The 72,089-nt window shown below is 41.1% G+C and overlaps 1 protein-coding gene, 2 long non-coding RNA genes and 2 pseudogenes across 5 annotated transcripts; 3 read left to right on the top strand and 2 right to left on the bottom strand.

Annotated features, from left to right (window-relative positions):
• Positions 1-5,137: 5,137 nt before the first annotated feature.
• LOC308414802 (large ribosomal subunit protein eL18-like) lies at positions 5,138-5,703 on the bottom strand (annotated as a pseudogene). The gene has a single exon. The product of its transcript is annotated as a large ribosomal subunit protein eL18-like (transcript).
• A 6,153-nt stretch (positions 5,704-11,856) lies between these two features.
• On the top strand, positions 11,857-14,677 carry LOC308415431. The gene is made up of 4 exons (XR_013974887.1): positions 11,857-13,232; positions 13,798-13,924; positions 14,382-14,458; positions 14,616-14,677. It is a non-coding gene; the product is annotated as an uncharacterized lncRNA (long non-coding RNA).
• Positions 14,678-15,565: 888 nt separating this feature from the next.
• On the top strand, positions 15,566-56,088 carry LOC308415022 (G-protein coupled receptor-associated sorting protein 1-like). Its single transcript, XM_080910147.1, has 5 exons — positions 15,566-19,856; positions 28,422-28,519; positions 29,145-29,435; positions 52,327-52,399; positions 53,344-56,088. Exons 1-5 carry the CDS (start codon positions 15,869-15,871, stop codon positions 55,812-55,814), a joined length of 6,921 nt encoding a protein of 2,306 aa, XP_080766273.1. The 5' UTR covers positions 15,566-15,868; the 3' UTR covers positions 55,815-56,088.
• Positions 28,114-29,668, bottom strand: LOC308415430 (vascular endothelial zinc finger 1-like; annotated as a pseudogene). Its single transcript has one exon. The product of its transcript is annotated as a vascular endothelial zinc finger 1-like (transcript).
• LOC308415432 lies at positions 50,521-52,166 on the top strand. Its single transcript, XR_013974888.1, has 4 exons — positions 50,521-50,810; positions 51,275-51,401; positions 51,859-51,935; positions 52,093-52,166. It is a non-coding gene; the product is annotated as an uncharacterized lncRNA (long non-coding RNA).
• Positions 56,089-72,089: the final 16,001 nt, after the last annotated feature.

The raw sequence follows: 72,089 nt of genomic DNA on the forward strand, positions 1-72,089 counted from the left end.
GGCAGAGGAAGATGGATAGTGTAGGTTTGCACATGTAGAGTTTAATAAAGCTGAACTCACAGATGGTGTGGAATAATGGCTACAAGTGTTTAGTCTGAGGTTATAAATATTTGGTTAGATAGAAGAAATAAATTGAAAGGATCAGTTGTTCTTCAAGGTAATTACAGCAAATAACAATATATTTTACACTTGACAATGCTGAAAGTATCAACCAAACCCCCCACAGCTCCCAGGGACTAAAACCCCAACCATTGAGCACCCATGGAGAGACCCATGGCTTTAGTTTCATATGCAGCAGAGGATGGTATTATTTGGCATCAATGGGAGGAGAGGCCTCTGGTCTAGTAAAGGTTTATTTTCCTAATGTAGGGGAATGCCAAGGCACTGAGGTGGGAGAGGGAGCACCTTCATGGAAGCAAGTGGAGGGGGAGAGGGGATAACATTTGAAATATAAATATGCAAAGAGTAGCCAATAAAATAATTAAAGAAAATTCTGAAAGAATGAATTGTGAGCCTAGTTTGAGTCAGAAAAAGACAAGTTTTTGAAATTTATCCCAGTTTAACCATTCTACAGATGTATCTGTCTATATCAGAGTAAAATGTTCTATATGATAAGTGTTGGAAGCACTTTTATCAGTGAAATAAAACAAAGAAGCCATGTGTATTCATATACACTGCCGTCCCAGCACTAGTGAGACTGAGGCAAGAGGATTGTAAGTTTGAAGTCAGCCTAAGTTACATAGGTAAATACTGTCAGTCATAAAGGAAAAGGCGGGGGGGGGGGGCAGCAACAAACAATGAAGCCCCAAATGGAATTCCAACATTTGTATCAAATGTGCATTGACAGTGAACTAAACTTAGAGTGGATGAAAGTATCTCATTCTTTTTTTTTCTCCCTTCCATTTTAGTTGACATACATACAAAGTTTTAAAATAGAGAAAAGTAGACAGATTGCTCGAAATCAATTTTAAACAAAAACAGAACAGGCATGGGCCACCTTCCCCATGAAGGACTGAGGACAGGAGGCTAGCTGGGGTCAGGCTAGAGAGAGTGTAGGATGGACACCGATCATCCTGAAAATCCTCATCGAAAATCACACATGACACTTTCCTTCACAACCTATAACAACAATGGGTATGTTAAAGTGAAAAAGAATTTCAGTGGATGGAAGTAAGGCTACACTTACAATGTGGGAAACTGCTGGCCATGAGAGGTTTAGAATTAACTCTCGGCTATTATTGTGGCACACATGTATCATGTTAGTTTATGACATCACAAGAAAGACACCTTTGTTAAGCTGGATAGTTGGGTAACGGAAACATACCATACAAGAAAGGATATAGTTACACTGCTGAGCAGAAATAAAATAATTGATAAAGAAAATCTTGAAGTTGACCGAAATGAAGGCCTGAAATCTGCACAAAAGCAATCCCTGTTTTTCATAGCAGCAAGGCAGAAAACTTGTGACTTTTCAGTGTGTATTTAAGAAAATTATTGAGAACTCTGTTAGATACCTGGACTATGAAAAGGTGAAGATCAAAACAAAGAAATCAGGCAGTCACAACAAGGAAGAGAGCCATGGAAGACAAGCCTGTGCTGATTAGTGTTCTGTGGCATACTCTGGGAACTCCCTCTCTTGCACATTTATCAGTGCCGTCTCTCCATGTTTACTCTCAACTCTATTTAGAGACCTTGCAGTTTGCACATAATTGTTTTCATCATGGCAATGAATATTTTCAAGAAAATCCACTCAATAACTTTCCCAGATGAAATGTTATGGTAAGCATGCCATCTGTAGTTTTTCTTTTATGTAACATAAAATAAGTATACTTTCCTGAGTATATTTGGTTTATGATTTACATTTATCATGTTGTTTTTGAAATGTTCATCTGTCTAGTATGTTTTGCTAAAGGTCTGCTTTGGTTTTCTTTTTATTTAAATGCCTGGATCAACTACTATGTTACTGGCTATTAGAACTGGAACTGGGGGGGGGTATACATTTCATCACACCTGTCTAACCTGTCTAGTGTCCTTTAAGGAATAGCAATGAGCACAATTCACAGATTCTCTAAGATGCCAGAGATTCTTTGTAGTATGAAGGATCATTCCAGGCCAATTCAGAATTAAGTTGCTATCTATTCGGATGATGCTTCCAAAGTAGTATGATACTACTGAATTATTGATATGCTAAAGCAGTCTGGCATTTTATTTTTCTCCAGTTATTGGCCCAGTTAAGCTGGCTGTAGTACTGTAGTTGATCCAAGATGGACACCTTGCATTCATGATCCATGATGCAAAGGTTTAGTTACTTGTCATGGCGATAAGGCTTTCTGTGATATGGGTTTTAGATTAGCATGAATGGTGTATTGTAACTCATCATATTTTTGCTTCTAAAACTAGCATCTTTTTCCACAGGTATTGAGAATGTTTGTCTAGGTGCCTCAACTGTAGCTTAAGTAATGTTTATGACCATCTATGTCATATGCCTTCTGCAGACAGCTACCCATTATTTAAAAATAACTATCTCTATGCATGGAAGATGAAGGGGACTAACACTAAATGATCATTTGAGAAAGGGATATTGCTTTTAGAGTCTGACGTGAGAGAAAATGCTATTCCAATGATCATTTACTCTAACAAGCACCTAAGATGCCTTGTTCAGTGACATCTATTGCTGTGAAGAGACAGCATGACCACGGAAACACTTATGAAAGGAAATATTTAATTAGGGCTGGCTTTATTTTCAGAGATTTAGTTCATTTTCATCTTGGTAGGAAGCATGGCAGCATGCAGGCTTATATGCTGAAGGATCTGCAGGCAACAGGAAGAGTGACTGCCACTAGGCCTGGCCTGGGCTTCTGAAAACTCAAAGCCCACTCCCAGTGACAGACTTCCTTCAACAAGGCCACACCCACTTCAGTAAGACCATACCTCCTAATTTCTCTCAAGTAGTATCACTCTCTAATGGCCAAGCATTCAAATGTATAAGCCTGGGGGGGGAGCATTCCTATTCAAACCAGCACATTCCACTTCCTGGCCCTCATAGGCTTGTAGCCGTATCATAATGCAAATATGCTTTCAGTCCAACTTCAAAGGTCCCATAATTTATAATAGTCTCAACCCTGTTTACAAGCCCAAAATCCAAAGTCTCTTCTGAAACTTTATAGCATCTCTTAACTGTTATGCCCCACAAAAATCAAAATCAAAAAGCAGATCATATACTTTCGACATACAGTAGTACAGGATATACATTACCATTCCAAAACGAAGAAAAGGGAACATAGGGAAGAAATGTGACCAAAGCAAGAATGAAAACCCTGCATCTTCATGTCTAATGTCAAAGCACTCTTCAGATCACCAACTCCTTTCTGCTTTGTTGAATGCAATACACATCTTTTTCTTGGGCTGGTCTACACCCTGTTAGCAGCTCACCTTGGCAGGTATCCTATGACACTGGCATCTCAGCTCCAACATCTTGGGGTCTCCAACACAATCCAGGCTTCACTTTTACAGCTTCAGTCAATGGCCTCTCTGGGCCTCCATACAAGAACACCTCTGATAAATGCCTGAACTCAGCAGCTTTCAATAGCTGTGGAGGAAGATTCCATAACCCCTTGCCTCTAAAGCCAGAACCATATAGCTGAAGCTGCCACATTCTACTGTTTGCTGGGATTGGCCGCTCAATTGATTATATCTCCATCATATTTCTATTGTTGATGGTTTCCTTTACTGTTTACATTTGTCTTTAATTTCTTTTCACAAGTTGATGCTTAGCTGGGTGGGGTCTTGTTCTGAGGTCATCACTCACTTAAGTGCACTTAACATCAGACTTTAAAGGAAACTTTTATTTCCTTGAGCACTGGTACCCCTTTCTCCTCAATTGTAATTGTTTGTATTCTGCCTTGTTCCTTTTCATTATAGATCTGGATAAGAGTAGCCATTAACAATCACACAACATCTTCTGCCAATGTCATTAAATTCTTCAATTTAGCCTCCGGCATATTTTTCAGACAGGAGAAGAAAGCAGCCATATTCTTTGCCAAAATATCACAAGAATGATCTTTAGTTCACTTACTACTATTCTTTTCCTCTGAAACCTCTTGAGTAAGGCCCCCACATTCCATATCATCCTCTGTTCTACCGTGTTCCATGATTTTACTAGGATGTCCCATCAAGCCCCACTTAAAGTGTTCAACTGCTTTTCTAGTACAAAGTCCATATTTCACCAACAAGCAGCATGGCCAGGCCTGTCACAGCAGTACCCTAGTCCCTGGTACCAGTTCAGTGCTCAGTTACTGTGAAAAGACAACCTGACCATGGCAACTCATAAGAAAGCATTTATTCAGGCTTTGCTCACAGGTCCAGAGGTTTAGTCAGTTATTATCATGACAGGGAACACGACAGCATACAGGCAGACATGGTACTGGAGAAGAAGCTATGAGTTCTATATCCAGATTTGCAGACAGCAGAAACAGTGAGTACCACTGAGCGTGGTTTGGGCTTTTGAAACCTCAAGGCTCACACTCAGTAGGATGTGACCTCTAACAAAACCACACCTCTCATTCTCTGTCAAGTACCATGACTCCATAATGACCACAGCTTCCAAGACATAAGCCTATTGGGGCCATTCAAACCACCACATAATAGATTATTAAAAACCAACCTATACAATCCTATTACCATCTGGAAAACTTTAAACGATGGTGAAAGTAATATGGTTTACCTAAACAACAAAAAATATATATCAGAAACCTTGAATTGTTAACAAATTGAGCATATTATGCATTGTTCCTACTTCTTAGAATCTATTTTAGAGTAAAAAAGAAAACTTCTGTTCATGGAACTTTTAGGGGTGGAGGAAACAACAAGAATATAGATAGGTAATATTGAATGGTGATAACTGGTACAGAGAAGAATATAATAGTGTATGAGGACAGCATGTAGGAATAATATTTTCAGTGAGATAGAGAAGTTCTCTTTAAGAAAGTAAAAAGTGAAGTGAAGTGAGCCATGACGAAGAGTATTTTAAGCCTGAGAAACAATAAATGAACTTCTTGGGTTGTTTTTATTTTTTAACATCCAAAGCTTTTTTTTTTTTTTTTTTTTTTTTTTTTTTAATTAACTGTAAGATCCAGGGTTAGTTTTTGTAGCCTCAGCTGGCCCTTCGGCCTCTGGCATCCTCAAACTTTCTGCCCTTGGAACGGACATCAGGTTTGGTGTGGCTGTGTGGACTTCCTGGGGCCTTGCCAAAGTATCGGTACACCCTTTGCCCCTTCTGAGGGCCAGACAGGAGCACAGTGCCTCAGCCCTTGGGAGACCTTAGGGCCAGCTGGTCTAAGGTGAGAATCTTAGCCCCAGCCTTGAGGATGTGACTTCAGGCCCAGCTGCTCACCCACAGTGCACACACCTTCAGATTGGGCACTTCCAAAATCCACACATCATTTGTGACCGTCCCCACAACCACAGCAGTTTTGTTCTCCCAGCTAGGAAGCTTCATCTTTCAGAACATTCAGGACAGGGACAGAGGTGGCCAGTTAGTGCAGCTCATAAGTAACTTTTTCAGCACAACCTGATTGAAGGTGGATTTGGGCCATTTAGCCAGAAACCTGTATGGCTTGACTAGCAGTCACAGGTAGATGTCCTGGCTCTTGGGCTCCTTTCACTGAAACTTTTGGTCCTTGTTATGTGAATGTCAATACCCATGATGGCACCTGCTGCTTAGCTAGGTCCAGAAAGACCTGGGTTGTTTATAAAAACTGTATCATAACTGGTGTGGCAAAGACATCAATGACTAGTGAATGGTAGAACTGACTGCTTAGTATGTACAAAAGTCCCCAGTACCATAGAAAAAATGAAAGAGGCAAAGAAACAATGAACAGAGCTGACTGTACTGTGTGAAACAAGAGTCAAACCATATGAGATAGAGATTCACCATGAAAGGGAGTTTGTATTTTATGTTGAATCTTGTTAAAAACAAATGGATTGTTGTAATGTGACCTACTTTTTTTTTTTTTTTCAAGGATGATCCTTGCTACTGTGTGAGAAAAACATACTTGGTGGTTTAAATGAGAATGACCCCCATAGGCCTAGAAGGAGTGTAATTATTTGGAGGTGTCTTCTTGGAGTAGGTGCAGCCTTGGAAAGAAACTGGACTTGCAGCCGGAGGAAGTGATCACTGGGAGCAGGTTTTGAGGTCTCAGATGCTCAAACCACACCCAGTTTGTCATGCAATTGCTGCTGCCTGCTGATCACATGTAGAACTCTCAGCTCTTTTTTCAGCACCATGTTTGCCTGCATGCCACCATACTTCCAGCCATGGTGATAATAGACTGGACCTCTGAAACTGTAAGCCAACCCCAATCAAGTGAAACCAAACATTCTGCAACATCTCCCCCTTTTTGACTACACTAACAGTTGTACACAGTTTAACCTTTATAACAGAGACAATTATCAGTCCCACAAACTTAACAGTCCAAATGTCCTTATGAAGATCCATTGATTATGACCTTTCATAACTGCAGTCCTGAACATCTGTCTTCATCAACAGTCCATTTCAGCATCAAGGTTTTTAGTCTGCCTTTCTGATGAATGATTTATACTTCTTCAGTTGGGGGTGAGGGGAATTGGCTTTCTTTGTCTATTCCTTCCTTGAGTCATGCCTTCCATTTGGAAGCTTCCCTTACTTGGTTCAGATCATTATCAGTTTTGATGGAACCCATAGTCTTTGTTCACCTGTGGAAATATAGACAAAACCTCTTCCTTCACATAACACATCCCCTGACTTCCATTCTCATGTTAAAAGATCTTTAAGGTATACAGGTTGATCTAATTCAGCAGATTTTTTTTTTCTCCAATCCAGTGTCTTTCAGCTAATCTTATTCACCCTTTTTGTTTATCAAGGTACAATTGGATCTTTATGAAAACACACATAAACTAAACTCTTAGACACCCGCATTCCATGTTGTACCCCACACCAGCAAACCGGGGTTCTTAGCCATTGCCAATGAGCTGTCTGTCTTGATCCTTAATTTCATTAGGAGCCATAGGTTCACAATTAAGCATTTCCAGTTCTCTTAATTCCTCTGTCTCTTGTCTCTCAAGCCTTAGTATTATCAGAGCTAATTTTTCCTGTCACACAGTTATTTTCTCAACCTTTTTTGAGAGGAAAAATATAAAGATTGCAGTGGAAAGTAGGGAGGGGTTTTACTTGAGTAGTTAAAACTGAAATTCGTAATGTGATGGCTTTTTCAAGTAACGTTTCTATCCCCTCAACTCTCAAGGGATCTGAAATGGAGTTTCCCGTTTTTTAAAACTGTCCTTTGGGGTTGCTTACTGTGGTTAGCTGTCTCAGTGGCTTCTGCATTGTTCCTTGCTCTGGGCTTCAGGTTCTTGCTGCTTTGATCCAGAGTCTCCCCATTCCCTCTGGGTGTCCAGTTGAACTGAAATAACTGGTGCTGCTTCTGGAGATGATCCCAGGCAAATTCCTGCTCTTTGGCTTTCTGTCAGATTCTCCCTTCCTCTGTGACTTTTCTATCAGATGTTTTTTTGCTTTCTGCAATGTTGGCAGGCTTCCCTTCTTCTCCATTCACATTGACTGTATGCCAGATGTAAACATATTTTTATTCTCCTGATATAATCGTCCTCTCTGAGGCTTACTGCCCTAGTCTGCTAATTTAGGCGTAGTCCTGCAAGCTTCTAGCTTATGTATATAATCTTACTTAGGCCTAGAATGTTTTTAGCCTCTGAGACTTACTGCTGGGATGTTTGCAGCAAAAGAGATAAGAGGAATGGAACAGTAGGTATGAAATTATATGGGTATAGGGAAATTTTATTTTCAAAATGGGAGACAGTTTGGCATGTTTAAATGCTGATGGAACTGTTTTGGTAAAGAGGAGTCTTTTTCAAAATTATTTTTAAGACAAGTTTTACGTTCACAGCAGAAGTTAGTGCAAAGAATGGAAATATCCATAGATCTTGTACCTGTGTGCATATTCTTCCACAGCTGCCAACAACCATGGTGCATTTGTTACAACTCATGAATCTGTGTTGACACAGCAGCATCACACAAAATTCACATTAGAACTCACTACACTTTGTGTTTTGACAGATATATAATGTAGTGGCATATCTGTCATCATAATATACAGAATACTTCACTGCTCTATGTAAAATACTTCTGTTCACTTTTCTCTAACTCAAACCCTGGAACCACTTAATTCTTTTTGTAGTTTTGTACTGTTTTACTTATTTATTTTGAGACAAGGCCTAACTATGTAGATGTAGCTGGCATGGAACTTGCTTTGTAGCAGGCTGGCCTAGAATTTGGAGTGACCCTCCTGCTTCTGCTGATATTACAGAAATACATTGCCATGGCTGGAAAAATAGTCTCTTTTCTTGAAGTGTTGGGAATAGAACTGAGGACTCCTTGTATGCTAGGAAAGCATTCTCTTGATTGAGGTATACTCCCAGCCCCACACACTAACTTTTATCTGTCTCTATAGTTTTACCATTTCCAAATGTCTTGTAACTGGATTGAAGGAGCATATTGTCTTTGAGAGGCGGGGGGGGGGGGGTGTAACAGGTATATGAATGTCTTAGTGCTCTATTACTGTAAAGAGACACTCGTGACCATAGCAAATTTTATAAAAGAAATCATGTAATTGGGGTTTGCTGGTTGTATCAGAAGTTTACTTCATTATAATCATGATGCAGAGCATGGTAGCACACAGTCAGACATGGTACTGGAGAGTAGCTGACAGTTCTGTGTCCAAATCTTCAGGCAGTAAGAAAAGAGAACCACTGTGCCTGGCTTGGGCTTCTGAAACCCCATAGCCAAACCCCAGTGGCACACTTCCTCCAACAAAGCTACACCCACTCCAGCAAGGTCACAGCTCCTAATCCTGTCAACCTGTGCCATTCCCTAAACACTGAACTAGATGAGCCTATGGAGGCCATTCTTATTCAGTGAAGGTTGGAGTGCAACTTGCAGAGTTAGTTTCCTTCCTCCACTATGTATGTGGGTTTCCAGTGTGAAACCCAAGCCCTTAACCTCAAGAGCAAGTGTCTTTACTTGCTGATATGTTTGCTGGCCCACATACTGGGTTTTTTTTTTTTAATTGGATTATTTCAATACAGTTAGCAATTTTTTTCTACTGTATGGATTCCAGATTTAAGTTTCTTTCTTGAGTGTAGGACAAGAAAAAGGACACGAGTAAAAGGAAAGGTTTAGGGAGAATTCAGACCAGGCTAATGTGGTACATGTAACATGAAAACAGAAGGGGGAGTTCAGGATCTAGTCTGTGGACTGTGAGGAGAAAGGATATGATCATGTCCTGACCACGGATTTTTAAGAGAATTACTTCTATTTGCCTTTTCTATTTCACTTGCTCAATGCAGTTGTTATGAGGTCTTCTCATGAAGAAGCAGGTCACGGTTAGCTAATAAGAAACACCAAATAAATAAATAAATAAATAAATAAATAAAGTACTGTAAACTTCTCATACTTTGTATTTTGAGTAGTAATTTGGTATTCTGTTAATTTAAATAATTTTCTTTAATTGTGTAATTTATACTTTTGTATCCATACAAAGCTAGTTAACTCACCTCCTCAGTTCCCTATAATTGTCAACTTTGCAAGGAGTATTTCCCATGTTTGGAATTTCAGTGATTTTTGCCATGATTCTTGCAGCTGCTGTTGCCATTCTTAGCTTTACTGCCAGGCACTTAAGTGCCTCCATCTGTTCCCTTGTAATTTCCAAACAACATCCCTATGCAGAGTCTAGATGATGTCAGAGCTAAATAGTAGTGAAAACTTTAAGCCATGCTGGAGAAGAGGATGTTTTCCTTTGTTTAGGGCACACTTTATCCTTATGTCAATAACACAGCAAAGTGCCAGAGAGTTTATTTGGAAATAGTTCTTTCTAGATAACTTAGAAATATGCCTTTTTATGACAGATGTATAGCTGAGGACAAAGAAAATTCCTAATCCCAGAGCTGCTATTAGAACAGCTGTACTTCCCAAGGAGAAAACATTGTTCATTGGCTGAGGACATTGGTCCTGGCTCTGTTTTCCCTTGGTGCAAAGTAATTCTTCACACCATTTTTCTTCTTATTCCCCTTCTCTTTTTGTTATATTGAGACATAAAATCATACTATGTAGCTTTGGCTGGCCTGGCATTTAGTATATGGGACAGGCTAACCTTAAACACCAAACATGTGGTGATCCTACTGCCCCTGCCTCAAGCACCAGGCTTCTGGGTATTCACCACCACACCTGGTTACTGAAGCATAGAGCTTGACATAACCTGAAAATATTCTTAGAGATGGCTTCTTCAAACTCTGCAAATGTGCCCTGTCTCAAGTAGTAGAAACAGATACAGTAGAAGTCGTTATTCTTTGGGCCTATTTCACCAGTTACTTCAAAAAACCTGGTTCTGACTAGGGAGATTTAATTTTCTATCTACCAAATATTAGCTTTTTATCACTACGAGAAAGTAGCCAAGGGAATCAACTTATGAGGAGAAAAGTTTTCTTTTAGCTCAGTTTTGGAGGTCTTAGTTTGCAACCAAGTGACTGTAGTACACATACATCACAGTACACACATAGCAGAACAAAATTTCTCACCTCAGTGGTCACCTATCAAAATAAAAAGTAGAGGGATACAGAGACCCCTGAGGGATAGCCAAAATTCAAACTGTAACATGAAGTTCCTGAACCTCAGGGAAAGAATAAGCAATGAATTGTAAGAACACACAGAATTTGGATCAACCTATTCTACAAGAGAGTTTACTAAAGAAGGTTTGTTTTCCTGAGGAACATGGAGGTCAGTAGAGAGGAATGTTAACCTAAATCTACAAACTCAGAATCTGGAGAGGTCCAATAGGAGATGGTGTGAGCCATGATAGCAATAGGCATGCTATTGTGCAAGTTAGTGAGCACACATGAGAGGTGATGGAAGATGAGGAGGAGAAAGGTGTGGAAGACACTCCAAGTGTGCATGGCTGCCTCTTTATCTCAGAGTTGATGCTTGGGATTTGCTTCTGAAATTTATATTTCAGGAACAAGTCAGTGTTACACAGACACAAAAGGAAATACTGGATAATAGAACAATACTTGACTTGTTCTGGACTAGAATGCACTTTTGGAGGAAGCAAATCATGTCTTGTGGTCACAATATAGGTCAGCATCTTCTACATAGTATTTGATCTAATTTCAAGATGATATTTAACCAATAGATCAATACATGCTAATAAAACACATTAAAAAATACTTCCCATAGGGTCTAAGGTCAGCTGGGGAATTTGATGAGACCAGTTTCCCAATACATTCTTTAAACAGTGTTTTGGATTTAACTGGCTGGTAAATTGCTTGTATGAGCATACTCAGGGGCCTCAATTGAATGCTTAGCAGCACCACAGCAACAAAAGGGGATGTTATAACTCCAAAAATGTGAGCAAATTTTATACTGGCTTTATCTTAGTTATATTGTGAAACAGAAGATTGGTGTTAATGCTGGTGAAAACTGAGACACAAAGTGACCTGTCCTGGGCATTGATGTACAGTAAAGACACGTAGGGACAGTGGACATTATTAATAAAGATATATATATCTATATATCTATATATATCTATATATCGTTCCTACTATTACAATTGCTATAAATTTAGTGGCTTAAAATGAGACTAACTTCATATCACAGCACTGGATGCAGAAAAGGTCTTATGTCCCCAAATCAAACAGATCCTTTCCTTCAGACATTATTAAGGAAGAATCTTTATCTTGCATAGTTTCTTCAGACTGCCTGCATTCCATGGGTACTGGAGTCTTTCCATCTTTGAAGCCAACAATCTCCCATCTGGTTTTGTTTTGTTTTACCAATGCTGCTTTCCTGAGATGCAAACTTGTATGTCTCAGCCTGTCATACCTAAGTACCTTTGCAGTCACAATGCATACATTGATCCAGGATAATTTTGTGCAGAATTCCACTATTAGAAACTTTCAGTTCCACCTCAAACCTCAGTTTTCCTTGGGCAAAAAAACATCTTTCCATATCATGGGTTCTTATTCTGTGAAACATGGGGTAGGTGCTTAAGTAATCTCTAAATGGGAAAGCCCAACAGCTTTAGTTTGTGCTTAATGCCACTCTTTTTTTCCCCAGAAAGGTATTGATACATAGACACACACACAAACACACAGACACCACACACGGGGGAGGGCAAGCCACACACCCCAATCACCACCACCTTGCACACACACACACATACACATACACAGTGGGGGGCGGCAAGGAACACACACCCCAACCACCACCACCATACAAGGGCGTGCATGCACACACACAGTGGCACAAAGAATTGACTGTAGGCCCAAACCTGTGGTTGATTTACTAGGACAAAAGGTGTAGTTTGGTCTCTCTTTTGGAACAGGGGCAGTGGTGAGGGATGTAATGGAGGCCTACTTTGGATCCCATAGAGACAGAGGGCCCTCCCTTCATGGTTGAATGAACCAGTAAAAGAAAACATGGCAGAATCAACAGGAACCTACTGGCTGGCTGTTGCTAGGTCACCTGTCCCCTCTTAGACTGCAGTACTAACAGGCCCCCTCCCCTTTCATTGGCGTCAGATGAGGAGGCAGAGGAGGGGGGAAGAAGAGAGGGAGTAAGGGAGGGGCAGGCACTGTCCAGCCTCATTCTGAAAAACAGATGTACCAAGATCCCACTCGGTATCCATCCGCTGCTCCCTCTTGCTCCCCAACTGCAGACCTCCTCCTCCATATAGTCCCCTCTCCCCAAGGCCCTCATGCACTCGAGCCCTCAGCCATCCCACACAGGGTAGTGACACACACACAAAATAGAAGTGGTGGTGGTCTCTGGTTAGGGTGCACGGGTCTGCAGACGCCCACCGGTGCAACCCAACCCTCCAAGTGGAGTGGGGCTGTCTCTGGCCCCGCCCACCCCGAGTCGGAACTACAGTGGGCCCGGGAGGGGGCGTCGAGCCTCGTGCGCAGTATCCCTCCGCCCCCTTCCCGACACCCTCCAGGCGAGCTGTGCCTGCCGCAGTCTGCGCAGCCCCTGCCTTTGGTGCAGAGGCGTGGGGACAGGACACGTCTCTGCCAGTCGACTCGCGCGCAAAGCGGTGAGAGCCCAGTGAGAGAATCCGAGGAGGCCCGAGAACAGCCAGGAGCAGGAGAGGGACGCGGGGGAGCCCGGGGACCTGGGCCGTGCGCCTGGCCAGGCAAGTGGGGGTGTGTCGAGGGCTCCGGGCGGTCTCGCACTGCGGAGCGCTGCCCAGCCCTGACAGTCCAGTGGAGGCCAGCGGGTCGCGGCTGCTCCCTGGAGTCTGCGTGTGCCTGCAGACCCCGGGCGGTGGGGAGGAGGAAGTAAGAGCCCCGGGCAGAAGAGGTGGATGGAGCTGCTGGGTGTGATGGTCTGGAGGCTGGCACAGCCGACCGCCTGGCAGTTGGATTCCCCGGTGCCCATACCCCGCCCTCCATAGTGTCAGGGTCCCGTGAGGGTTATGGGGAAGGTAACTGCTGTTAAATGACGATGCGAGGTTGGGGGGGGGGCATCAAGGAACCCACAGGTCCGAGGAACACAGCAGCAAGAGAAATGGCCGGCCATACTGGAAAGTGTGGGGGTGGGGTGGGGTTGCTGCCCACAGGTGTGGGTGTGGGGCAGATGTCTAGCGCTGGGGCCAGCTCAGTTGGTGGGTGGTGAGTGGCCTTGGCTACTAAGGCTCTGATCCGGTTGCTGAGAGGGTCCCTGGTACCCTGCATCCTGGGTGCTGTCACTCCCCACAGGCTCCTGCTTGATGGAAAGTGTCCTGTCTGCGTGGTAGGTCTGGCATATTCTGACAGGCCACAGTGAGCATCTGTACACCAGAGGCTTGAGGAAAGAGGAGCAGGAAAATGGCGTGGATTTCTGGAGGTGTGTGGTAATGGGAGTGGGCGCCAGACAGTGCGTGGAGATGCAAAAAGGGTGGGGTGACTGGCGAGAACAGGTGGGATAGCCATTAGTGGCTCCTAATCTGGTTTCTCACAGCCTTGCAGGTACTTTCCACACTGCCTTTCCCCTCCCTCCCAAATCTGGGGTCTGAAAAGATGGGGTGGGGATGATGACGGAGTCATAAATCCAAGGACCACTTCAGAACCTGCTTTCTAGAATGTACTGTGCCCTTCCCCCATTTTTTGCTGCGCAAGGCAAGGAAATATGGCCACCTAGTGGCGCATCTTCGGAATTGCAGAAGGGACTAATAAGGATGACATCAAGGAGGGGGTGTTACCTCAGGAACCCTGCAGCCATTCTAACAAAATCGAGAATGTTCCAGCAGCACGACCCTAAATGATGAAAGTCACATGATCTGGTTCTTATCCTTGGTCCACAGGCCTGCCTTAAGGCTGGTCAGCTCTTCAAGGAAGGAAAGAAGGATTCGAGGCGACTGTCTGAGATCTCTGGAAGTTGGTGAGACTCAGGGGCAGTGCAGGGGCAGCCACTGAGGAGGCAAATTCAGATTGCTCTACCCCAAGAGGGTGTAAGATGTCCTCACTGTCCCCTTAATCTGCCCACAGCTGCTGCCATCATTTCCTGATTGTCATATTTTTCATGTCTTGGTCCACAGGACTGCCTTAAGGCTGGTGGGTTCTGCAAGCAAGAAAAGAAGGTTTCAAGGCGACTGTCTGAGATCTCTGGAGGTTGGTGAGACTCAGGGGCAGTGCAGGGGTAGCCACTGAGGAGACAAATTCAGATTGCTCTACCCCAAGAGGGTGTAAGATGTCCTCACTGTCCCTTTAATCTGCCCACAGCTGCTGCCATCATTTCCTGATTGTCATATTTTTCATGTCTTGGTCCACAGGACTTCCTTAAGGCTGGTGGGTTCTGCAAGCAAGAAAAGAAGGTTTCGAGGCGACTGTCTGAGATCTCTGGAGGTTGGTGAGACTCAGGGGCAGTGCAAGAACAAATTCAATTGCTCTATCCCAAGTCAGATCACTGTCCACTTAATTTGCTCACTAGTACAGCAGCCTCTATTTCTTTTCAGGGACACTAAGAATGTTGAAGTAGGTGTGAGTTAGACTATGACCCACAGTACAAGACCTCAGTGCTGGGACCGGGGGATAGAAACTTTAGACAGAGGCAGGCATGGTTTTGTTGTTGTTTGTTTGGGTTCAGGGACCTGTGCCCATCTCCCAAGCACTGAGACTCCATTTTGTTTTATGCACTTGTAGAACTCCCTGCAGTCAGTCAGTCAGCTGTTGGTCTTCCCACCACTTGAACACAGAACAGAGGAGAGAGCTGCACCACATCCGTGAAGGTGGGTATGGGAGAGGGTTTACTTCTAGGTGGAGTAGTGACTCCTGTGAGGTTTAAGGATCCCCTCTCTCCATTTCTAGTGTGTGCACTTTCTCCTCAGCTCTGTACCTGTTTCCCAGCAGGCAAACGAACAGGGATTTTTTATAGCTGAGCTCCTCCACTCAGCATCGTGCCCCAGTGTCTCTGTGTAAGCTTCTACAGGAAACAGCGCCATTGGATAGGACTGATTTTCCCATTCTTCTCTCTCCTAGATCACCCGCAGTGGCTGCTTGATGGTGCTGAGTTTGCTGCTGACCAGTGCAATCGACAGGTCTGCACCCGCCTAGGACCCGTCCATCAGCCTCCAGCTCGATCTCACCTCTTCTGCACTGTGTCTGTGTTATTGACTGAGACTGCTTGGGTAGGAGCCTCCTAGCATACTGACTTGTCATTTCAGTGTAATTCTATTCAGTCTCATACCCTAACTTACCAAAGATCGTCGTAAAGAGCTATCCTATAACAGATCTCTAGTGAAGGTTCACTGTTGCTAAGTGGTATACACTGAGGCTTTAAACAACTTATACTATGACTGGGGCCGAGATTGAGCCTGGTGCACAGGCAAAGGCTGAAAATAAGCCTGGGGATGAGAATGCCAGTGTTCCTGAAGTAGAGCCTGAAGTCCCATTGGTGGTCAGACCCAAGGTTAGGGCTCAGTTAATGCCTGGAGCAAGGCCCAAAGTGAAGCCTAAGGGTACACCTGGAGCAAGACCCAAAGGTGAAAGCAGTTCCCCAGGTGGGGCATATGCTAAATGTAAACCCAAGGGGATCCCTATTTCACGATCTAAGCATGATGCCCAAGTCTGGGCCCCAAATAAGTTTCGTGGCGAGTCCATGTCAAAGATGGGGAAGCAATGTCAGATCAGTGCTGCCGACTCTCCATTGGTCAGTAATGATTCTGTGGTGGTTGCTCAAGCTAAGTGCCTGTCTGTAGATAGAGATCTTGCTAACATGGACACCGAGAGTATTCCCAAAAAGGCTAATTCTCCAGCAGGATTCCAGCCTCCATTTGGCTCTGAGGAGGGAACCAATATGGTGTCCTGGTACCGTTCCAGGCCTATCCCCAAAGGAGAGGCATATGAGAATTCCGATTTCAAATGGGCAGATAAATCCTCAGGAAGTTCCTCCTACTGGAATAGAGATGAAACCAGTGCAAGATTTCGTCCTAGAAAAAGCATGAAGGCCAATACCAGGTTCAGGCACATGGCCAAACAAGAGGCAAATACCATGCCTAGACACAAAAACAAACAAGAGTTCTATAATATTTCCAGTTCTGATTCTGAGGATGAGTCTGCTAAGACTCCCTGGTTCTGGGCCAAAGACAAGACCAAAGTCTGGTCTAGGCCCAAGGAAGAGCCCAATACTAGGTCCTGGTTTAGGTCTAAGAAAGAAGTCCGTGTTGAATCCACTTCTGGATCTGAATGTGAAAATCATACAAAATCTGTGTTTTGGTCTGGAGAAGAGGCTAAATCTAGGTCCAAACCCAGAGCCAGGAAAGGGGTCAATATGAGAGCCAGGCACCAGGCCAAGCGAGACGCTTACAGTGATATCATGTCTGGATCTGTAGATACAAATAAGAAAGAGTCCTGGTTTTTGCCTGAAGAGAAAGCTAATGCTTTTTCAAAGTCTAAGACAAAGAAAGAGCCCAGAACCAGAGCAATGCCAAGGGAAGAAGTCAAAACTAAGGCCAGAGCAAGTACCAAACAAGAAGCCAGGCCAGAGGAGGAAGTCGTCGTTGGGGCTTGGTTCTGGAACAACCAGGAGTCCAGTATGGGGGATAGGATAAGCATGAAGACCACTTATGTAGAGGAGGAGCCCATTGTTGGAGATTGGTTCTGGAGTGAAGAGGAAGCCAGTGTGGACTCGGAGACCTGTCATAAATCCAGACCAAGGGCTAAGGAGGAGCAAGTTAGTAGTTTCTGTTTAGGGTCTGAAAAGAAGACCAGTATGGAAAGTGGGCCAAAGGTTATTTCTAAATCTGTGCCAGTAGCTAAGGATGATGAGGCCATTATTGGATCCTGGTTCTGGGCTGATGATGAAGAGATCAAGTTACAGGCTGATGATGAGTCTATTTTTGGATCTTGGTTCTGGGGCACTGGTGAGAAAAGCATTAGATCTGGTGGAGCCAGTTATGAGAAGATGCCAAAGTCTGGAGAAAAAGAAGTTACTGACTCCTGGTTCTGGACTGGAGAAGTCAATACTGAGTCTGAGGTTGAAGAACAGGCCAGGTCAGCATCTACAAAAGGAACAATCTTTGTGCCTTGGTTTTGGTCTGAAAAGCAGGCACATATGGATTTAGGGTCTGAACCTTGCTCTGACATCATGGCAGGAGCTGAGGAGGAGCCCGTAATTGGGCCCTGGTTCTGGGCTAAAGTAGATACTAGTGTGGAGGCTGAAGTTAACAGTAAGTCTAGCCTTGAGGATGAGGAAGAACCTATTAGATCACCTTGGTTTGGGGCCAGAGAACAACCCAATATGCAGTATGCAGCTGGTGTCAGATACAAGCCTATGGCAGAAGCTGAAGATGCTAACAAAAAGTCTTGCGTCTGGGCAAAAGAACCCTGTTTGTATCCTACCAATAGAGAAAGATTGACATCTACTCTGGGAGAGAAAGAGGACACTGTTGATCCATGGCTCTGGTCCAATAATTATCCAAGGACCGAGAACATCACAGGATCCTGGCTGTGGGCTGCAGAAGAGGGAAATATAGATGATGAGACTGGAGAAGAGATCAAACTACCAACCTTAGAGGATAATGTATTTAATTCTTGGTTCTGGAAAGAAAATGAAAAAACCATTCTAGAGGCTACCAACAGAGAAGAATCCAGGCCTGAAGTGGAAGAGGAAGACATTATTGGTTCTTGGTTTTGGGCTGGGGATGAAGACAGGTTTCAGCCAGCTGCAAAGATTAATGAAGAGAACAAGATAGCATCTGAAGATGAAGATACAGTTGGATCCTGGTTCTGGGGCAAGGAAGCAGCCAGTCTAGAGTCAGTGAAAAGGGGTACTTTTGAGTCTGCTCCTGGAATTAAGGAAAACAAAGCTACTGGGTCATGGTTCTGGACTGATAAGGCCAAATTAGAGGCTATCGAAACTGGGTCAGACACTGAAGAGGAGGCGATTTTTGAATCCTTGATCTGGGCAGCAAAAACAGACAATATACAAGCAGGAGTAAACTGTGTTGAAGCCTGGCTCTGGCCTAGTGATGAGACCACTAAAGAATCTAAAACTGTGATTGTCCGTGAGTCCAGTCCAGAAAATGGGAAAGAGTCCCTTGTTAAGTTTGGGTCGAGAGCAAAAGATGAGGTAATTAACAAGACTGGCAGTGGTGACAATTGTAAACTTAGTACAGAAGCTGAAACCATAGTGGGACCCTGGTTCTGGGAAGGAGATGAAGCTAGCTTTGAGGCAAACCCTGTACCTGTTTGCAAGGCCATTTGTGAACTGACATCTTCTACTGAGCAGGAACCTGATCCTTCCCGCAGGCCTCAGAGCTGGGATGAGGTCACTGTTCAGTTTAAGCCTGGTCCATGGGGAAAGGCTGGCTTCCCATCCGTAAGCCCCTTCAGATTCCCAAAAGAGGCAGCATCTCTGTTTGCAGAAATGTTTGGGGGAAAGCCTAAGCTTGTAGAAGTTGGTCCAGAAAGAGAGCCTGAACCTGCATTCCCATTTCAGTATGATCCCTCTTACCGGTCAGTTCGGGAAATTCGGGAGCATCTTAAGGCCAGGGAAAGTGCACAGCCTGAGAATTGGTCCTGCAACTGCATCCAGTGTGAGCTTAGAATTGGTTCTGAGGAGTTTGAGGAACTTCTTTTACTGATGGACAGAAATCGTGATCCATTTATCCATGAGATATCTAAGATTGCAATGGGCATGAGAACTGCTTCTCAGTTCACCCGAGATTTCATTCGAAACTCGGGGGTTGTCTCACTTATTGAAGCCTTACTTAACTATCCATCCACTCGAGTGAGGACAAGGTTTTTGGAGAATATGGTTCGTATGGCTCCCCCTTATCCAGATCTAAACATGATTGAGACATATGTGTGTCAGATTTGTGAGGATACCTTTGATTATGACTTGGATTCCTCTGATCAGTTGTCTGGATTGACAATGATTACGCACCTCACTGCTACTTCTGACTATCACAAAGTGGTTCTTGCTTACTTGGCTGGGTTTTACTACTTACTGAATTCAGGCAATACCAAAACAAGGTTTCATGTTCTGAAACTGCTAGTGAATTTGTCTGAAAGCCTTCTCATGACAAAACGCCTACTTGTTACTGATGCAGTGTCAGAATTTATGGACCTTTTTAACAGGGAGGAATCAGATGAAAACATTCAACTTATTCTTGCAATATTTGAGAATATCAGTAAAAATATTCAGAAAGAGGCACTGTTTGCTGATGACGATGATGATGATGATGCAGCGGTGGTGAATCTTGAACCGCTTATTTCTGCGTTCCGTGAGGCTGAAAAATTGGCCAAGGAAACGAAACGCAAAACCGGTGATCACAAATCACCCTGAAGCAGATCAAAAAGAGTAATATGATTAACCATTTGCCTCTGGTTGTCCTTGTGTTCCTCAGTCATCTGACCCTCAAGTAATGCTTTGCTTTCCCAGCTGATTCTATGTTTCAGTGTACCTCTTTAATGCTGGTGGTAATTATCCCCAACCCTGTGTAATCTGTATCACTGTTCTGATGCCAAATGAAGATACAACTGAAAACACATGACACTTGTTGATGACACTTGTTTTGTTGGTTGTGATGTTCAGTATTTGAGTGTAAAGTGAACTGAGCCATTGTAAATAAGATACCCTTCTAAATGCTGTTCTCATGTACATCTGAGTCTTGTGCTTCAATAAAGTTCTATGTGGAAGTGAGCAGAAACTGTCCCTTCATTGTAAAATACAGGTGGGAAGATAACACATAAACACACACACAAACACATGGGGGGGGTGGAGGGAGAAAGGGAGGGAGGGAGGGAGGGAGGGAGGGGGAATGTTTGAATAGCATGCTTGTTACAAAGGTTTTTCTCAGCATTAAATCTCAAAGGTAGAAATGGACTGCGTTTCAGAGAAGGCTCACTTTAAGTTGTACTCTACTGAAACTTACAACATGATAAGGAGCAGAGCATGGGGTAGGAGAATGTCTTTCTATACTTCCATGTCCAACTTCCTGGGCTGGGTGGGAGAACTATAAATTGAAGAGATGCATTAAGAATGAGGTAAGTTTTGAAGAGCAAGTTGGGCTTTACTGTTCAAAATACTATGTTCAAAATATAATCATGGCAATGCAGAAGTTAAAGCATCAGAAATAACAAAAAGTTAATCAAGTGGATGGTTAAGTCATAATGGGTTTGGTATCACTTTATAAGATATGTATGGCTGGGGAGGTGGCTCCATTGGTAAAGTGCTTGCCATATAAGCATATGTCCTGAGATAGGAGTTATTGGTAAAACTACCAAAGTCTAATGCTTTATCCACACTTTGTGTTTGTTTCTTGAGACAGGATGTAGCTCAGACTCATCTCAAACTTAGTATGTACCTGAGACACTTGGGACTTCTAAGGCTCTGATTACAGGTGGCTATACTCAGTTTCAGGCAGCACAGGGGTCATCAGAGCTGGAGAGTTGCCTGCCTCTCACCTGCTGCAGCACTCTAAAGAGCAGACCCACAGCTCACCTGGGTGCACAGTAGAGCTGGCCCTGGATGTGGGGGTTATGGGTGAGCAGGCCCTGAGGGTATGAGAGGGAGGGAACTGGCTGGCTGACTAGCTCAGATACCTTTCATGCCTAGATCCAGGGTTTTGAATTGGCCCAGCATCTACCCGACTATGAACTGCCAGAGTGCTTGAAGGGGCCAGGCCTATAGATCAAAAACTACAAGACCTCCATGACACAGGGGACCAACAGGATAATCTGAGAGGAGTCCAAGTGAGGTTCCAGTATTGATAAAGTATCAGAAGCTAAGGCTTCAAACCAGACCAAGAAGTAGACAAATGAACATCTGCAAGCAAAGCAGAGTGGACAAAAGAGTGTACTGCGGGACACACTGTGATACCTACTAACACACTACAGCTTCCACAATGGATGTTTTTGTTGTCTTTGGGGCCGTTGCAAGGGCGGGTGGTGGTTATGAGGGAAGGGGGAAATGAGTGGAATTGGGGTACATAATTTGAAATCCACAAAGAGCGAATACAACTTAATAAAGCATATGAGTAAATAGTAACAATACCTATTATTGGCATTTTATACTTCAGGTTTTTTGTTTTGTTTTTAGATGATCTAAAACTTATGTAGCAAAAAGATCATTAGGCAGTGGTGGCAGAAGCAAGTGGATCTCTGTGAGTTTGAGGCCAGCCTGATCTATGGAGAAAGTTTTAGGATTACCAAGGCTACACATAGAAACCCTTTCTTGAAAAGAACAAAACAAACAAATTCTAGGGTTGATGAGGTGCCTCAGTGGTCAGGGACACTGGCAGTTCTTCCCGAGGTCCTGAATTCAGTTCCCAGCAACCACATGGTGCTCACAACCATCTGTGAAATGTATACATTTTTAAAATGTTAAAAGGATCATGATCTATGTGTAGGGTCATATGATATGTAATGGTTTCTATGGCAATAGGAGTGTGAGCTAATAGAGATAATTTGAAGAGATGCTAAGTTTCAACATTGGAATAGTGTCAGCAAATGGCTTACTAGTAAGCCTCCCTCATAAAGACTGCACTGAAATCTGGTAAACTCTAGAGAAGAAGTGAAAACAGGGAGCACCCAGGCCATTCTAAAGGCAATGAAAGGATTCCAGCAAAGAGGGTCTGAGCATGCCAAAGGGTTTTCTCATGCCATGCACACTACTACACAGCCTGTCATGAGTAACTAAGTATCCATGGTGGCAATTAAGAAGAAAAGTCATAAAAGTCTCTGCTTTCAGAATGGAGTGGGGACCCAAAGTCCTGTTTGGCAGCTGTCCAGGAAACTTACCCCCTCACCTTATAAGTAGAAAGGTAAGAGAAAAAACTTGGGAGCTGCTGAAAACTACCACTGCAAGCTAGAGATGCAGTACTACAGGCAGACACTAGATGGAGCAAAGGATCAAAGAAAGTTCAATAGGTCTTAGACTATTAAGTTGTTAAAAGTCTTCATTTGCACATTGTCAGGACATAAAGACAAAGAGTTGATTGGGTTTTGTTTTTTTCAAAATGAATCTCCAAATCCCCATTATAGTCTGCAAGAAATATAATGAAATGCAAGCAGCCTAAATCAAAGAGGGGTGGGGGGGGGGGTTACTACAGAAAGCAAACATAAGCTATCCATAATTGATAGGCAAATAAATCCAAATAACTGTCATAAACACATCCAAAGAGCTAAGGAAGAACACAATGTAAATTTAATCAGGAAAGTGATAAATGAAGGATACATGAATATCAGCAAAGAAAGAAAAAAAAAAAGAAAGAAAGAAACTATAGAACCAAGCAGAAATTGTGAAGCCAATAAATACTATACCTGAACTGAAGTTCTCAAAAAGGAGTTCAGCAGGAGGCTTAAGAAAGCAGAAGAGTTCATATTCAAATTTGAAGACAGGTCATTTGAAATCATGAACTCAGAAAGGAGAAGAGAGTAAAGAGGGACTTAGCAGGATTATATCAAGGGAATGAATATATTCACTTCCAGTATCTTTTATGAGAAGAAGAATTGGATAAATCACTTGTTTGATGAAACAATGAGTGAAAAGTTCCTAAATCCTAGGAAAGCCATTGGCATATAAATGCAATGAACCAAAATATCAACTATATAAATCAAGTGGAAGAGATGGGAGACTTTTGTCTAAAGTTAGAGACAAAGACAGAACTAAAAAGCCACAGAGAAGAAATGACTTGTCATATACAGTAGAGCTTTCATAAGATTATGAGTGAATTTCTCATCAGGAACTATGTTGGTTGGCCGGAAATGTTATAGTCTACATATTGAAGGAAAAATATTGTCAATCAAGAAATGTACCTATCAATCCTGTCTTTGGAAATATGAAGGAGAAAATAGATTTTCCTAGATAAATCTATAACAGTTCATTCCCACTAAAGCTTTTCACAAGAAATGAGAATCCTTAAAGACTAAATGCTTAAAGGAACATATACAGCAATGCCAAGCCACATAAAAATGAAATGATCTCTAGTACAAACTTAAAAGATATTCCTCAGTAAGGTGCATGGACAGATATAGAAGGATATTATATAATGACAATAGAATTAATTCATCAATACCATGAACATTATGTCCTATTCTTAAGAACTCTCGGGTGGCACAATTTTCTTTCCAGAGTTAAAGAACTAGTTACATAACAACAGCGGTACACTTCAGCAGCAAGCTTCTATTGTGAATAAAGGAATAAAATTCAGCGAGAAAAATAGAGGAATTGGGGAGCAGTATAAAACAATTGAATATGAAGTCATAATAGCACATCAACCTTAACAGTATCACAACATACATTTTCGGCACATGCTAGGAATGAAGTCAGTACATTCAAGATTAAAATTATATGAAGTATCTTCTCTGTTCGTACTATAATAAAATCAGAAAGTGGTAGACAGAAGCTGAAATTTTCACCATGGTACTGAAGTTAAGCAACACACTCTCAAAACAATGACAAAGAGAAATTTCATAGTTAATTAAAGAAGTGACAGAGGAAAGCAATCAAACACACCCAAAGTCAGGGAGTGCAGAGAAAATGGTGTTTTACCTGTCGATGCATATGCCAAAAAAAGACCAATCTCTAATCTCAACTCAGCTTTATACCTAAAGAAACTAGAAAAAGAGTAAATTAAAGCTGCCAATGTAAAAAAGAATAACTTCTTTCACAGTTCAACTAGATTATAGGAAGAACCTAATAGAAAACAAAAGAAAGTTGACTTTTGGAAAACAGAATTGGCAAACAGAACAAAGATCCAAGTAACTAAATAAAAAATAAGGAACATTACCAGGAATGTCACACAGAAAGGGTTTTAGCACCACTGTGAAGGGTTGGTCTGAAAAAGAGTAGATAGGCTTTGAGGAATGGATAAATTTGTAGAAACGCAGAATTAAAACTGAAAAAAGAAATGGAGGGGCTGGAAAGATGGTTCCATGATTTAAGAGAGTGTAGAGGTTTGAATAAAAAATATCTTCCATAGGCTCAGGTATTTATATACTTGATCCCTAGTTGTTGTCCCTGTTTGGGGTTGTCATGAAATGTTTGGGACTTGGACCTTTGCTGGAAGTGGGTGGTGGGGCTGGCCTTAAGAGTTTATAACCTTATCCTGGCTTCCAATTCAATCGCTGTTTAGTGTTTGTAGTTGAAGGTATGATTTCTCTGCTTCCTGCTTTGGCAAACTGCTACCATGTTTCCTCCAACATTATGAACTCTCTCTGGAACCATAAAATTGATTTTAGTCATGGTATTTTATAACAGCAACAAAAAGTAACTAATACAGAACTTGATAACAAAGAATAGGGTATTGCCATAAATCATTTAACTGAGTTTTATTTTGAATGCAGAGATTTTGGGACTTTGGACTAGAAGAGCAATTGAATATTTTAAGCAAAACGTGGTATGCAAATGGAAACCTTGGGATGTTGGGGACCTCAGGATGGTGAGATATCTACTTAAGAAGGCTGCATGAACAGTGGAGGTAGACCATGCATAGTGCAGGCGGCATAACTAGAGCAGTGGGGCAACCCAAGGCTACTGGAGTCTGAATAGTGCTACCAATATTCCCAAATGCTGTACATGGATCTGCAGGCCAAGGAGGCCTGGCTCAAGAGGCTTCATAGGGAAACAAGATCTCTATCAGCAACTGGACTTGAGCTCATTCATATGAAATATTGGCAAAGAATCTTGCAAACTTCTGCACAGGACCCCAAAACTTCCCTGGTGCCAGGCAACATGTGGTAGTGCTAGAGTCCCTGGGGAAAGAAGGCTTTGAGAGGCCAAGCGTGAGATGCTGTTAAAACAAAGCTGAAAAAGTGTAGCCTTGGTTGAAGTTGGAACTCCAAGATACTCTGGATAGCAGAGCTATGAGGTATCTGCCAATAAGAGCCAATACAGGGAATGGAAACAACCCAAGAGATGAGATGGATGTTGTAGGCGGCAAAACATTTGACACCAGATATGAGGCTACAGGGATTTGGTCTTTTCCTTGCTGGGTTTCTGTCTTACTTTGGTCCAGTATTTCCTCTTTATGTCTCACTCCTCCACTTTGAAATGGAAATGTATATCCTGTGTCGATGTATGTTGGAAATATGTAAATGGTTTTAGAGGTAGTGAGAAGAGATTAATTTTTATCTCAGAATGACTTTGGATGACTCAACAGTCAAAATCTAGGTCCAACAAATGGGAGAAAATTTATGTTATACCTTTTTCTGACACTGACCGAATTCACTTAATATGACTATATATAATTTCATCAATTTCTCTGAAATGACATAATTTTAGCAATCCTCATAGCTGAAAAATATTATACTGCATATATGTAACACATTTTATTTATTAGTTTCTCTGTTGATGAAGACCCAGGTTGCTTCCATGACTTAACTATTGTTGAGTAGTTAATTCCTCTTTAAAAATTTGGTAGAATTCAGCCATGAAATCTAGGTTTGCACTTTTTTTAGGTGATTTTTTAACTGTTTTATTTTTGTTGCTTGTTATAGAGGTATATAAATTACCTGTCTCTTTTTGGTTTACTTTTAGCAGGTCATTTGCATATGCAAATCTAGCTGTTTCTTTCAGATTTTCAGATTTGCTGTAAGATAAGTTTTTAACATATTTCCTAATGATTTTCTGATTTTCATTGGCATCTGTTATCTACTTTTTCATTTCTAATTTTGTTAACTTGGGTTTTTTTTATTCATTTTGGTAAAGATTTCTATTTTTTCTCTACATTTTGTTTATTGAGACAAACTAATTAAAAGGCACAAACATAGGGCATGTTTACATGGACATTATAACAAACACATACATTAAAAGGAATGTGTTGCCTTCCTGCTAAACAGAAAGTTCCTAAGCTTTATATATACAAAAGTTGTACAATTTAATGTCCTAAAGTACAAAAGATCATTTATAAAATTATTTTACACTAGGTACTATTTATTTTAATTTTTTTACTATGTAGTTCATCCCCCTAGAACTGTTTTGTATAATGACACACAGATACCTGTCCCTGATGTAGGAAGTCTGCCTCAGATGCATGGTATTTTGATGTTTGTACTGACACAGTGGGGTATAAACAAACGGAAGTCATCTGGTATGACAGTCCTGCGTGCATTCTGCAGGGCTGAAACTCATTTCCATATCTCTTAACTGCAAAATTAAAAATGAAAAAAGACAAAAAACATGGTAATGTAAAACCCAATTACAGCATCTTGGTTTGAATGAACTCTAGCGCAATGCTTTGAAAACATGAAGTGTGGCATGACGGCGAAAGAGTGTCTGTTCCCCTAGCTTTCGGTTTCTACTGTATGTACAGGGGTAAAGCATCCCGCTAAGAAACCAAAAGCACATGTCTCAACGTGCACAATCATTGCAGGGTTTCCATGGAGCATGCAGACAGCTGCCTCCCTGAAAACCCCAGAAAGCGGATACAAGTGTTCCCCCCCCACACACAAAGGAACAAAAAGAAAAAGTGATGTCCATATTTACAAAGTTGAACAAATCTGCACAATACTTGATTAAACAGAAGGAGGGGGGAAAGGTACACTCTGCTTGTTCTGAAGGGGCATACTACCTAGTTAGTGGTTAGAATAAAAACTGTATACAATTTAATATAAGACATAAACTCTAGTGAGCATCTAACACATCTGTGCCTGTTGTAACACCAACAGACGTTGATTGAGAGAGAGAGGGGCATATCACATTCCAGTGCCTCCAATGTCTTCCAATTTAAAGCAATAGATTTAAACTGTTCCAAAGTTCTCATTGCTCCTGAACAGGATCTACTGACCCGTTAGGAGCCTGCTGGGTGCACACCTGACTTCTCTTTAGTCAGCTGCGGCCTTTTCTCATCAAAACACAATTTGTTGAAGTTTTTTTTTAATTTTTGTTTTTTTTTTTAAAGTCAACTACAATGCTATATTCCATCAGGATTAATATGTTGAGCAATATTTACATCTCCAAATATCAGGTCACAATCCCTATTATATGTTGAAGTTAGAATGATAAATTATTATATGCTTTGCATATCAGAGCTGGTATCACCTTTCCCATAGGGAATGCTGCCTGAAATTAACATATTCCCAAAGATAAAATGCATATTCTCTGAAATGCATTTTATTATGACGGTGCCTCTATTCTCTCATATGAACAAACCACAGACAATGCTACACTAGCTCTCAGTCTGTGGGTTAGACTCCAAGTTAAGCCATCCACCTTGGACAGAGGGAAAACTCTCCTAGTGTTTACAATAAAATGATTCTGTTGTATTAAAAACAATAATAAAAACAAGTAATGCTTTTTTATTTTGAAATGGGTTTTATGATTGGTTTTAATTCTGGCATTTCACCTTGCAAGGTACTATCCTGTTTAAGCAATGCTGTCAGCTAAAAAGGGTTTCTGATTAAACTAAAGTGGTCCAGTGATAAGTTACACATATATCCTACTTTGAACAACCCCAGCAAAATTAGAGCTACTACACTCTTATCAACTAACATAATAAAACCTCCAATTTCATAGTCTTTTTGCTTTAATCAACAAAAGGTAAGTTGCTGGTAAATATTTAATTTACCCAAATTTTGACTTTATAATACTGTTTACCAAGGCGGTGACATAGGCAAAGCTTGGGGCAAGAAAGGCATACTTACTACAGGCCTCATTGCTATATTGAGAGGGGCAGCTAATGTCATAGGTGTGGGCAGGTTCATTGGAGATGTGATTGTGACAGGGTGTGCTATGTTCACTGGGGCAGTTACAGGGGTGGGGAGGTTGACTGGGGTCGTGAGTGTTAGAGGAGAGGTCATGGATAATGGGCTGGTAATGGTTACGGGATGCCCTATGTTCATTGGGCTGGTTATATTAACTGCACTTGAAACATTTACTGGACTTCTCATGCTCATTGCAGCTGCCACTGTGACTGGGTTTGACATAGTCCCAGACGACACAGAGGATGTTATACTGAATGAAGTAGTGAGAGTCACAGGTGTCGTAGCAGCCGTGGAGGTTTGGCACAGGTTGGCAGCTTCTTCCCACAGTCTCAGAGTCTCTACCTGCTTCCCTGGCCAGCTTGGCACATGCTGTTGCTGCTGCTGTTGTTGTTGTTGTTGTTGCTGCTGCTGTTGTTGCTGCTGCTGCTGCTGCTGCTTCTGATTGCTGGTCTCCTCACTCATGCACGTTTTACTGATGCCTTGTTTACACGAATCACAGTTGATACTTTGGCTCTGCCCATGTGTCTTTAAGTGGCTGGTGATATACGCTGCACTCAAGAGCTTCCCACAGATGTTACATGATACCTTGCCTCCATGGCGCACCATGTGTGTCCGGTAGTCTGTCTTTGGTGGCAAAGGCAGCAGTGCACGTTTGGCATTTGAAGGGTCTTTCTGTTGAATGCACATGTTTTACGTGACAGCTTAGGTGGTCAGGCCTTGAGAAGCCTTTCCCACAAACACTGCAAGTATAGGGTTTGGTGATGCCTCCCTCATGAGACCTCACATGGTAAGTCAGCCGGTCCTTCCTCTTGAAGCGCTGATTACATATAGGACACTCAACGGGCTTTTCGTCCGAATGAGAAAGCTTGTGCCGGTTGAGGTGATACACATCCCGGAAGGCCTTCCCACACATCTCACAGGCGTGGTTCTTCTTGACAGGCTTACTGGGTTTCTTGACAGACTGGGGCACCGGCATTGCTGTGGTACTGGCGCTGCTGCTGGGGTTGGTGCCCGAGGAAGATGTAGTGACTGTTGACAAGATGCCTGCAATAGTTGAAACCAACGAAGTTCGGCTGCTGTCCCCAGCAATGGTGGGGATAAAGGGGAACCACTGTGGTGGGGGTTTTCTTTGCCCGAGACACCAACTTGATCCCTGTGTGGCAGGACTGATGGCGCCTCCGGTAATAGCTGTCCCTGAATGCTTTACTGCAGTAAGTGCACACAAACGAAGTTTTGGGTTTTTCTTTTTTAATCCCAATGGCATCCTTTAATGTTTCTGGTGCAGCCTGAGGTTTCCGAGTAATTGGTATTGGAAGCAATGGTTTCTGATCAGGGGGCTCCACAGCAGAACTCAGGAGGGGCAGCAAGCTGTTCTGTGCTGCCTGCTGTGGCGATGGGACGCTTCATGGGCCTGGGACAGGAACACAGTCCAGTTGGCCTCCATGGCTGCGGTGGCCGACCCCCCTCCTCCCCAGTCGTGTTCCCCCCCCCCCCAACCCCGCTTAGGAAGCCTCCTCAGCCGGCGGAGGCGACAACAAAGCGGCGGCGGTGGCTGCCTTGGTAAAGGCTTCTTTATTTTGTTTTCTTTTTTTTTTTCTCCAGAAATTTTGGTCTTTATTTCATGGGAGTGGTGGGAGGGAGTTAAATTTTACTTTTTTTCTGACAGAAAATTTGTAAAGTTATCACTTAAGTACTAATGCAAAAAGATTTTTTTTTTTTTTTTGCAAGATAGAGTCTCCCTCCCTATCAGCTTTGACTGTCCCAGAACTTGCTCTGTAGACCAGGCTGGCCTCAAACTCACAAAGCTGGGATTAAAGGTGTGCACTACCACTGCTCAATTAATGGCACAAACTTTTAACTCACTCCAACAACCTAGTTGTTATTGTTGATGTGTACTTTAATTTTACTCGGTAAAAAATTAAAACTGAATATACTTTAAATGGCCATGAACAACATAATGCATAAGCATAATATGTTATATATGGACAAAACCTACTTCTTCACAATATGACAGGACAAACTCATCATAAACAATAATGAACAAGTGGGTACCTGTTTTTTGATTGTTTTATTTCCATTGCTTACCAATCAAAGTGGCTGTAAGGGGATTAGCAATTGAGGCCAGAAGCAAAATGAATTTTGCTTATCAAAGAAAAATACTCTTTTACAGGAGATGAAAATAGGTGGCTTTCCACAACTGACAGCAAGGCCCCAGTGCTAAAGACTGCACTTCCACAACTCACTGATACCTACAGGAACTTAGCCTGCACTCTCTCAAAAGAGGAACAGAAACACCAGGCCAGACACAAACCTTCGCTCTCCTGTCTGCACTTGTCACCAGCACCTTCTTGAAGAGGGAAAATCAGAACAGGCCTCATGTTAAGGACCTGTTGGCCAACATATAACATGCCTCACAGGTTTTGTTTTTCAGTTTTTGTTGTGTGTGTGTGTGTGTGTGTGTGTGTGCGCGCGCGCGCGCTTTTATTTCATTACAGATTGATGGGTTGGAGAAGTGTAGATTCATTTTTCTCTTGGGTTCAGAGGGTACATTTTTTTAAATTGAATTTTGCCTTTTAAGAAAGAACTTAAAGTTAAGTGGGTAGGGAGAAGTAAAGATGTGGAAGAACGTGGTAAAGAGGAAGAATATGATCAAAGTATGTTTACATTTTTAAATTTTATTTTAAATTATAAATATGTAAAAAAAATTTAAAAATTATCAGATATGTTTTGAAAAGAAAATCTAATGATCCTCATTATTTTTCAAATCTGAATATCATTAAATTATTTTTAAAGATGAACAAAATTCTATATATATTATTCATTCATCCATCCATCACTGATACACATATATATATATGTGTGTGTGTGTGCATGTGTCATCAGTGATATATGTCATTAAATATATATTAAATAGAAAAGTTGTAAATTAAAAATTCATATATAAATATATTTTAATACATTATATATTATATACTTTATATATGATTATATTTTATATATTTTTCTATAGAAAATATATTATACCATATATTAATATGTAATAAATAAATATGTGTAAAAATATATTATGTATAAATATATAATTTAAAAATTAATGCATATTGTATTCTTAATATTATGTATATATCTAATATGCATTAAAATATGTGATATATAATATATAACATAATATATAATATATAATATATAATATATAATATATGTGATATGCAATATAAAATATGTAATATATAATATACTACATGCTATATAGTATATGGTATATAATATAGTACATTATATAATATATAATTGTAATATATAATATATAATTGTAATATGTAATATGATGTATAATATATTATAATATTTATGATTATATAAAATATATGTATATATTATATAAATATATTATTTATAAAAGCAATGTATATATATTATGATATTTACATATATAAATTTATGAATTTTTATATATTTATTTATGTATTTATATACTTATTTATATATTTTATTTATATTTATGCATATAATTTATATACATTGTAAAATGTAGTATACAAACATAGATGTATATTAATATAAATATATTTATATGAATATATATTATTTATATACATTTAGAGTTATTACTTATATTTATACATTTTATATAATATTTGCATATAATGCTGTATCATATATAAATACATTATATATTATATATCATGTAACATTGTATATAAAATATACAATGTTTTATACAAGCATATACAATACATATAAGTATTTTATTATATATATATATACATATATATATATATATATATATATATATTTTTTTTTTTTTTTTTTTTAGGGATAGAGAGATGACTCACCAGTTAGCACTGACTACCCTTTCAGAGATCCTGAGTTCAATTCTCAGCAACCACCATCTGGGTCACAACCCTCTGTAATGGGATCTGATGCCCTCTTCTGGTGTGTCTGAAGACAGCTACCCCATACTCATAAAAATAAATAAATTGGTATGAATAAATATATATTTAACATATTTATATATAATGTTGATTTTAATATAAATTATATATATAAATATATAATATGCATATATTGATAATACATATTTATATTTGTTATATCATTCTTGTACACATTTCATATTCTTTTATATAAATATATCCACAAATATGTTATATTATTATTTAACATATACTTTATATATTTTATATAATTATAATATTATATGATATATACATGTAATATTATACATATATAAATTAAATGTGTGTACATATAAAATTCCATTGTTGGTGGTATTGCAAGCTGGTACAACTGCTCTGGAAAGCAGTCTGGCAGTTCCTCAGAAAATTGGACATAGTACTACCTGAGGACCCAGCTATACAACTCCTGGGCATATACCCAAAAGAAGCTCCAACATCTAAAAAGGACACATGCTCCACCATGTTCATAGTAGTCTCATTTATAATAATAGCCAGAAGCTGGAAAGAACCTAGATGTCTTTCAACAGAGGAATGGATACAGAAATTGTGGTGCATTTATTTACTCAGCTATTAAAAACAATGACTTCACGAAATTTCTACGAAAATGGTTGGAACTTGAAGCTGCTTGTCACGCCCACCTTGACCAGCAAGGAAGACAGGACCCTGGGAAGATGATCTTCAAGCAGTTTATTCAGGATCCTTGAACAAGCTTCTGCTTCTGCCTTTGTCTCCGCTCCCCGGGGAGGGAAGGGAGCAGGCTAAATACTCTAGACTGTCAAACCATAAGCTGCCACGTGGGCAATGCAGATAGGTTGTAACCATGAGGAAGTTAAGGAGCCAGGCAAGTGCGTCCAAATAAGGAGTTGTTTATCACAGGGAGTGCTCGCCATCTGGAAGGTGGAGGGCAGAGGCTGGCATCATCTTTGGGGCCTGGCACAGCGCAGCTCCTTACAATCATCCTGAGTGAAGTAACCCAGTCACAAAAGAATACTCATGGTAATATACTCACTTATAAGCGGATACTAGTCCAGAAGTATCAGAATACCCAAGAAAAAGTTAACAGAACTTATGAAGCTCAAATTAAAGGAAGGCCAGAAGGTGACTGCTTCAGTCCTTCTTAGAAGGGAGAACAAAACCTTCATGGGAGGAAATAAAAGGACAAATAGAAGAGCAGGGATTTGAGAAAAGGTTGTCCAGAGACTGCCTCACCTGTGGATTCATCCCATATGCAGCCACCAAACCCAAGCACTATTGCTGATGCCAAGTAGTACTTACTGGCAGGAACCAGATATGCCAGAGTCATACTGATACAGAGGAAGATGCTTGCAGCTAAACATCAGACTTAACACAAGGACCCCAATGAAGGAGATAGAGAAAGGACTGAAGGACCTAAAAGAGTCTGCAATCCCATGGGAAGAACAAAATTATCAACTAACCAAACCCACCACAGCTCCCAGGGACTTAAACGTTAACCAGTGAGTTTGCATGGAGAGACCCATGGCCCCAGGTGCATATGCAGCAGAGGACAGCGTTGTCTGGCATCAATGGGAAGAGAGGCCTTTGGTCCAGTGGTGGTTAGGTTTCCCAGTGTAGGGGAACACCAATGTGCTGAAGTGGGAGAGGGAGCACCTTCATGGAGGCAATGGGAGGGGGAGAGGGATGGAATTGGGGAAGGGGATAATAGTTGAAATGTAAATACAGAAACTATCCAATAAAAAAATAAAAAAGATATGATGATAGTTTGTAATAAAATCCTTCCACAGAAAATTGTGGGATACTGTTATACTAACATTCTTTGTGATATACTTTATATTTTCTTGTTGCATGAGGGAGGCCCAGAGGCCTAAAGACTATATTCTGAATTTTAAAAATTTTATAATGTTACAAAGAAAGAAATAAGGCAAATCCAAGTAATATTAAAATATTATATACTAATAAAGGGGCTGAATAGATTTTTATGCATATTAGCCTATTATGAAACAATCCATACTCTATATATTTATTCACCTATGTCAACTTCTAATGTTATCTTGGTGTAAAATATCAAGAAGTATACAATTAAATGAAAATTATTATAAGCAAATTCTCATAAATACAGTGCATTAGAGGTTATATAGCTAAAAATCACATGAACCATGACTTTTGCTGTAATATGTACCTCTGATTGATTTTACTGCATTGACCAATCAAAAGATGTAACCAGGAAGCAATATCTTAGTTTCTTTTCTTGGCCAAAATTATTAACATTCTCAGTTCACTTCTGTCACATCTATATTTTTCTATACTCACAAATTAGAGCATAATTGAGCTTTACATACAGAGACACCTGCTTGATTCGTATGATGACTACCCTTTTATAAATGTGAAGTCTATGAATCACACCTTATAATTAATTTGTTGATCCATATGGACTCTCAGAAGCATGAATATTTATTTCTAAAAATGATGACAAATATTCAGTTTAGTTAGGTCTATATTGGCACACCTCTATCTTAGTTGACTTTTCCTGTTTCCAGAACCTCATTTTTTGTTTTGCTTACACATTTCAGCTGGGGCCTGGGGAGATGGTTCCAAGTATAAAGGCACGTATTTCCCTCAAACTTGAGGACCTGAGTTCGAATCCTGAAATACTCTCAGTAAAAGGAGATAACCAACTTGTGAAAGCTGTCCTCTTCTCTCTACACATCACATTTTGTACACAAATTCACACACACACACACACACACACACACATACACAGAGAGTGAGAGAGACAGACTGACAGACAGACAGAGAGACAGACAGGTAGATAGACAGACAGAGAAAGAGAGAATCGAGATATGTTTTGCACATTGCCAGTTCTTAAAATATTACTATTATTTGTCTTCAAACAGTCTTTAACACTAAGGAATATAAATTCATATTTAATTTAAAAAATCATCTTAGTATATTTCCAGCTATATTTTACCTATAAATGTGATATTGCTTTATATTATTAAATAGTTTATTTAATGATCATGTTTTCAACATTCGATTTTCTCTTTAAGAGAGGTTTTTTAAAAATATAGGATTATTCTGAAAGAATACATGAAACCAAACAGGAGTTCATGATTTGTGTCTTTCTTTTTCTATTGATGTCTCTTTAACTTACATTCTTTTAACTCTATCTTTAATTACTGAATTCTTCTTTATTTTGTTTCTGTGGGTATATTCAACTGTAAAGAGGAAGGACCAAACTTTCTCTTCACAAAGCAAGTCCAATACTTCCTCTGTTTAGTATTCTGAGGGTCAAAAACATGTTTATAGATTCTCAGTGCAGTCTTTTGTTTGTGTGTGTGTGTATGTGTGTGTGTGTGTTTACCTCACTTTCTATTTGTAGGTTTGTTATAAATTATATTGAGTAGAAAAACAGTCAGAATGGGGAAATTGGCAGTTCCTGGTATATACAGGGTTTTCCCATCTTGCATTTTTGGAATTGCTTTAAAGTTTAATGGGATGCTTGGATATTATTTAATCATTTATAAATATAGAGAGAACTATAGATCTGGGTCATTTAGGCTTCATTTTTTACTTCAAAATTGCTTTGAAGTAATATATGTCCTAATCCACAATACCTATACTTTTTGTCTTTCAAGTATCAGTTCATTTGAAGTGACTTCTGTTGGGCAGCAGTAGCTTGTCTCTAAAGAGTAAGAAGTTTGAGTTCATGAGAAAGACATGGTAAACCAGCATCTGATGGCATCCCAGTTTCAACATTTAGAATTAATACCTTATTGGAATGCTGTGTTTCTGACATGGATGCGGTTAGGAAAAATGACTCTATGTAAGTACACCATAGCTGTCTTCAGACACACCAGAAGAGGCCATCAAATCCCATTACAGATGGTTGTGAGCCACCATGTGGTTGCTGGGATTTGAACTCAGGACCTCTGGAAGAGCAGTCAGTGCTTTTAACTGCTGAGCCATCTCTCCAGCCCCAAAAGTGACTCTTTTTAACGTTTGAAAATTTCATTTCATTCCTTTCTGCTTCCATCTCAATTACGTCTTTTGGTCTACTAATTTTCAGTTTGCTTTCTGCTAGATCTCCCCTCTCCCCCACGCCCATGAATCTAAGGTACATCATCAAGGTATTTATAGAGATATCTCTGTATTTTATAATGTTGGCACTTGGAGCCATAAACATTGCTTTTGTTGTATCTCATAAGTTTTGGTATGTTATACTTTATTTAACTATTGGAATTTGCATTTTTCTACTTGATACTTTCTGTGACTCTTGACTGCTATAAGTGTGTGTATGTGCTTTTTTTGGGTTTTTTTTGTTTGTTTTTTTGTTTTTGTTTTTGTTTTTGTTTTGCTTGCAGTTGGGTTCTAGTTACGTTCCACTATGGTCAAATACAGTATAAGAATTTCTTTCAATATGCCTATAGTTGCTAAGACTTAGTTTCTATCCTTTTTTTTTTTTTTTTTTTTGGTTTTTTTAAAACTTTATTTAAAAAAAACAAAGATAAAAGAACAAATTTTAAGCATTTTTGCATAAATGTATACGAATACATTTTTGTCAGTGCTTGGCTTTTTTTTTTCAAGGTTTGATATTCTGCATTAAGGTCTTACTAGTTACAATGAGCAAAAAGTACATGTAAAACAGGATGTAACCCAGAATTAGTCAAAGTACTCTTGGTGTGTAAGGATTGAGTATAATTTTTTTCTTGAACCTTAGTTTCTATCCTATTATCTGACATACATTAGGAAAAGTTCCATGGTATGCTAAGAAAGTATGTACTCTGAAATGTATAGATGGAATGTTCTAAATGTTCTGTAAAGGTTTTTTTTTTCCCCTGTTTATTTTATTATTCTTAAGTTTCCGTTGCACTAGCCTTCCACACCACCATCCAATGTCCCTTAGTTCCAGCTCTTTCCCCCTCTCTCTCCCTCCCTCCTTCTCCCCCACCCCCCTCTCCATTCTTTTTCACACACCCTACAACCTTTCATCCCCATTCACCCTCAGTCCACCAACAAAGTCAATTCTATTTTTCCTTCCCAAGGAGATCCATGTGTTTCCCCTCAGCCCCCCTCTTCCATTTGATATACGGTGTCATTTAACTAGGGTATTTCTCCTTTTATTTTTGTTGGTTTTACCTATCTACTAAGAGTGAGGTATTTCAATTACCCATTGATAAACCTGTGTGTTTCTATACCAATACCATGCATTTTTATTACTATTGCTCATAATACATCTTGAAATTAGGGATGATGGAACCTTTAGAAGTTCTTCTACTGTTCAGGATTGTTTTAGCTATCCTGGGTTTTTTGTTTTTCCATATGAAGTTGAGAATTGCACATCAAGGTCTGAAAAGACTAATTTTGGAGTTTTGATGGGGAATGCATTGAATCTGTAGATTGCTTTGGGTAAGATAGCCATTTTTACTACGTTAATCCTACCAATCAATGAACATGGAGATCTTTCCATCTTCTGAGATCTTCAATTTCTTTCTTCAGAGACTTGAAGTTCTTGTCATACAGATCCTTCACTTGCTTGGTTAGAGTTACAACAATGCATTTTATATTATTTCTTTCTATTTTTGTTTGTTTCCAGGGTGTTATTTCCATGATTTCTTTCTCAGCATATTTATCATTTATATAAAGTACTATTGATTATTTGAGTTACTTTTGTGGCCAGTTTGTTTAAAATGTTTATCAGCTGTAGGAGTTCCCTGGTGGAATTTTAAGGGTCACTTAAGTATACTATCATATTATCTATGATATGGTACTTTGACTTCTTCCTTTCCAATTTTTATACTTTCCATCTCCTCCAATTGTCTTATTCTCTAGCTAAGACTTGAAGTACTATATTGAGTAGGTAGGAAAGAAAGGAAAACTTTACCTTGTTATTGATTTTAGTTTATTTGACTTTTTCTATTTTTAAGTTGATGTTAGCTGTGTGTTTTCTGTAACCTGCCTTTACTATGTTAAGGTATGTCCCTGTATTTCTAATTGCTCCACAATTTGTATCATGAAGGGTTTTTGAACGTTGTCAGAAGCACTTTCTGCATCTAATGAGATGGTCATTTGGTTTTTGTCTTTCAGTTTGTTTACAGCATATTACATTTGTCTGTTTATGTTGAACTATACCTATATCTTTGGGATGAAGTATACTTGATCTCAGTGAATGATCTTTCAGAGGTGATCATGGATTTAGTTTCTAAGTGTTTTATTGAGAATTTTTGCATTTGTGTTCATAGGGGAAAATAGTAATTCTCTCTTTGTTGAGACTTTATGTGGTTTGGTTATCATGTAACTGTGGCTTAATGTGTGATTTAACACTAATAAGTGTATATATTAAGAACATTATTCATTTCTTACAGACTTTTTCAATTTGGTGGAGTACAGGTTTATAACGTATGCCCTATGAGTCTCTGGATTTCCTTATGTCTGCTGTTATTTCCCCCCTTTTGTTTCTAATTTTGTTTATGTGGCTCTTCTCTCTGACTTTTAGTTAGTTTGGATAAGGGTTTGTCTATCTTACTGATTTTCTCGAAGAACCAAATCTTCATTTCATTGATTCCTTGTATTTTCTTTATTTCTATTTTATTAAGTTCATCCCCCAGTTTATTTCTTGCTGTCAATTCCTCTCGGGTGTAGTTACTTCCTATTCACCCTCATCATGAGCCATTACTATAAATTTAGCATTTTTCAAGGATGGTGGTGTATTTCCTTGGTTCCTCACCTGTTTCTATAATAATTAAATGGGTATATATTATTATTTTGTTTATTTGTTTTTTCTGCTGTATTCTTTAAATTGAAGTATTAGCAACTGGAAGTTTCTAGTATTAGAGTTAGGTTATGATAGAGTTGAAGTTTGAAGCTAAACTTTCTCTTTATGTTCTCATTCCTGAGTCCTGTATTACTCCAAGTGTAGAAAAGTCCAAAAGTGATCACAACTACTAAAGAGTCCTCTATGCAAATGTCAAATTAGTCACTTTAAAAGTACCAACACTTTAACTTCAACAACTATTAAAGGACAAACAAAGATGGATCAAATAATGTGTGTTAGGCTATTAGTTTCTAAGGTTCATACAGGCAAGGCAAGGAGTAGTATTAGATCAACTGAGAAAAAAATTGAGTAGGAAATGTAGCCTAATGTTGGGTTGCTGTTAGTGTCCACAAAATTCTAGTTATTAAATCTACTGAAAAATTATAGTTAAGAAGGACAAACGATAGCACTGGGAAGAGAGAAAGAGGGAAAGAATTATGAATAAGAAAGAATGAATTGTGTGTAGAAAGATTTGTAGAGAGTGTACAACAGTAAAATGTGTGGAGAAACATACAGCCATTAAACATAACGCAACAATATACAGACTTAAGTGAGAGCATTATGAAATATTTATGCAAGTGAAAAGATCTAAAATACCAAAAATTTATATAACTAAAAGATAAAGTGTAACATGAATACACTAGATTACAAATACACATCAATCAGTATTTCTTTCTAGGTAGAATAGGCTTTGGATTCTTTAACTCTTGTAATGTTTTATGCAGTAGTGTATGCTGATCTAGGATGTGCAATTTGGAATTGCAGTGCAAATTCATAAAGCCATATTGGGGTATATATATATATATATATATATATATATATATATATATATATATATATATATATATATCTGGACAGATACCTTGCTGTCAGTTCCCACTGATCTCAGTGACAGTAGCAGCCTTTGCTAGGGAGACTGCTCCAGGTTCTCAACATTATACTTGAACACTGGCCTTCACAGCTAGGAGTCATCCTGGACTCTATGCCCACGGAATTTTATAGAAACCTCAGTGCTATCTACCTTTGGGTTCTACACCAATCTCTTCTGTTATGGTCAGTCATGACATTGGCATATGGAGAATAGAAGGAAAGAGGCCTTATTGGAGGGTTCCTGATGAACTGCTGCAGCTTTTGTGAGGACATAGTGTCTTGCAGTACCATACTCCATCCTTACTTTTACAGCCACGATTGATCACAGTGAGCATCGCAGAGCTCATGTCTCAGGTCAGGCCCTCACTCTGATGTAGTTACTCCCTTAGAATGTTTCATGGAGTTTTTGTGCTTTTCGGGGCTATGGGAAAGGTAGGCCATGTTGGGAACCCTGATTCTCGGTTGAGACTGTAGAAGCCCCAGGAATGATGACAGGAAGCTTCCCAATCTTCTGAGAATCAGGAAACTTCATGCTGCCATAAGCACTGCATAGCCCCTCTGGGCACTGGCCATGCCCCAAGTACCTCCTCGTGAGGTTGACCCCAGCCGTGTCAACCACACCCCAAGTTCGGCCTCCAAAGGAGGATGTGACATAGACCCCAGACAGATCAGCCACGCCCAAAGTCCAACCTCCACAGTAGGATGTGACATAGACTCCAGCCAGATCAACCACACCAGAAGTCCTGCCTCTGCAGGAGGATGTGACCCTCCAGCCAGTTCAACCATGCTCAAGACCTGCCTCCACAGGAGGATGTGATGCTTTAGCCAGATCAACCACGCCCCATGTCCTGCCTCCGCAGGAGGATGTGACCTAGACTCCAGCCAGACCAACCACGCCCGAAGTCCCACCTCCACAGGAGGATGTGATGTAGACTCCAGCCAGATCAACCATGCCCCGTGTCCCACCTCTGCCAAAGGATGTGACATACCACAGCCAGATCAGCCACGCCCAAGTTCTGCCTCCAAAGGAGGATGTGACGCTCCAGCCAGATCAAGCATGCCCCATGTCCCACCTCTGCCAGAGGATGTGACGTAAATTCCAGGCATATCAGCCACGCCCCAAGTCCCGCCTCAGCAGGAGGATGTGACGTAACTCCAGCCAGATCAACCATGCCTCATGTCCCGCCTCTGCAGGAGGATGTCACAGGCCACAGCCAGATCAACCACGCCTCATGTCCCGCTTCTGCAGGAGGATGTGACGTGACTCCAGCCAGATCAACCACGCCCAAAGTCCCACCTCCACAGGAGGATGTGATGCTTCAGCCAGATCAACCATGCCTCTCGTCCAGCCTCTGAAGGAGAATGTGATATATCCCAGTCACATCAACCACGCCCAAGTCCCACCTCCACAGGAGAATGTGACCTAGACTCCAGCCAGATCAACCACACACCATGTCCCGCCTCTGCCATAGGATTTGATGTGGACTCCAGCCATATCAGCCACGACCCAAGTCCTGCCTCAGCAGGAGGATGTGACAGGCCACAGCCAGATCAACCAAGCCTTACGTCCAGCCTCTGCAGGAGAATGTGACAAATCCAGTCAGATCAACCACGCCCGAAGTCCGGCCTCCACAGGAGAATGTGACCTAGACTCCAGCCAGATCAACTATGCCCCATGTCCTGCCTCAGGATGAGGATGTGACGTAGAATCCAGCCAAATCAGCCAAGCCCCACGTTTTGCCTGTGCAGGTATATGTGACCATAGGTCAGGTAAGCTCCAGGCAGAAGCAGGACTGCCCCAAATATGTAGACAAGGTCTTCCCAAGCCCTCAGGCCAATCCAATAGGAAGTACTGGTTGTCAGACTCTGAACCATTTCAAAACTGTATATATGGGAAGATTTTGCTGAAGAGTAAACGCGTGTAAGAATCATTCCACCTCCTGAGAGATAATTAGTTCTAAAGAGCTAATAACACCTCTGATTAGGAAGAGATTTTCTCTCCCGAAGCTTCTTGCATCCTGTGTTGAAGCCTCTTACTGGCTCAGTTCAGCCTGGCCTGGCGCCCGTTGGCTGCAGCGGAAACATGGGCAAGCTGAGCCCAGCAGTGGAGGCAGCCAAACCGGGTTTTCTCTCTTCGGTTGAGCTTGCACGCCCCGCTGAGCCCAGCAGCAGAAGCAGCAAAACCCCTGTTTGCCCGAGCTGGCATGTGCCACCTGGACCCAGCAGTGGAGTTGTCAGAGATTGCCCCTACCTCTAGCAAGAGAGCTGTGTGGGTTTTCTGGATCAAGGTCCCACACGGGGGGAGGGGAGAAGTGGTGAGCCATTGTCTAGCAGTTCCAACTGATCTCAGCTGGAGTACCATTCATTGGAACTGAGGCTTTATTTCAATGTCTTTAGTTGCCAGGCCTCACTGAGAGTTGTGTAAACAATCCTTGGTCATCCAGCTAACTTTTCCCACAGTGTTTATATGTGAGCAAAGTCCTTTCCTGGTGCTTTCCAGTGACCTTGACAAAACCAGTTGATAAGGCTAGATACAGGTTTGAGGCCCCTCTTGCCTGCTTCTCCATGGAAGTCTCACCTGGCTTGGTAAATTAATTTATGGCTATTGTCTCTTGCAGGAATAGAAAGTATTGTGCATCATTCTGTTTTCCTTCATGGAATCACATAAATGTGCCTTCTAATCTGCCATCTTACCCCAAAGTCTCTGGATGCAGCACACTGATGAGAAATTAATTCTCAGTAGCACCAAGTGAGGAGGAAACAAACTCAATCATAGTAACAACTGCAAAATTTGCAAGATATAAAAATCCATTAAATTTGGATAGAACTCACTAATACATCACCAATGACCACAACCCCACAAATGGGAGCATGCTGTGAAATTAAATATTATGCAGGATAAATATAGACATAGTGAAAGGAAATACATAAATACAGGAAGCAAGGAAAGAAGAAAATATAAGGGATGCAAGAAAGCAAGAAAAGGAATGCAGAAGGAGGGGCAGGGAAGAGAAAAGAGCAATACATTAGACAAGATACAGAAAAGGAAAAAACTCAGAAGTTTTCAATAATTACAAAGTTTAAGATCAAATTTAAGTAAGAAGGGGTCAGGGAAATAACTCAGTGAGTAAAGGTATCTATCTGCTGCCAAGTCTGATGATCTGAGTTCAAATTCATATCAGGACCCAGTTGTTAAAGGCGATAAGGAATAAAAATTTGAGGATTCATTTTTAAAAGTGTCTTGAACCAACTTAGGACCAAACACAGGTAAACAAAAAAACACTAGACCCTTGCTAGAATCTGTTAATTTATCTATCCACCACAGCCAAAAATCTACTAAGTATTTACCCCCACCAAAAACCATGATTTTATAGTAAAAATTACTAACAGGATTCATAATGCCTGAACATGCATTCACTTAATGTGTACTTACTTAATAAACTATAAAAAGATGTTTATTTTTATAAGGATTACTTAATAGTTAAGAATGCTTCCTGCTCTTCCAGAGAGGACCCCAGTTCAGTTTCTAGCATCCATATCATGAAGTTCAGTTCTTATAACTCCATCCCCTGAACTGTGAGTCCTACAAATGTATGTGCCTGTTTATATATACAAATAAAAATAAATATTTGAATAAACAAATAAAGTAAATAGCATGTAAAATGAACAGATGAAGCCATGCATGGTTTTGATAGAGAAAAAGACAGATGTAAAGATAGAGGAAAAGATAAGACCTAGATGACATGAAAAACTTAACCTTCTTGCTTCTTGATTCCTCACTGGTTTAGTCACTGTTCTATTTCTGTGAAGCGATGCCATAACGCTCTTATGAAAAAAGCATTAATATAGGGTTTCTTTAGAGTTTTAGAGTGTGAGTTTATGATCATCATAGAGGGCAGTATGGCAGCAGGCAATAGGCATGAAGCTGAAACAGTATCTGAGAGCTTCTATCTTACTTACAACAACAGGCAAAGAGAAGGACACTGAGCCTAGCATGAGCTTTTGAAACCTCAAAGCCTACCCCCATTCCAATAAGGCCACACCTCCTAATCTTTTCCATTTCGAAGCCTGCCCCCAGTGGAACACCTTCTCCAATAAGGTGTTTCAATTCTCCCAATTCTTCCATATTCTTCCCAAGGCAGTTTTACCAACTGAGGACCAAGCATTCTGCTCTTCTGAGCTGATGTCCAACTTTGTATTCAGAAAATAAGCTGCCCCACTTTCACTACTATAAGACTCTAGTATTTTTGTAACTAGGTGATGGTCTTTGTTTCTCACATGACATCTACAAGTTCTCCATGAATGCATACATGAGCATACACACACACACACACACACACACACACACACACACACACACACACATGCATATACACAATAAATAATACATGAGATAAAAAAATAAAGAGAAAAAGAATGAAAAATTTATAAGTTGGGATATGAAAAGAAAACTACTGCTAAACTATAGCAGAGAAGGAAAAAATAGGTAGTCTGGGAACAAAAAGATCACACAAATATCAAAATACACATAAAGTAGATGAACTTATTTAAAAGAGAATAAAGAAAACTTGTGCTAAAATTTTGAAACATGAGTCTGGAGAGATGGGTCAGCAATTAAGAGCACTTGATACTTTTGCAGAGGACTCAGGTTCTGTTCCTAGAAACCATACAATGGCACATAACCATTCATAACTCCAGTGTTAGGGGATCAAAACCTTCTTCTGGCATCTTCTAGAATCAGGTACATACCCATTGCACTTACATACATACAGGCACAACTCTCATAAACACAAAATTTATGTAAATCCTTTAAAAACATTTCAAAATTAAATATATTTTACTTACTGTTTAAGAATTCAATATAAGTATACAATATATCTTGGTCAAATCCATCGTAGATTCTCTTCCCTTCAATTTCTCCCATACCCCGCCCCCGCCACCCTGCAAATAGATATTCTCACTTGTGGAGTGGTGGGCTGTGAAAGGTATCCTGGTTCCCAGTATAGATGAGGTTTGCAACCCTGATGACCCTGAAAGGGACAGTGGGACTTTTACTTTACTCCTGAAACCAGGTGCCCATAACTAGCCACAGCCCTCCATAGATTTGTGGCCATCAGTCACCTACCTAAGGGCAGCACCCCAAGCCTCTCCACAGGTAGAAGACATGACCTTAGGTCAGTAGGCTCAAGATGGATCTCCATTATAATGAGGTACCTAAAGGCCTGGAGGCTTAGCCAATTAGCCTTTCCTCCCAGACATTCTTCCCTGCAAAAGATATTTAATCTCAGGCCCACCCTGAGAAGTCTGGTATGTTTTTTTTCATCCACTTTTCTCCATGAAAATTTAAATACCTTAAAACCATGGACTGCCTCTTTTCGTCAAAATCTGTCATGAGGAGCTGTAGAGAAACTCTTTGCCTACAGAGCCACCATCTAATCTCCTGTAGAAGGCCTCTCTGTGCTCCCAGCCATGACTGCCACCAAACCCAAGCATGCAGCTAACCTGCAAACCAGCCAATAGGCCCCCCACTCCATTCTCAGATCTTCCGAGGCATCCAGCAAAGCCTGGGTGTCCAAGAGCCTCAAACCATACAACCCCAACCTCATCACAGGCCTGGAGACCCCTGAGCAAGCTCCAGCTGACTGTCCCTGCAACCCAGACTTTGCTTTGGCTTCCCTACAGCCCAGAATTTGACACCAACCCAGCGCTGGCAAGGTTAGGTAAGCACAGTCTAACTTCCCATGTCCTGCCTCCCCAGGTGGCCTGGGCCCTGTGGCAGAGCAGATGTCGACACCCCCCACCCTTAACCCAACACTCATTCTTTTGAAGTTGTAGCTTTTTTATTTAAATTGTTTTTATTATTTGAAAGTTGTCGGATTCTGGGAATCTCATAGACTCCCCTGACCAACAACTTTAAAGGAGGCTTTTCACACTTGGTAATGGAGTTTTTGTTAGATAGACTACAAGTCATTCGATTGTATGTGCTCGCGTGTGCACACACACGCACACATATACACATTTAGATATTTTTATGTGTTTAGGTAAGCATGAAATATACACTTTCCCATAGATTTTTCAAACCTCCTTAGTGTTATTTATCTCTCTTCTCTCCTTCCTTTATATTACTGAGGAAGAATCTGAAGTCTGGCATCAGCTGAGACTTAAAGGAGACAGGCTGAAAGGGAAGGAAGGGGTTATCTCTGGCAAGCAGATGCGGGAATAGGATAACCAGAAGGGAATAAGGAGGGAGAAAAAGCACTGGTATGCACAGAAAAAGCATAGCATAAACTGTTCTCTGGTCAATACATGTTCACCACATTGTCCATGTCTCTAAATAAATTCACAACACATTGTCTGGTTTTTCAGTCTGGCAATAAAACTTGTCAGTTTTAGTAAAAACATTCCTCGGTAGATAACTATCACGACAAGATGCCAGTGCCCCCAGCCTCAGAATTGGAAGAGGATTTGGCAATGACATCATTTTCAAATGCCTTGAACTTGGAAAAGGTACCAATGGTTTTAAGGAGAACAGTTAGGGAAATACACACACACACACACACACACACACACACACACACACCGTCAGAACTTTGATCCCCATCTCTCAAGTGTTATTTATTCATTAATGAGATGATACTGTGCAGAAAAAAGAAAAAAAGTACATCAAGGAAGACAATTTACTTATTGTTTAAAAAAATTTTGTTTTTGCTTATGTGTGTACATGTCCTTGGAGGACTGAACAGGGCATCAGATTCTGAGTAGTTAAAGCTGGGTCACAAAGATGGGTGCTGGGAACTGGCCATGGGTCCTCTAGAAGAACATTGCGCTTTTAACCACTGAGCTATCTCTCCAGCTCCAGGTAAGACCATTTAAACATCAGAATTAAAGTGGTCTTTCTCTAATAAATAGTATCCAAACATTTCCAAATATATTATAAAAATCATCCTCAGACACTTTTTTCTTTTTAATTGAAAAATTTTTCAAAACAGAATATATTCTGATTATTATTTTTCCTCCCAAACTCCTCTCAGATCCTCCCAATTTCCCCACTCACTCAAACCTATTCCCTTTCTTTCTCTCATTAGGATACAAACAGTCATCTACAAATAACAATAATAAAATTAGAAAAGGAAAAAACCAGAATAAGACAAAGAAAAAGCACAAGAAACATTTATAGATTCAGAACACACAGAAATACCATTAAATAGCATAAGCCACAATATATATGCAAAGGACCTGCAAGGAAAAAAAGTCTGAGGAAGGTTTATGAGACAAGGAACCTCCAAAAATGCCATTGAGGTAATTTCGTGTAGGAACTTCTCGGCTAGGGGCCTGCCCTTACATTTGTGTATACTCAGTGGGTCTCCATTATAAAAAACTAATTTATCATTTGAGAGAAGTGATCAATTGGAGACAGCTTCTGGATTAGGGATGTTGGCCTGTGTCTACTTGCTCTCTCAGCCTGGGATCTCATCAGCCTCAGACCCTTGCCAGCCCTGTGTATGCTGCCACAGTCCCTCTGACGTCATGTTTGTCAGTCCTGCTGTATTTAGAAGGTCTTGCTATGTTTATAAGCCTTTCCTTGGTGTTCTCCATCCCCCCTTGCATTTATGATCTTTTGTCTTGTCTACTGAGGGGATTCCTGAGCCCTAAGTGGAGGAATTTGATGGGTACCTCCTATTTTGGACTGAGTGTCTCAAAGTCTCACTCTGCATATTGTCTGGCCATGGGTCTCTGTATTCAGGAGGAAGATTCTCCGATGACAGCACTGATCTATGAGTATAACAGAATGCCATTAGGAGTCATTTTATTGCTACATTCCTTCCTTTAGCAGTACTGTTTAGTTTTATACTAGGTCCCTGATCTATCTAAGCCTCAGGTTCTTAGCCACCCAGAGAGTGTCATGGATAGACTCCATCTCATGAAATGGGCCTTGAATCCAATCAGATACTGACTGGTTACTCCCATGAGCTTTGTGCCACTATTGCACTAGCACATTTTTCAGACCGGACAGAATTGTAGACTGAAGACTTTGTAGCTGGGTTAATGTATACTTTTCTCCCTGGTAGCATGCTTTCCAGTACGATCAAACACTAGTCAGTATCGGTGAAGGATTTATGTATGCACCAGTTTGACTTCTCGTGATCAGTGAGTTGTATAAGGATTGTCTTCAGAAATAGGGCCTTACCATCAGTTGTGGCTAACAATGACCAGCATTGGCAACAGTCTGGATTGTTTGTGGGGGGGGGGGTGGTACTTTTTTCTTAACGTATAAATCATATATAGTTAGAGTAAATATCTGGTTAAAATATGGAAATACAGAAAATTTCACAACGAAAATAGGTTTTCCTTTCATATCAGTGATTGCATAAAAGTAACAAGTCTTCAAGTTGAGCTCCAAGGACCATCACGAAAGTATTTCTTCTTTAGCCGAAAGAGAGAAAAGAGGCAGTGATGGTTAGCAGTGCTGAGAAATGACTGCCAAGCAGATCTTCTTAGAGGCTGAAACACAATGGAAGACAGTGAGTATAAGATTTCCCAGGATGGGAAAGGTGTTTAATACTGCTGAAACAAATTACAGTGACATCCTCAGTATCCACAGCCAAGTGGTTCTCGAATTGCCCCCAGAACAATACCTGTGGGAACTCAAATCACTTTCAGGAAACACAACAGAATTTTCATATACCATATTGCTTCCCCAATATAACTTTGTTTGCTTTAGATTACTTAAAATGTTGAATGCAAGGGGCTAGAGAGATTGCTTAGCTGGTGAGAGCACTCACTACACTTGAAGAAGACTTAAGTTCAATCCCAGCAACCAGATTTTGGCTCATAATCATCTATAACTCCAGTTACAAGGGATTCATTCCATGTCCTTCCGACTTCTGCAGGTACCAGGCAAGCCTGTGGTACACAAACACACTTGCATGCAAAACACAAATGCATAAAAAATAATAAATTGTTCTTTCAAAAGGCTTAAGGTATGGAATACAGTGTACATTTTATGAAGGAAGCTCTTTGAGCTCATTACTTGGAGAATGTTGGTAAGATCAAGTTTCCTCAGGTCAAGAACATGTTATAGAAAATCTTTTCCTATCCAGGGTTCTTTGGATATACAGAAGTGTAGAGACAGAAGCAACTGTATTATAAATGTACTAGCATAAGATAATGCATATTTATTATTTTACAATTAGGGAAGTTAGAAATTATTTTAAAAACTGACACTAATGTAAAGGTCTTGTAAGAGTTCCTTTCCTTCTAAGATTACTATGGGAGAATCTTCATTGGTTTTCATCCTGTCTTCTAGAGACAGATTACATTCTATGGCTACTGTAGTCCTTCCATCTTCAAAGCTAACTATGGACTTTCCAGTTTCCCCTCCCCACTCCATGCTGCTTCCTTCAAATACAGAACTTATGCCACACCTAGAATACCTGCAGTTATATTGGGCAAATTCATCCAAGATAATTGTGTGTTAGATCCCATTATTAACAACTGGAGTTCCACCTGAAACCTCAGTTCTCCTTGGCTGAATAATACATGTTCACATACCCTGCCTATGGACTTGGGGCTATTATTTTGCTGAACACTGGGTAGGTGTTTAAATGAATTTCTAAATAGGCAAGCACAACAGCTTTACTGTGTGCTTAATGCCATTCCTGTTCTTCTCACAAAGTAAGCAAATAAAAGAGGATGAAGATCATAGGGGATGTTGTGGGTAGGGTAAAAGGAAAGACTCAAAATCAGCCAGGGGTGGGTTGGGAGGGAAAAGGTGCATGGAGGGTCCCTTACCTGAGAGATACAGTGAACCTAGGTAGTTAGTTGTGGTTGAGATCCAAGCTAGGTGATCGCTCCTGCATTAGCACACTGTCCAATAGGAGAGCTTGGGCATGACTGGCAAGAGATGATTTCAGAGAACCGTAAGGAAACTGAACAGGCCCAAAATGGGTCTCACCACTTGGCTGTAAAACATAAGAACAGCAGGAATCTATGGTACCATTTAACCCAAAAAGTATTGCTACTTAGAATGTCTGTGTCTCTCTCTCTGTCTCCTTCTGTGTCTTTCTCTGTCTCTGCCTCTCTCCCTCTCTCTCTTTTTTTCTCCCTCCCTCCCACCATTGCTTCCCCCCCCCCTGCCTCTATCTCCCTTTTGGAAAGAAGGCAGTGGTTGGGGTTATAATGGAAACCACCATGTCTTATCCCTTAGATAAAAAAATATTCTCTTCTTCATGGTTGAATGAACCAGTAAAGAAAACATGACAGAATCAACAGTAACCTACTGGCTGGCTGTTGCTAGGTCACCTGTCCCCTCTTAGACTGCAGTAATAACAGGCCCCCTCCTCTTCCTTTGGCGTCAGAAAAGGAGGGAGGGTGGGGGGAGTAGAGAGGGGGTGCTAGGGTGAGTAGGCACAGTCCAGCTTCCTTCTGTGTCCAAATGAATCTGGGGGCCACTCAGTATCCATCCGCTGCTCCCTCTTGCTCCCCAACTGCAGACCTCCTCCTCCCTATAGTCCCCTCTCCCCAAGGCCCTCATGCACTCTAGCCCTCAGCCATCCCACACAGGGTAGTGACACACACACAAAATAGAAGTGGTGGTGGTCTCTGGTTAGGGTGCACGGGTCTGCAGACGCCCACCGGTGCAACCCAACCCTCCAAGTGGAGTGGGGCTGTCTCTGGCCCCGCCCACCCCGAGTCGGAACTACAGTGGGCCCGGGAGGGGGCGTCGAGCCTCGTGCGCAGTATCCCTCCGCCCCCTTCCCGACACCCTCCAGGCGAGCTGTGCCTGCCGCAGTCTGCGCAGCCCCTGCCTTTGGTGCAGAGGCGTGGGGACAGGACACGTCTCTGCCAGTCGACTCGCGCGCAAAGCGGTGAGAGCCCAGTGAGAGAATCCGAGGAGGCCCGAGAACAGCCAGGAGCAGGAGAGGGACGCGGGGGAGCCCGGGGACCTGGGCCGTGCGCCTGGCCAGGCAAGTGGGGGTGTGTCGAGGGCTCCGGGCGGTCTCGCACTGCGGAGCGCTGCCCAGCCCTGACAGTCCAGTGGAGGCCACCGGGTCGCGGCTGCTCCCTGGAGTGAGCGCTGTGCCTGCAGACCCCGGGCGGTGGGAGGAATCCGGAACCCGGGCCTGGCTGCAGGAGCAGGGAGGGGGAGGCTGAAGAGGCAAAGTGTGAGGGTTTGGAGGCTGGCAGAGTCAACAGCCTGACAGCTTCCCTCCAGGTGTCAGTCCAGGACCCTCACAGCTTATGAGGTACGTGGCCACGGGAAAAAAATGGCGGTGGGGGCTTGTGGGGGAGGGGGATGGCTATCCTGGAGCCCAAGGATATGAGTACAGGTGCAGAAAGCCAGCTCAGCTTGGTGGTGAGTGGCCTTGGCTACTAAGTTGCTGAGAGGGGCCCTGGTACCCTGCATCCTGGGTGCTGTCACTCCCCACAGGCTCCTGCTTGATGGAAAGTGTCCTGTCTGCGTGGTAGGTCTGGCATATTCTGACAGGCCACAGTGAGCATCTGTACACCAGAGGCTTGAGGAAAGAGGAGCAGGAAAATGGCGTGGATTTCTGGAGGTGTGTGGTAATGGGAGTGGGCGCCAGACAGTGCGTGGAGATGCAAAAAGGGTGGGGTGACTGGCGAGAACAGGTGGGATAGCCATTAGTGGCTCCTAATCTGGTTTCTCACAGCCTTGCAGGTACTTTCCACACTGCCTTTCCCCTCCCTCCCAAATCTGGGGTCTGAAAAGATGGGGTGGGGATGATGACGGAGTCATAAATCCAAGGACCACTTCAGAACCTGCTTTCTAGAATGTACTGTGCCCTTCCCCCATTTTTTGCTGCGCAAGGCAAGGAAATATGGCCACCTAGTGGCGCATCTTCGGAATTGCAGAAGGGACTAATAAGGATGACATCAAGGAGGGGGTGTTACCTCAGGAACCCTGCAGCCATTCTAACAAAATCGAGAATGTTCCAGCAGCACGACCCTAAATGATGAAAGTCACATGATCTGGTTCTTATCCTTGGTCCACAGGCCTGCCTTAAGGCTGGTCAGCTCTTCAAGGAAGGAAAGAAGGATTCGAGGCGACTGTCTGAGATCTCTGGAAGTTGGTGAGACTCAGGGGCAGTGCAGGGGCAGCCACTGAGGAGGCAAATTCAGATTGCTCTACCCCAAGAGGGTGTAAGATGTCCTCACTGTCCCCTTAATCTGCCCACAGCTGCTGCCATCATTTCCTGATTGTCATATTTTTCATGTCTTGCTCCACAGGCCTGCCTTAAGGCTGGTGGGTTCTGCAAGCAATAAAAGAAGGTTTCAAGGCGACTGTCTGAGATCTCTGGAGGTTGGTGAGACTAAGGGGCAGTGCAGGGGCAGCCACTGAGGAGGCAAATTCAGATTGCTCTACCCCAAGAGGGTGTAAGATGTCCTCACTGTCCCTTTAATCTGCCCACAGCTGCTGCCATCATTTCCTGATTGTCATATTTTTCATGTCTTGGTCCACAGGACTTCCTTAAGGCTGGTGGGTTCTGCAAGCAAGAAAAGAAGGTTTCGAGGCGACTGTCTGAGATCTCTGGAGGTTGGTGAGACTCAGGGGCAGTGCAAGAACAAATTCAATTGCTCTATCCCAAGTCAGATCACTGTCCACTTAATTTGCTCACTAGTACAGCAGCCTCTATTTCTTTTCAGGGACACTAAGAATGTTGAAGTAGGTGTGAGTTAGACTATGACCCACAGTACAAGACCTCAGTGCTGGGACCGGGGGATAGAAACTTTAGACAGAGGCAGGCATGGTTTTGTTGTTGTTTGTTTGGGTTCAGGGGCCTGTGCCCATCTCCCAAGCACTGAGACTCCATTTTGTTTTATGCACTTGTAGGACTCCCTGCAGTCAGTCAGTCAGCTGTTGGTCTTCCCACCACTTGAACACAGAACAGAGGAGAGAGCTGCACCACATCCGTGAAGGTGGGTATGGGAGAGGGTTTACTTCTAGGTGGAGTAGTGACTCCTGTGAGCTTTAAGGGTCCCCTCTCTCCATTTCTAGTGTGTGCACTTTCTCCTCAGCTCTGTACCTGTTTCCCAGCAGGCAAACGAACACAGGGATTTTTTATAGCTGAGCTCCTCCACTCAGCATCGTGCCCCAGTGTCTCTGTGTAAGCTTCTACAGGAAACAGCGCCATTGGATAGGACTGATTTACCCATTCTTCTCTCTCCTAGATCACCCGCAGTGGCTGCTTGATGGTGCTGAGTTTGCTGCTGACCAGTGCAATCGACAGGTCTGCACCCGCCTAGGACCCGTCCATCGGCCTCCAGCTCGATCTCACCTCTTCTGCACTGTGTCTGTGTTATTGACTGAGACTGCTTGGGTAGGAGTCTCATTGGTACTGGATTGGTTGGTCCTTTACCCCTGTTTCTCACTATATCTCTTGAGTAATCAAAGGATCAGAGTGGGAAGATACAATACCGTGACATCTGTTGTTGAGACTGAGGCTTTGATAGGCATTCTTAATTGAGCGTTCTTACTAGTAACCATGACTGGGGCAGAAGTTGAGACTGGTTCTCAGGCCAAGCCTGATAAGAAGCCTCAGGAAGAAGTTGTGGGTGGGGCTGAGGGAGAAAGTGAAGTTCCTCTGGTGGTAAGACCCAAAGTCAGGCCTCAGGCTCCAGCAACAAGTGGTGCTAGGCCCAAAACGGAAACTAAATCTTCTCGGGCAAGGCCTAAAACTGAAACCCAGTCAATGACTGGAGCAAGGCCGAGATCTGAGGCCCAAGTAAAGCCTGGTACCAGGCCTAAAACTGATGCCAGGGCAGTAGGTGGTGCTCGCCCTAAGACTGAGGCCAAGCCAATCCCAGGAGCAAGGCCTAAGGATGATGCCCAGACTTGGGCCCAGAGCGAATTTGGAGCCGATGCGATGGCACATGCTCAGAGAGCACCCTTACCTAATGCTGTTACATGGCCACTGGTCAGTGCTGAACCTACAACTGTTACTAAATCTAAGAGTCTGGCTATGGATAAACTGGCCAATATGGGTACTGAAGCCTTTCCTGGCACCCAGGGTCAGACTGGAATTGAGCCCTGGTTTGGACCAAGAGAACAGGCTAATACGGGTTCCTGGTGCTATCCCAGGCCCAGAGCCAGGGAGGAGACCTCTAATGAGTCTGGATTTTGGTCAGCAGATGAAACCTCTTCAATGTCTTCTTTCTGGGCTCGAGAGGAGACAAATATCAGATCATGGCCCAGGGACGAGGTGAGCACTAGGTCCAGGCACAGGGCTAACCATCAGGATAATGCCAGGTCCAAGCCCAGATCCAAACAAGATCCCTATATTGATTCTTTGTCTGGGTCTGAGGATGAGGCAGGTAATCCATTTTGCTTTTGGGCTAGAGAAAATGCTAATGACATGTTTAGGCCCAGAGGCAGGGATGAGGCAAATGTCAGACCCAAGATCAGGACAAAGAGAGAGGATTATTTTGAACATGAAGATGAGTTCTATAAAGACTCGTGGCTTTTGCCTGGGGAAAATGCTAATAGAGTTAGGCGCCGAGAGAAGGAAGAGCCTAATAAGACCTTGAAAACTGAGAACCAGAATGATGTGAAAAATGATGACAAAGTCAAACAAGAGTCCAGGTCTGAGGAGGAAGTCATTATTGGGTCCTGGTTCTGGGCAGAACAGGAGACTAGTTTGGAGACTGGAGTGCCAGCAGTCTGTGAATCTGAACCAGGGGCTGAAGAGGGAGCCATTGGTGGACCCATGTTCTGGACCAAAGAAAAGCCCAATTTGGGGGCTGTGGCCAGAGATGAGGTCAGGCCTGAGTCTGAAGAAGAGGCCATATTTGGGTCCTGGTTTTGGGATAGGGATGAGGCCTGCTTTGACCCAAATCCCACTCCTGTGTACACAGCTAAGAGCAGGTACAGAGATCCAGAAGAGGATCTTAATTTAGCAGCCAGGCCCAAAACCTGGGATGAGGTTACCATTGAATTCACACCTCCTTGCCATGGGGTTGGCTTCCCTTCCCCAAGACCCTTTATAATTCCTGAAGGGGCATCTGGAACTACTGAGGAAAAAGCCAAGAATGCAGAGCTTGGCGCAGAGGGGGAAGAGCAGGAACCTGTGGTTCAGCGTGATCTCCCTGAACCCGAGTTCCCTTTTCAGTATGATCCCTCTTACCGGTCAGTCCAGGAGATTCGGGAGCATCTTAAGGCCAGGGAAAGTACACAGCCTGAGAATTGGTCCTGCAACTGCATCCAGTGTGAGCTTAGAATTGGTACTGCGGAGTTTGAGGAACTTCTTTTACTGATGGACAGAATTCGTGATCCATTTATCCATGAGATATCTAAGATTGCAATGGGCATGAGAACTGCTTCTCAGTTCACCCGAGATTTCATTCGCGATTCGGGGGTTGTCTCTCTTATTGAAACCCTGATGAATTATCCGTCCTCCCGAGTGAGGACTAATTTTTTGGAAAACATGATTCATATGGCTCCACCTTATCCAAATCTAAACATGATTGAGACATTTATTTGTCAAGTGTGTGAGGAAACACTTTCACATAGCGTGAATTCCCCTGAGCAGCTCACTGGGATGAGGATGCTTAGACATCTCACGATAACTACTGACTATCACATACTCATTGCCAATTACGTGTCTGGGTTTCTCGCCTTATTAACCACAGGCGATGCAAGAACCAAGTTTCATGTTCTGAAAATGCTGTTGAACTTGTCTGACAATCCTATGGTGGCAAAAAAGCTATTCAGTGCAAACGCTCTGTCAATATTTGTGAGTCTCTTTAATATAGAGGAGACAAATGATAACATTCAGATTGTTATTAAAATGTTTCAGAATATCAGTAGTATTGTAAAAAGTGGAGCGATGTCTTTAATTGATGATGATTTCAGTCTTGAGCCGCTTGTTTCTGCATTCCATGAATTTGAAGAGCTAGCTAAACAGCTGCAGATCCAAATAGACAATCAAAACGATCCCGAGGAGGGACAGTAAACTTAGTGTGATCAACCACCTGCCACTCATCAGCCTTATGTTCCCAAAGAGCCCTAAATAGTGCATTGGTGTTCACAGTCTGTTTCTGTGTTGTAACTTATATTTTTAATGCTAATGTTAACTTGTCAAACTTTTGTTGTGAGCTGGATCATTTGTGGATGCCAAAAATGAATATCAGAACTGAAAACACATTTGTTGATATTTGTCTTACCGTCCAGATTGTGATAATTTTTAGTGTTGAGCTCCCAGTGAACCAAGTCATATGAGTAAGCTATCCTGCTATTTGTTGTTTAAACTTGTGGTTCTCTGCTTGAGTCTGTGTTTTCAATAAAGTTCGATGTTAAAATTGGCATAAATGACCCTTCTTCACTTTAGAACTCAGGAGCAGGTACGCTATGCACATTCAAGAAAAAATAGACGATTAGTATGAGAACAAACACATACTTACTAGAAAATCCTATTTTAGGAAGGGAGGTTATTGTGGGCTTTGGTACTCAAGAAATGTTTCAGAGAAGGTGGACCTAGGTAAAGTAGTCACTGAGCTGTAAGCATTCCTGGAAATGAACCATGGGGATGTGAAGAAACGTGTGTGATAGGAAAATATGTTTCAGTCGCTTGGATGGTGTGGGCAAAGTAAGTGAGAGGACCTTAAAATGTGATAGAGCTGCAAAGTTGGGACAAGGTGAATTTTGAGTAACTGTGTAACCTGAACTGCAGTTAGCAATTCAGGTGTAGATTTTGCTTCAATACTACCTAAAGGGTGAATGAAAAAGACTCTAATTCTGTAGTTCTCAACCTGTGTGTCACAGCCCCTTTGGCAAACCTATATATCAGCAAAATAACCTCTATGGACTAGCAAAAAATTAATTTTGTGGTTGGGGGGTCATTACAACATGAGGAACTGTGTTAAAGGGAGAAAACATTAGGATGGGTGAGAGCTACTGTGCATAATTAAATGGGCTCCGAAGTAATATGTCTTGTATGATGATAATCTAAGGAAAGTATTAAGAAACATCATACAAACATTATGTATGTATAACTATGTATAGATTGATTGACATGAAACAATAATAATATATATATATGTACATACATATATATACATGCATATGTATATACATACACATACACACATATATAAGAATTTGGCATCATATTTGAAATATTAGATCTTAACTTAAAATTTTGTGTATAAATAAAACTCATTGTGGCTGAAGCAGCTTCACACAGCCCTTATCTGGATTAAAATATACAGTGTTAAATTCTTAGAGACGTTTAGCAAAGCATACAAAAGGTAATATGTGTCCATCCAGTGACTGTAGTTGTAGGTGGGTGTGTGGGGGTATGTTTGCAAAACGTTTAACCGAAAGTGTTAAAACGTTTAGAGGTATAGTGATTTAGAAAAGTTATAAATAAATGAGACTTCAGAATCAAGATTGCTAACTTTGTATTAGGCTGTTGATGGTACAAAAATGAAATTCTCATGTAATCATTACACTCAAACAATCATAACATTTCCTTTTTAGGTGGCAACAAAGTTCTGCAGCTAGACAGTGGCGATGGTTGCAACAACCTTGAGAATTTACTTATGTCACTGAATTGTACAGTTTAAATTGATTACAATGGTAAGTTTTATGTTCTGTGTATTTTGCCACAAAGAAAGCCACAGATTGCAGCAGACCTTCATATGGGAGTATTTCACAAGTTGGGAATGACGTTGGTTTATAGCTAGATTTTAAGTTGTGGGAAATACACACTTTTTCATTATTTTTAGACAGGAGAAATCTTATTTCCTTGATCTGAGAATGTTATATATCTTCAAACAGATAGAATTGTGACTCATATTAATTAAACATGAGCATGGTGAACGAATTTTACAACACAGTGCACATTTGATAAGATTAAGAAGCAGTCAAAGGGGATCTATATGTATCCCATACATACTGGGTAAAGATATAAATGAGATATACCAAACTTCATACATATAATAAGTTTACTGATAGAATAATATTGCAGAATTATATAAAAACTGATTAACCTTGTATGTGCAGCACCTTGAAACATTTAATGTTTTCCATACTATTGGACAAATCTTCAACATCTGGTGAGTGAAGTATCTACAAGCATGAAAAGTAGCTCAGTCAATAGAGCAGGAAGTCTCATGGTAGACTAAAGTAGGATCTAGTAGCCTGTGTTGATTTTTGCCCAAACATTGTAGAATGTACCAGGCAGAACAACACTTTCCCATCTTATTTTAGTATATGAATTGTAGAATTAGGGAAAAGAGTAAATTTAGTCTCCCTTTAGAAACCACAAACCTGACATGGGAGGAAAGTTCTCATGGTAGGAACTAGAATTTAAGTGTTTGTTTTGTTGATACATTTCAAGATTTTCTGTGTGTGCTTTCATATGTTTAAACATTATACAAGTTAATGCTAAAAATTAATTTATGACCCGATTCCTCGGGGAGCCTTTTCTTTTCTTTTGTGTTTTCTTTTTTTCTTTCTTTCCTTTTTAAAAAAAAATAGGCCAAGCACTTTTAGAGAACATGCCCCAGGCCTCAGTCTAGAAGCCTTGACTACTAATCCAGCTAGCCTTCTAGCTCTCTGTCTTCAGGGCAAGGACGTTCTTCTGGTATGGAGCTCAGCTCCTGGGGCAAAATATTCTGTCCTTCATGCTTCAGAGCTGCTCCAGATGCTCTGGTAGTCAAGCTGGTCAGAATGGGAGTTGTATGATGAGGCGTGTGCTTGGACAGGCAGAGAGGTCTGTTTACTGTCATGGAGAAGGAAAGGAAAGACGTGACAATTTGGATAGGTATGACAGAAGGTAAGAGGTTAAGGTAATTAAGTTAGCAGTGCCCAAGCTGTGTTAGTTTGAAAAACATTTTTTAAAATATGTGTCCAGAAGGACAGCATTGATTGGTGAAAGATAATCCCTCAGCCAGTTCAAGGTGTGCTTACCATGTCAGAAGCTCAAGGAACTGGTACTAGTCATCCTATAGGATAGATTTCTGTGGATAAACAGCAGTTACTAATGAAGTATGTTGGAACTGAGAAATGGGACCTTTTGGACGGTGCTGGTTCACACTAGGTGATAGTGCTTGAAATGCCTCTGACTCTCCCATTCCTCCCTGTCTTCTGAATACCCTCTCATTCTAGCTCTAGGCTCCCACCCCATGCTGTGTCCGTGTTTGTCTCTGTGTCTCTGTCTGTTTTATCTATCTCTCTCCCCATCCCAGCCCATGTTTATATATGTATGGGAGGGGGGTGAAGAGATAACCTTATAGGTAGAATTGGCTTTAGGGACCCAGAGGGGAAACAGTGGTTACTGTCACTCTGCATCCCATGATATGGCCTCTTCTCTTGTTCTCTACTTTCTGTGTGATTTCCTTAACGGCAGCAGTCAGCCACTGGAAATGTCCCAGACCAGCTCAACATTGTCAAGAAGAAGAGTGAACTTGACATCTGCATTTTTCCTTCAGGGTTCCATCTGGCCATGGGTAGAATTTAATGTCAGCCAGCCAAATTTAGGGACAACAATAGGAAACAGACTGAAAGGGAGAAAATTTGGGTGCTTTTTGCTTTTCACATACAGTTTCTCATTGGGATTCTCCAATCTTCTTAACTTCCAAAGGGATTCCTGGGTCTCATTCCCAGCTGCTGACCCTTGTGAGAGTCCTCTTCTCTGCTGTCCTGCATCTGAGATACTTGTCTTCCAGGGTCCTATAGAAATCACTTCATAGAGAATCTCATAGATTTTGTTCTGCACACTATTTTCTGTCTTTCTTATATTTCTGTTATTGTTCATTTCTTTGGATCATTTCCTTTGTTTCCATCCTAGATGGATAGCAGCCATTGGTACATTCTTGTATTTTCTGAGTTGTCTTCCATATCCTCTGAATACCAGATAAATGAAAATAATGCATATGACAATACATGTGTGTGTGTGCTATTTTTTTTTAAACCAAGGGTTTTTTTTTCAGTTCTCTGAAACCCCCATTTACCTGGCCTACAATTTAATTCCAATATCACACTACCCAAATCTAGTAAAGGCTCAACAGTTTAAGGGCTCAGGATCACAAGACTGAGTCCATTGCCAGATGACAATCATAGGTAGTAAATGTTCCTATTACTAACCCTTCTCTCTGACTTAGCTACTAATCACAAGTTTCCACAACCACTTTCATGTTTAGGAATTTATTACAAATACTCAAAGAAATGATGGATTTTAAAGTCTGTGAGTGACAAAGGGGAAGAGGTGGTACTTGGGGAATTGTCTAGAAGAGTACAATATATAGGAGGCCCTGTTTCCAAGGAGTTGCAATGGCCCACCATTAGTACATGAAAGCTCTCACTAGTTGTCAGTTGGGAAACTTTAGTTTCCATTAATTAACATTGTTATAGCATCTCAGTTATGTAGACTTGATTAAATAATGGACCACTGGTGATTAAATCAATCAGTTCCTAATCACAGTCCCTGGAAACTGGGGGATGTGGTTCAATGTTCCAGCTCTCTAAGCATGTCACTGTTGTTTGTTTGTTTGCTTGTGGTGACCAGCTCTAGCTTAATGCATCCTAAGAATCTTAGTCACCCTAATCTCATCAGCATTGAATACTGGAGCGATTCCAAGACACTTTTACTCTTAGAATCTCATGTGTTATGGAGCAAGCAAGGAACTAAGTCCAAATGTTAAAACGTGCTCATACTGTATTTGTTACTGAGGAAATGCTAAACTGAGAATGAAGACCCTTCCTCCTCTCTAGTTCTTTTTTTTTTTTTTTTTTTTTTTTTTGACACATAGTAGTTGTCAGTATTATGGAGCCCACTGTGATAATTCAATGTATGTATACAATGTGTCATAACAAAATCAGAATTAACATTTTCATCTCTTCAAAAGTTTGTTGTTCTTCTCTACCTTCTGTTCAGCAGAATGCTTGTAATATTAGTATTGGCTCAGTATTGAGCCTTTCCTCTTAAGTCCTATTTTCTCTTGTCTATGTCAGTCAGTCTCTCTCCTCCTCCTCCTCCTCCTCCTCCTCCTCCTCCTCCTCCTCCTCCTTCTCTCTCTCTCTCTCTCTCTCTCTCTCTCTCTCTCTCTCTCTCTCTCTCTCTGTGTGTGTGTGTGTGTGTGTTTTATAAAAGACTTCAAGAATGTTGTGGCATAGTAAAGATTACATCTGAACTCCATCCCTAGTTCTTGATAGAAAGCTTAAGAAGCCTTTCTTTAAGTATCAGTATATTAAGATGTCTTTGTGGTGCCGTAGCATGTAGACAGTCGACCAGAAAATATCCTGTGATTAGAAGTTTAGAATTTTGTGTTAACTCACGATCCAAGGGAGAAAGTGGAACTCAGTATTGAATTCAATCACAGTGACAGTCAATAATGCTCATATAATGAATCCCAATATATTTAACTTAAGAGTCCTAGAGAGATTGCTTATTGAATTTGATAATACAAGTATCAGACTCTGAGTTGGAATTCCTAGCACTTACATAAAAAGCATGGCCTGGTGGCACATACTTGTAAACCCAGGGCTGAGAGGCCAAAAGCAGGAGTCCAAGTCAAAGGGAACCCCAAGGCTTTCTGGCCAAACAGTTTACCCTATTGGCGAGTTGGAAATTTAGTGAAATACCTTGTCTTCAAAAATAAATTGGAGAGCAATAGATTTCTTCCCCTGTTGGCATCTTGCCAAGCATACTAGAAAATGTATACATGCATATCACAACCCCAACATATGCATGCTAAAAATAATTTTAAAATTCTTATTTTCAAGGCTAAGTGCAGGTCCCTGGTTTATAGTCATACTGTTATGTAGGAAGGGGATAGACGTCGTGACTCCATATGGAGAAGGTTATAAAGGCTGTGGTTAAGATCTTTCCAAACCTTGTCCTATGGGAATTATTCAAGTAATTTATGAGACCCAGTTTTTGATCCCCTATATTTCTAACTTGACAGACATATAGAGGACTGTGGGAATTACAACTGGCACCTCATCTAGTGATGACAATCATCTTGGTGACAGGTGGGGTCTGATTCCAATTCTAAGTGATTTCTTTTGAGGAACTGATCTAAGCTCAATCATGTCAGTGCCTACCATTGTAGAAGACACGTCCATATTAATATATGTAAAACCAGTATCTGATTCTATACATCTTAGATTAAGTTACAGTGGAAGAGAAGCCTACTTGTTTAGTATGTGTAACAATGCAGGATTTGACTTTGTGTCATTCACTTGTCATTTAAGTAAGCTGTAAAATTATCAGTCTGTTCTTTTTAATCAGTACCCATTCCTGGAAATCTTGTTTGCAGTATTCTAGTAATATTTGTGGAACTTAAACTTTTAGCTTGGCACATTGTGTCTAGGTTCCAAAGTTACTGCTAAGCAAACATTTAACCCATTTCCTGTGGAAATTTCAGTTACAACCACATAACAGATATATATATATATATATATATATATATATATGCATATATGTTCATGTGTAAATAAGGAAAAGTAATAATCATGCCTGGATCACTCCTTAGGTATTTGGAAAGGCCAGGATAATCACTCAAAGGTCTTGTTGTTACCTGAAATGTTATTACCAAAGGATATTTGTCATTTATGAATGAAAAGTATATTTGTCACTTATGAATGAAAGAAGTATGTCTTCTTGTAGCACAGGTGAAGTGTTATTATCCATCAGTCCTTGGCCCTGCATCAATTTCAAAAGAATAATCTGTGCAGTGCGATCTCATCTATAAAACATTTGATCTTTCTGTCAGAGTTTTCTATTTTAACACTGTATCCCAAGTAAAAGACAGGCCTAGAGGTAAAAAGTTTAAGGAAGTATTCATCTGTCAGTCTATCATCTTACTCCAGTCCCTGCTTCACTCCCCATGTATTCACCATATAGGTATCTACCTAGTACTTTCCAACTATACTATGTACTTCAGTACTCTGTGCCTTCCCCAAGTTGTTGCTACAGTCCTCTATGTTCTTACATTTTCTCTGTCCCCCATTTAGCCTCATCTCAAATAGCATGGCCAATTTGATGTTTTTCTGTACCTTCATCTTCATTCCTTGTACCTTGGTAGGAACTAATTTCAACATCTTATATACTTATACACTTTTGTTTAACCCCATTTTTGCAATTTCTTTTATCCCTTCCCTTTCCTGGTAAATTAAATAATTAATTCTGTCAGTGGGTTTGATACTCACCTCAATGCTTTATGTTCCAGAATGAAACACACATACATAGCCCCTATATTTTTAAATTTACCTCTGTTTCTATTGTTATGTCTCCCGTTTCAGTTCTGATTTTGTTAATTTGGATACTTTCTCTGTGACCTCTAGTTAGTCTCTGGCTAAGGGTTTATCAATCTTGTTAATTTTCTCAAAGAACCAGCTCTTGGTTTTGTTGATTCTGTGTATAGTTCTTTTTGTTTCTATTTGGTTAATTTCTGCTCTGAGTTTGATTATTTCCTGCCATCTACTCCTCTTGGGTGTATCTGCTTCCTTTTGTTCTAGGGCTTTCAGCTGTGAGGTCAAGCTTATAGTGTATGCTCTCTTCAGTTTCTTTTTAGAGGCACTCAAAGATATGAATTTTTGTCTGAGCACTGCTTTCATTGCATCCCATAAGTTTGTGTATGTTGTGCCTTCATTTACATTAAATTCTAAAAGTCTTTAATTTCTTTATTTCTTCCTTGACCATGTTATCACTGAGTAGAGGATTGTTCAGCTTCTATGTGTATGTGGGCTTTCTGTTGTTTTTGTTGTTATTGAATACCAGCCTTAGTTCATGGTGATCTGATAGGGTGCATGGGATTATTTCAGTCTTCTTGTATCTGCTGAGGCCTGCTTTGTGACAGACTATATGGTTAATTTAGGAGAAGATACCATGGGATGTTGCAAAGGAGGTATATTCTTTTGTTTTAGGATAAAATATTCTATAGATATCTGTTAAATTCATTTGGTTCGTGACTTCTGTTAGTTTCACTGTGTCTCTGTTCATTTTCTGCTTTTATGATCTATCCATTGATGAGAGTGGGATGTTGAAGTCTCCCACTATTACTGTGTGTGGTGCAGTATATGGTTTGAGCCCTAATAAAGTTTCTTTTATGAATGTGGATGCCCTTGCATTTGGAGCATAGATGTTCAGAATTAAGAGTTCATCTTGGTAGATATTTTTCATTTGATGAGTATAAAGTGCTCTTCCTCATCTGTTTCAATAACTTTTGGTTAAAAGTCTATTTTATTCAATATTAGAATGGGTACCCCAGCTTGTTTCTTGAGACCATTTGCTTGGAAGATTTTTTTTCCAGCCTTTCACTCTGAGGTGGTGTCTATCTTTGTCACTGGGGTGTATTTCCTGTATGCAGCAAAATGCTGGATCCTGTTTACATATCCAGTCTGATAGTCTATGTCTTTTTATTGGGGGAATTGAGTTCATTGATTTTTTTAAAGACTTATTTATTTATTAAATATAAGTATACTGTAGCTCTCTTTAGACACACCAGAAGAGGGCATACAATCTTTTTACAGATGGTTGTGAGCCACCATGTGGTTGCTGGGATTTGAACTCAGGACCTCTGGAAGAGCAGTCAGTGCTCTTAACCACTGAGTCATCTCTCCATGCCCAGTCCATTGATGTTAAGAGATATTAAGGAAAAGTGATTGTTGTTTCCATCTCTAGGCTTTTCTCTCTTTGTGATTTCTTTATTGTTTCTATTTCCATTTTTAGTTCCTGGATGGTTTTGTTCAATTCCTTCACCTCTTTGATTGTGTTTTCTTGTATTTCTTTAATGGAGTTGTTCATGTCCTTCCTATAGTCCACTATTATTATCATCATGAAATATGATTGATTTTAAAACTGAATCTTGCCTTGCAGATGTGATGGAGTATCCAGGACTTGCTGTAGCGGGAGAACTGGGTTTTGATTATGCCAAGTTATTTTTTGTTGTTAGAGGTGAAATTATGTTTTTGTGACTAACTTCTTTTGGGTTTGTTGAAAGATTATTTTCTTGTTTTTTCTAGGGTGTGGTTTCCCTCCCTGCATTGGACTTTTCCATCTATTATCCTTTGTAGATCTGGATATTGTGTAAATTTGATTTCATCATAGGTTATCTTGGTTTCTCCATCTATGGTAATTGAGAGTTTTACTGGGTATTGTAGCCTTGGCTGGCATTTGTGTTCTCTTAGGGTCCTTGTGACATCTATCCAGCATCTTCTAGCTTTCATAGTCTCTGTTGAGAAGTCTGGTGTAATTCTGATAGATCTATCTTTATATGTTACTTGACCTTTTTTCCTTACTGGCTTTAATAATTGTTCTTTGTTTGTGCATTTGGTGTTTTGATTATTATGTAATAAGAGGAATTTCTTTTCTGGTCCAAACTATTTGGAGTTCTGTAGGCTTCTTTTATGTTCATGGGTATCTCTCTTTTTAGGTTAGGAAATTTTTCTTCTATAATTTTGTTGAAGATATTTACTGACCCTTTGCTCTCTTCTATACCTATTATTTTTAGGTTTGGTCTTCTCATTGTGTCCTGGATTTCCTAGATGTTTTGGGTTAGGAACGTTTTGCATTTTTCTCTGACTGATGTGTCAATTGGTATCTTCTGCCCTTGAGATTCTCTATTCCATCTCTTGTATTCTATTGGTGAAGCTTGCATCTGTGACTCCTGATCTCTTTCCTAGGTTTTCTATCTCCAGGGTTGTCTCCCCTTGTGATTTCTTTATTGTTTCTATTTCCATTTTTAGATCCTGGATGGTTTTGTTCAATTCCCTCACCTGTTTGATTGTGTTTTCTTGTAATTCTTTGATGGAGTTGTTCATGTCCTTCCTAAAGTCCTCTATCATCATCATGAGATATAATTTTAAATCTGAACCTTACTTGTAGATGTGATGGTGTATAGAGGACTTGCTGTAGTGGGAGAACTGGGTTCTGATTATGACAAGTAGCCTTGATTTCTGTTGCTTATGCTCTTGCACTTGCTTCTTGCCATCTGGTTATCTCTAGTGCTACCTGCCCTAGCTGTCTCTGTCTGGAGCCTCTCCTTCTTCTGATTCTAGTTGTGTCAGAACTCTTCAGGGTGTTATGTCTGTGGTTCTCAGATTCTGTGATTTTGGGATCCTGAGATCCTGGGTATGTCAGAGCTCCTGGGAGTCAAGCTTTCTCTGGGTGTTGCAGGCATGGGTGGGAGAGCAGATGCATGAGTTTGCTCTGGGCAAAGATACAAGCTGGAAGGAATCCATGCCTCTGGCTAGGGGGGTGGGGCATTCCCTGATTCCTGTGGGGGTCCCAGTTGCACTGGGTGTTGGGGAAGATGTTGTGGCCTCAACTATGATCTTGAGTGTGTTAGAGCTCCTAGGTGTGTCCAATGTCCTGGGAGTCAGCTTCCCCTGTGATCCTGGGCCTATTCTAACACCTGAGATCCTGTGTTCCTGTGGTTCTGAGTGTGTTAGAGCACCTAGGTGATGGGCTTCCTCTGGGTGTTATGGGAATGGGTGCAGAACCAGCGTCCAAGGTCTGCTCAGGGCACAAGTTCAGACTGGAGGGGGAGCCTCTATACTTTAATATGCCTTAATCAGTTTAATAGCTAGGTCAGTGCCTAACCTCTAGGTAGTTAATCCCAAGTTATTACTATTTTCAATCTTGGCTACTCTGAATCCAGAGGGCCGCCCAGCTGGGCCGAGCTCTCCCAGTTCCTTCACATGAAGGCTATGCTTTTCTGTCCTGCAGGTATGGCTGCTCTCCTCTCCTTCCATCTCTCCCAGCATTGGATCTTCTCCTTCCTCTCTCCAGTCTCAAACCCAGGAATCTTAAAGTCCTGCTTCTGTCTGCCCTACCCAGCTATTGGTTGTTGGCATCTTTATTTATCAGTCAGAACCAACTCAGGGCAGGTTCCCAAATGCTACATGCAGACACGCAATACAATTTTCTGGGGGGAGGGAAATAAGTAGCATTCATAACACAAACAGCTACATTTCCTTCTCCTTTGTTTTTGTTATTTTCTTCTTTGCAGTGTGGTTAAATTGACTTCATGGTCATATGTGTGTTAGGCAGTCCCCTAACCACTGGTGTATAGTTGGCATTTAGAATCTTTTTGTAATGAAAAAAGTAAAGAGCTAGTGCGGAGAAACAGGTGGCTTAAAGAAGGTGCTTGGTTAATGGAGGGATGAGCCAAACCAGTATGACTGCAAAACATAAACCTTTCATTACTTTATATAGGAAGATTAAACATGAAGATTTATTGAGCTTTTCTGTTTTTAATATCATCTTTAATATTTTTAAATTATGTTTAAATTTTTTTTCAGTCTGTTTTAGAGTCTTACTGCTATGAACAGATACCATGACCAAGTCAATTCTTATAAGGGACAGCATGTAATTGGGACTGGCTTACAGGATCATAGGTTCAGTCCATTATCATCAAGAGGGGAGCATGGCAGCATCCAGACATGGTGCAGGAGGGGCTGAAAGTTCTACATCTTCATTGGAAAGCTGCTAGCAGAATACTGGCTTCCAGACAGCTAGGATGAGGGTCTTAAAGCCCACACCCATAGTGACATACCTACTCCAACAGGGCCACACCTCTTAATAGTATCACTCCCTGGGCTGAGCATATACAAACCATCACACAGTCCAGTAGTTATCCTCCTCCTGGTCTGCCCTCCAACAGTTCCTCATCCTATTCCTCTTCCCTCCTGTCTCCAAGAAGATGTCCCCACATACCCATACCTCTCACATCCCACCAGGCCTCCCCATTGACTGGAGCCTCAATTTTCTTTAAGGTTAGGAGCATCTTCTATCATTGAAGCCAGACTCGGCAGTCCTCTGCTGTATATGTGTCGAGGCCTCAGACCAGCTGCTGTATTCTGCCTTGTTGGTGGCTCAGTGTCTGAGATCATGGGGATCCAGGTTTGTTGAGAATGCTGGTCTTTCTATGGGGTCACCCTCATCCACAACTTCTTCTTCCAGTCTTTCCCTAATTCAACAACAGTAGTTCCTGGCTTTAGGCCATTGATTGGCTGTAAATATCTGCTTCTGTCTGTAAGCTGCTTGTTGAGCCTCTCAGAGCCATACTAGGTAGCCATACTAGGCTCCTGTCTGTAATTACATCATAGCATCCTTGGAGCCTTCCCTTGAGCTGGATCCATTTTGACCGTGTCACTAGGCCCCCTTCCCCTCAGCCTCATCTCCATTTTTGTTCCTGTTGTTCTTTTAGACAGGAGCAATTCTGGGTCAGAGTTTTGACTGTGAGATGACAACCCCATCTGTCTACTTGATGCCATGTCTTTTTACTAGAGGTGGATTCTATAAGTTTCCTCTCCCCACTGTTGTGCATTTCATCTGAGGTCCCTCCCTTTGAGTTTTGAGATTATCTCACCTCCCAGGTCTCTGGTATATTCTAGAGAGTCACACCACATGCCACTTTCTGAGGTTGTATACTTCCATCCATTTTTCTAGCCCTTGGAGCTTCATTCCTGCCCCCCCCACCCACCCAATACCTGATCCTGTATCCATGTTCTGTATCTATGTTCCCCCCCACCCCCTCCCTTTCCTTTTCCACCCAGTTCCCTCTCTCCCTCTGCCCTCTGCTTTCTTCTTGCTCCTAAGTGAGATTGAAGCATCCTCACTTTGGCTCTTTGGCTTGTCAACCTTCTTGAGTTCTATGGGATATGTCCTGGGTATTCTGTACTCTTCTAGCTAATATCCACATATTAGTGAGCACATACCATACATGTCCTTTTGGATCTGAGTTACCTCATTCAGGATGATATTTTCTAGTTCCATCTATTTGCCTGCAAAACTCATAATGTCCTCATTCTTAATAACTGAATAGTATTCATTGTGTAAATGAACCACATTTTTGTATCCATTCTTCCATTGTGGGATATCTGGGTGGTTTCCAGCTTCTGGCTATCACAAATAAGGCTGCCATGAACATAGTGGAACATGTGCTCCTCTGGCATGGAGGGGCATCTTTTCGGTATATTCCAGGAGTAGTATAGCTGGATCTTCAGGTAGATCTATTTCCAATTTTCTCAGGAACCTCGAGATTGATTTCCAGAGTAGTTTACCAGTTTGCAATTCCACCAACAATGGAGGAATGAATGTTCCTCTTTCTTCACATCCTCACCAACATGCATTGTCACGTGAGTTTTTGATTTTAACCATTCTGATTGGTGTAATGTGGAATCTCAGGTTCATTTTGATTTGGATTTCCTGATCACTAAGGACTTTAAGCATTTATTTAGGTGCTTCTCAGCCATTTGAGATTCCTCTGTTGTGAATTCCCCATTTTTGATTTTTTTTTTTTTGGTGGTAAGCTTCTTGAGTTCATTATATATTTTAAAGGATATTGGCCTTCTATCAGATGTGAGTTAGTGAAGATTTTTCCAGTCTTCAGGTTGTCAATTGTCCTATTGACTGTGTCCTTTACCTTACAGTAAAGCCTTTCAGTTTCATGAGGTACCATTTATCAATCCTTGATCTTAGAGCCTGAGCCATTGGAGTTCTGTTTAGGAAACTCCTCCCACTGCTGCCTCTACCTCTTGTGTCCAAAGGCACGAACCTGGTACCTGTTCTACTGCTTTAAGATATTTTTTAAAATATTTTATTTAAAATAACTCTTAAGTTAAATATATTTTGATCATATTCCCCTCCCACAAGTCCTTCCAGGTTCTCTCTTTATCCCTATGTATCCAACTTTAAGTTCTTTCTCAAGAAAACAAAATAAAGCATCCCCCCAAACCCACAAAACTCTAACTAAATAAAGGTGCGCGCACACACACACACACACACACACACACACACACACAAACTGTGTAGTCTCTTATGTGTTGGTAAACTACTCCTAATCATGAGGCCTGTCCTGGAGTGGTTTGTGTATCTAGTGCCATTGGATAAAACTAATTTTACCTCTCCCCAGTAGGTATAAGTGACAGCTCAGTTGTTACCTATTACCCCAGTAGCTAGAATTTCATTCATTCATTCATTCATTTTTATGCATTTTTAAAAATGCATAACAAAATAAAATATAGTAAGATAACACAAATACTTTCACATTGAAGTTGGATAGAGCAAACCAACTGAGGGAAAATAATTCAAAAGAAGGCACAAGTCAGAGATCCACTCATTTGCACACTCAGGAATCCCATAAAACACTAAACTGGAAGCCATACTATATAAGCAGAGGACCTGTGTAGACCCATGCATGCCCTGTGCGTGCTGCTTCAGTCTCTGAGAACTGATACCAACTCTGCTCAGTTGATTTAGAGGGTCTTGTTCTCCTAGTGTCCTCCATCCCTTCTGAGTATTACACTCTTCCTGCTTCCTCTTCTGTTGGGTTTCCTGAGCTCTGAGGGAAGGGATTTGATAAAAACATTGATTTAAAGCTGTGTGTTCCAAGATTTCTCCCTCTGCATAACGTCTGGCAGTGGGTCTTTGTATTTATTCCTATGTGCTGCAGGAGAAAGCTTTTCTGATAATGACTCATATATGTGTATAGCAGAATATAATGAAAAATCATTTAATCACTACATTTTTTTTGCTTGTTTTAAATTGGTATTATTTAGTTTGTCCTATGTCCCTAGGCTGTCTAGTTTCTCATTCTTGGTCATACAAGCAGTGTCAACTCTGGGTCCTATTTTGTGGAGTAGACCATAAGTCAAATAAGATATTGGTGGTAGGTTATTCCCACAAAACTTGTGCCACCATTGCCCTAACATATCTCAAAGGCAGAAAACTATGATAGATCTAAAAGTTTATGTCTGGCTTGGTGTTTACATTTCTTCTTTTGATAATTTGTAGATTAAAAACACTGGGAGATAGTGTTAAAGGCTTTATGTAAACACCAGCTAGACATCTCCATGTTCAGAGTTATGCAGATGTTGTCTTTAGCAATGGGGCCTTGCTTTCAGATTATGGAGAGCAACCTATAGTCTTAGCAACAGCCTGGGTTGTTTGGCAATTCTGGTAGTACCCTTTTGGCCAACAATTCAGTTCATCAGTAACCTAATCACAGTACTGGAAGCTTTATTTGGTAACAAGAGGGCCAGTTGGTCCCTGTCTCCCCCATTATTTGGCAATTTCATTTAGCTCACCTTCATACACACACACACACACACACACACACACAGAGAGAGAGAGAGAGAGAGAGAGAGAGAGAGAGTTTACTGTATTAAATTTTCTTACTACCGCTCCTTAATTTTTCCTCTTTTTCTGTCTTCCCTTCCCAACCCTTCTACCCTCCCTATCCCTGCTTGGTCTTCTCACTCCAGTCCCCACTTCCATCTGTATGTATCTACTCTGTTTCTCTTTCCCAAAGAGATCTATCTGTTCCCTCTTATCTCTTATTGCATACCTACCCTCAGTGGTTCTATGGATAAATATTCTCTATGGCCCACTGAATTAACAAAGCAGAGCTCATATGGGCTCCCAGAGACTGCAGCTACAACCATGGGACCTGCGTGGATCTGCACTGGGTCCTCTGCATAAATGTCATGTCCATTAGCTTGGTGTTTTATGGGACTCCTAACAGTAGCAACATGGGCTGTCTGTCTCTGACTCCTTTGCCTGCTCCTGGGATTCTTCTCCTATTGGGTTGTCTTGTCCAACCTTGACATTAGAGCTTTTGTCTTGTCTTATTGAATCTTGTTTTGTCATATTTGTCATATTTGTTTAGTTTTGTCATATTTGACTCTTAGAAGCCTGCTCTTTTCTGAAGAGGAAATGGATTGGGAATGGGTTTGGATTAAAGGGTAACTGAGAGGTAGCTGGGAGGAGTGGAGGGAGGGGAAATTGTGGTCAGGATATATTGTGTGAGAGAAGAATCTATTTTTTTAAAAAATATTCTTGATATGAATGAAATCATATAGTATTTCTGTGCCTCTCTTACTTCTCTTAACACAGTGGATACCAGGTTCTTTAAAGGTACTGTAATGGAACTTTATTTTTTTATCACAGAATAGTATTCCTTTCTCTCCTCCCTACCTCTCTCTCTCTTCCTCCCTCCTTCCCCCCTTCCTCCCTCGCTCCCTCCCCCCCCGTGTGTGTGTGTGTGTGTGTGTGTGTGTGTATTTTCTGTATGCATTTATCCATTGATAGACAGTTACTTTGATTTGTTGTGTAGACTGCTGTAAAAAAAATAATGCTAAATAAATAATTAACTTATGGACTTAAAAGTATACCAGTAGTGGGTTTGTTGGGTCCCATAATGTTTTCTTTTTAAAATTTTGTGAAGAACCTCTATATTGATTTCTTTTATTTATCCCCCAACTAACAGTATACAAA

The sequence above is a fragment of the Micromys minutus genome (genome assembly GCF_963924665.1).
Source record: "Micromys minutus genome assembly, chromosome: X".
Classification (NCBI taxonomy): Eukaryota; Metazoa; Chordata; class Mammalia; order Rodentia; family Muridae; genus Micromys; species Micromys minutus.

What these genes read in the sequence shown, in the direction of transcription:
- LOC308415022 (XM_080910147.1), top strand. Translation starts at nt 15,869, where the DNA reads ATGACTGGGGCCGAGATTGAGCCTGGTGCACAGGCAAAGGCTGAAAAT. An exon ending in GTGTCGTAGCAGCCGTGGAG is followed by an intron (nt 28,520 to 29,144) that starts GTTTGGCACAGG and finishes CACATCTCACAG; the next exon opens with GCGTGGTTCTTCTTGACAGG. An exon ending in ACTGTCTGAGATCTCTGGAG is followed by an intron (nt 52,400 to 53,343) that starts GTTGGTGAGACT and finishes CGTTCTTACTAG; the next exon opens with TAACCATGACTGGGGCAGAA.